This window comes from Ammospiza nelsoni, chromosome 6 (assembly GCF_027579445.1).
Source record: "Ammospiza nelsoni isolate bAmmNel1 chromosome 6, bAmmNel1.pri, whole genome shotgun sequence".
Classification (NCBI taxonomy): domain Eukaryota; kingdom Metazoa; phylum Chordata; class Aves; order Passeriformes; family Passerellidae; genus Ammospiza; species Ammospiza nelsoni.
Window position 1 is genome coordinate 20,452,490 of NC_080638.1, and position 52,255 is coordinate 20,504,744.

The 52,255-nt window shown below is 42.0% G+C and overlaps 1 protein-coding gene across 2 annotated transcripts; it reads right to left on the reverse strand.

Annotated features, from left to right (window-relative positions):
• Positions 1–2,488: 2,488 nt before the first annotated feature.
• CHKA (choline kinase alpha) lies at positions 2,489–24,828 on the reverse strand. 2 transcript variants are annotated; one of them, XM_059474144.1, is made up of 12 exons: positions 24,479–24,828; positions 21,068–21,179; positions 14,139–14,192; positions 10,322–10,435; positions 9,565–9,698; positions 9,210–9,314; positions 8,789–8,847; positions 6,654–6,741; positions 5,638–5,746; positions 5,055–5,161; positions 4,643–4,724; positions 2,489–3,864 (listed from the first exon to the last, which is right to left on the reverse strand). In XM_059474144.1, the coding sequence occupies exons 1-12, from the start codon at positions 24,787–24,789 to the stop codon at positions 3,805–3,807; spliced, it is 1,335 nt and encodes a 444-aa protein (XP_059330127.1). In that variant the 5' UTR covers positions 24,790–24,828; the 3' UTR covers positions 2,489–3,804. The 2 variants fall into 2 exon arrangements, with proteins under 2 accessions (XP_059330127.1, XP_059330128.1); XM_059474145.1 differs by lacking the exon at positions 14,139–14,192.
• Positions 24,829–52,255: the final 27,427 nt, after the last annotated feature.

Below are 52,255 nucleotides of genomic sequence, written 5' to 3' on the forward strand. Positions count from 1 at the left end.
CCAAGAGTGTGTCAAGGATCTTTCAGGGGAGGATTTGAACTCTCAAAAGCTTTATTGTCTTGGTAAGGTCCAGAAAACAGTGATCCTTCACCTACCTGCTTTTCTGAAAGCACTGAAAGAATGCAAGGCTGTGCTGCCCAGCAGTTGCTGGCTGTATCAAGTGGGATAGCTGAACTGGGGTGGAGAGACAGCAGCAGAGACTGCTGGACTTGGGATTTTAGCAGCCTGGAAAAGCTGTGATGACTGGCTGATGTAGTCTGCAGACAAGACAAGGCTGGTGTCTTGACACACCAGCAGATTCACTGTGTATTAACACAGCCTCACTCATCAGGTTCAGCTGAACCTCAGGAACTCACAGCACTGCAGCTGGAGAGCAGAATGTACAAAGCTGAGGTGCTGGCACTTGGGCCAAGGGCAATCATCTTTCTTTATTCTGGGAATGAATTTGCTTTCTCATTTTCTATGGCAAATCAGAGGATTCATTCTTCAGTTCCAAGTCCTAGAGACTCTTGCAGAATTAAGCCAGGTTCCTGCCTTCCCATCAAAATGTCTAATAAAATTGCAGGACATACTAGGTTCCTGAACAACATGGCTGCAAGCCCCAGTGCCTTTGAGGGGCTTCCACAGCCATAATCACTGAGGAGAAATAATTACATCCATCTCGAGGAGTGAAACCCAGCTGATTCCATTTAAGCTGCAGTGCGACCTCAGCCAAGTCAATATGCAGGAAAAAGTAGAAATTCTTATTGATAGTAGCAAATTTTCAGTGAAAGAGAGTTGATTTGCACATTTCCATGTTTTTCAGAACACTTATCACTTCTCCAAGCTGCTGTGAAGAAAAACACCAAACAATCCCAGTGACATTTTCCCAGAAGTATGTTCAGTGCTGGGGAACAGGGGCTTTCCAAAGTAACTTCTGACCCTTAAGTGACAAAGCCTAGCATTGAAAACACAGCAGTTCTCAAGCAGCAAGATCAAAATACTGGTAAATCTCAGCTTCTTCCCATTGTGCCAAGTACCTTTGCATTTGGTGGAAAGGCCCAGAGTCACAGAGAGCAAAAGCTGCTGTTGCTTTTTGCTGAGTGTGTACCCTGAGGAAGAGCTGGAAATAAACTCTTTCTCTTATCACTTCTGTGGAGAACAGCAACTCCAAAAATACTGTCATTCAAAGATGTTTAATTTACTGATTGATTGTATGCAATTCAGCCCAGAAATACCTGCTTTTCCAGTTAAGAGAAGCCCCGAAGACTGTGCAGGGAAAATCCTTAAAGAGATGTAGTGAGGCACTTGGAGCATATTAGTTGTAGGAGTGATGGGGATACACACTAAACCAGGCCAATTACCCACTAAATTACCTCCAAGTGGTGGCGGAGATGAGCTGTCTGGCTAGGCAAGCAACAGATTCCTTTAAAAGTAACAAATGTTCTTTTAACTCTTATAGTAAAAGTCACATTTTCACCAGTTAATACCAGGTCCAGAGACAAGAATTCACAAAGTGGAGATAAAACCCAGCAGTTTCAGGCAAGAAGAGCTCAAGCACAAATTATTTTTACAAATCAACTGAAAGGAGGATCAATCAGTAGTTTTTAAACTGCCTTTCTGAAAAGCAAATCAGAAAAACTAATACTTAACTACCTTTATACTAGGTCTTATGAAGTGCCAGCACATTTAAATAGCTGCTTTATCAGCCTATAAATCACCTTCAACATTCAGTGACTATGAGTAAGAAAAGGTTTTACTCCAGGTCCTTTGTCTACTCTAAGTTCTCCAAGAAAACAGAAGGCAAGACTGAAAAAGGGGGGTGACCTCCAATTACACCTTTTATTAGTTAGCACTAGTGTGACTGAGTCCCCTTCCCTATTTGGTTCTGAGAAATGTGAAGTGATGAGTCAGTATCCATGGGTGGTTTCTCAAGAACTTGAATTTACCCTTGGACTACTTTTCCAAGATTCCAGACACCTATTACATATAAATAATCTTTTTAACTATCTGCAAAGCCTCATTCTGAACTGTTTGTTCCCACCCCTTTCCCTGTACTGCCATTTCCACTGGGTTTGCTGGGTGCAGCAATACTGTAAATGAAGCCTTCAGCAGCCTAAAGAAAAGACCTGACTGTTCACACTTGCACACCACATGAAGTGTTTGTAGTAAAATTCCATGTGTACTGGTACTTTTTAGCTTTTCTTTGAGGGTAGTCAATAGGGCAGATAGAGTGAAGTGCTTAAACCAAAACTCTTCCCACCTCTAAAGCTATAGACTTAGAAACTGATGTCCAGTCTGCCCTTCATTGCTTGCTTTAAATACCTTTCTTATTAGAATTCAATTATACAATACATGCTGAAGACACATTTAAGTAGAAGATATATCCCAGAGCACTAAGCCTGTATCTCAGTCTGCCTTTGCAAGGACTCGAAAGAGATTAAGGCCAGAAATGGCATCTACTTTATCCTGCAGCTGTAACAGAGACTCAAGAATCTCAACAACAATGTTTTTAAGTGCTTTATATTTATTATAAAGTATTAATAACTGAATGTATGGAAAATGATTCTCTGTACAAGAGAGTAACATGACAGCTTTTACAAGTTCTGCTATACAGTACATGAAATGCTGCACATTTTTTCAGCCGCTTCAAACAGTATTTGCTATACAAGTCAAAAAGGGTAAACTTAGAAGTTTATTTATAATACAGTGTGTTAGAAAGCACAAACAAATAACATTCAAAATAAACAAGCTCCAAAAAAAAATCAAAAGAAGTCTTTAGATGGCATGTACAGAGATTATACTCAAGTTTCAATATACATGTTATTGTTCCCCACAAGATGCTCCACTTTACTGGATTCCTGGAACATGATGAGAATTGAAGGTGCAAGAAAAGCACCTCTCAAGCCACATAAGAACTGGATGGGCAGAACAGCAATTTCCTGAAGTGCTCTCCACAGTCTTTGGCTCTATTTATTACAGCCATATACTGTGGCAACACGAGAAGAGAGATGGGCCTCAATTAGCAGTACTGTCAATGCCAATCCAGTTATCTGGGGAGCTGCTAGAGCAATTCAAGGCACTCTTCCCAGTGCTGCCAGCCCACAGAACTCCCTGTGCAGGACACAGCATTTTAAGAGAACCAGGCATGTTCTTGAATGACATGGAACAAACAGTTCAAAACAAACTCCTTCTGAATGTCCAGTTCAAAGTTCATACTTCCCAGGCACACCAGCCTAGAGAAACATTCATGTGTGTGTCACTCACACTGCTCCAATGTGTTTAGTTGCTCTGGTTAAAGTGGTGTAAGGTATCAGCAGCTTTGAAGATAGTGTTCTTGGGGCATGGTGAACCTAAACTCACAGTAAGTTCTTAAGCCTACTTCACAGTTTAGCAGCTGTCTCCTCCACTTTTCCTTTTCCTCAAGAGGCAGTGCCTACAACAAATCAGCTTTTACAGCTGTTCTGCTTACAACACAAACCAGAATGCCAACATCCCCCCAAAATGTACCCACAGCAAGTTTGCTCTGATGCATGTGGTATTGACACCTAATTTTAAGCTTCTCCCATAATACAAAATAGCTCCTAGACTTAAAAGATTTAAAGATATTGCATGGTTGTATTTTACTTTTGCCTCCCAGTCTCTTTCCAACTATTTATGGAACTGTAAACAAGTAATTTTTATAGTCCTCAGTACTGTACACCTGCATTCCCAGGAACTGGAATTCAGTGACGCCTTCATTAGAGATACAGTAGCCTAAGCACAGTGAAAGTTCTGTTCAGCTGCCCTCTTCATACGGTACCCAACAGTCCACTCCTCCCACATTCACACCTTCAGCTTCCTCTTCTGATCAAAGTAGGCATCAAATCTGGATAACGCATATTCCTGGAGAAATAAGGGACATTCAGTATTCAATACAGTAAACAGCTGTTTTCTTTTTTGGGATGGGGAAACAATGAGGTATTAACTGTGTTACTTTCCTAATCCATCATCTCAATGCACTAATTAGCTTTATTCAGAAGGATAATCTCTACAGAGGTGTTCTGGCTTCTCAAAATTTCCTCCAGTTTTGTTTCCATTCTAACACAATTAGCTGCTGCCAAAATGTCAGAAAAAACAGTTATTAAAAAGGCCAGGACTTCACTGAAAAGGCTGGCTCCTGCAACACTTCCAGTTTGATATTCCATCTACCTGCCAGTCCTATCACTTTGCAGTACACTGAGCACAGACCAAGAGCTGGGCTGATCCCTTTCTCAAGTACAAGCTGCTACCTGGCACAGATATTGCTGCACACTGAACATCACCAAGAGACAGCATGTGCACTTTGAGTTTGCACTTAGTTTGAAATTCTCACTGCATGTTGGCCTCTCTCTTTTCTGGGATGTCTTATTGCAGAATAATGCTGCTGGACACAAGGCTGTACACTTCCTACATAACCATGGAAACAATTTATGAAGTTTTTGTGATCTTAGATGTTGTATACATTCTTAAGGAAAGAGCACAAATTAGTAACAAAAGGATTTTTTAAAATTTCACATGACTTAGAAGATACTGGTTGCTGTGAGAGGCCATTCCATTGCATTTTCAATAATGTATTGCAGGTTATTTAGGTTATTTAGATTATTTGTTTTCAGTAGTGTAAAACTACAATTATAAAACTTACCAGGTACCCAAACTCAATGGATGAGATCTTTGCTTGTATAATAGACCACAGACCCCAGAAGAAGTGTGATGCAAGGGCAAACCTGAAATTACAAGGCTATGTTATTGAAATAAATGCCTAGCTAAGTCACACCACCTTATTTCCATATCCTCTTACAACATTCCCTAGTTTGGGGATATCCACACCTTTTCTTCAACTATGGTTCTACAAAAATAATGCCCCATTGAGTAGTATTCTGTTTACTTCACTATTAGTGTATATCACATATCTAATGTTACAGTGGACAGATCATTCTTTAGCACATATAAACAGCTTTCAATCTCTCTTGGCTCAAATTCCTCACCAGTGAAGTATGTACAAGGATAGGTACCACAGTGGAAGTCTGAACATACAGTTGTGCAAGGCAAGTTACCTGTTAACTTCTACCAACACTACTTCTTCTAGTTCAGACTTCTCTTCATTGCTCAGATTTTCAAAGCCATCATGGAATGCAGACAGGTAACTGGAGAGGAAATGAAGCTGAAAGGCAAGTAAACAACTGAGTTACAACTTTTCATCTCAAGATATATTGGTTTCTTTCAGGCCTAGGCAGACCTTCTAATAAATTGGCATTTATTTTTTTCCAACCATCCAGTGTTGGAGTTACCTTTAAGATTAATGGGGCTCCTAACAATTGCTTCAAAGTCTGGTTTAAGAAAAGTTATCATGTTAGGACAGGCAGTATATTGCTACTGCCAACTAATTTCACAGTTGCAGTCTACAACTACTGGACTTTTTTGTGGTAGATGGGTATACCACACATAGTAAATATTCTGTCCTGAATAGCTATTAAGTTACTATGATTTTTAAAGCAAAGCTAGTCAAGATTAGACAAATTATTACACTTGAAATCATGGAGGAAATATCTTGGGACTCAGTAAGTCCAAAAAGGAACTGAAAAAGAGTCAGCATACAAAGACTGGACACTGGCATTTAACTATGACTTCTGTGTCTACCTGCTGTTTCTTCGAAGGATATTTAAGAACACTGGCTTTGAAGAATGGGTACTTCTCATATGAATAATCATACATCCATTCACAGAAGTGATTTCCAATGTCAAATCCTCTGAAAAAGAAACAAAGTACCTCAATATTTGCAAACTAGCAATCTGGGTATTTTTTAAGCAAACCCAAAATCAAGTTTAAAAGCACTGCACTACTCAGAATTTACTGCAGTTTTCCTGGAGGTAGAGAATTGATAACCAGCAAACAACTTTTTGCAAGTTATTATAAAACAGCAAAGAGGGGCAGTTAAGAATGAAAGCTATCAGCTACATGAAAATATTAGACTTTGCTACCAAACTTTACTTTATACCAATAGACACAGTAAAAATACTTGAGTATGTAGTACATGTCAGTATGAAGTCAGACATCTCTAACATTGGCATTCTTGCAGGCAAAGAGATCATATTCAAAGTTTTCAACATATTCCACTTTTACATTATTGGAATTCACTGTTTTATTATGTTCCTGCTATGGTGGTGTTTAATCCCAGTGACTATATACACTTAGATCATCCTTAAAAACACTTAACTACATGTCTGAGGGAAGAAAAACAAGCATGTTGCATAAGCATGTAGTGAAAAACTTGTATTCTCATCGGCTTAGATGAAAAAGCCATTAGAAAGGACAGAAATAAACATGAAGCAAAGCTGCCCTACATACATATGCACACAAAATCTACCCTTTTTTTCAGCTTCCCACTAGAAAGAAATTTTGACATGCAAGCAAGAAGCCATTTGTGCATAACAAACCCTCTAATCTGAACAATCAAGAAGCCACAACAACTTTGCCTCTGCTAAACTCAACAGCATCAGAACAGAACTGTTTTGATTAGTTATATTTGCTAACCACCACTATCAAAGCAGAACACAATTCACTAAAATAGACAAACAATCAGCAATGCAGCACTTGGCCTCCCTGCAGCATGCAGAAAGGAACACAATCCCAGGCTGAAGAGAAAAAGTGTTTACCGGTAATTATAGCTGCTGTATTCAAAGTCAATGAGCATCAGCTTCTGGTTTTCTGAACTCTCTCTGCCTTCCAGAAGTAAGATATTACCTGAAAATTAAGATAATACTGCATATTTAATAATGCAGGAAAATCAGAAAAAAGCAATACTGTGTATCTCAAGGAACATTGTTCAGCTAATCCTAGTTATCCCTTATATCTGCACTGAAAAGTTATAGGTGTGCTGGTTTTGGCAGGGGTAGTTCACTTTCTTCACAGTAGCTGGCACAGGGCTGTGTTTGGATTTGTGGTGTTGATAACACAGGGATGTTTTTGTTATTGCAGAGCAAGTGCTTCTGTAGAGTCAAGGTCTTTTCTGCTTCACAGCCCAGCCCAAAAAGGGACCAGGGTGCAGGCAGAGTTGTGAGGAGATACAGCTGAACAGCTGACCAAAGGAATATTCCATACTGTATGCTCACTATGTAGAGTGGGAAGGAGGAAGAGGGGATGTTTGGAGTGATGGTGTTTGTCTTCCCAAGTCACTGGTGTGTGTGATGGGGCCCTGCTCTCCTGGGGATGGCTGAACACCTGCCTGCCTGTGGGTAGCAGTGAATTAATTTCTTTGTTTACTTCGCTTGTGTAAAAAAAGCAAAAGCAGCTTTTGCTTTCCCTAATTAACTGCCTTTATCTCAGCCTGTGAACTCTCACTTTACCCATCCAATTCTCTTCCCAATCTCATTGGGAAGACTGAGTGGCTCTGTGGGGCTGAGTTGCCAGCTGGGTTTAGTTAAAGCCAGGCTGCACTGGCTGTTTACCAGCTCTCTGGAAGTTGAGATATATAGCTTTACCTTGTAAAGCTGAAAGCAAGGAATTTTTTTCTGTACAGGGAGAGGCAAATTTGCTCTCCCAAGGATCCTCTTTGCCCAGTTCAGCTTGCAGCTGGCTCAGGTGGTCCTGTCAGCCTTACCGGTCCTTCCTGCATTGTTTCTTTGCACAGTTTGAGATCTATAAATTTCACAGCATCTCTCCAATCAGCATAGGACTATCACTGATCATGCAACATTTGGGACAGAAATTGCTTTTCAGCAGTTTGATCACTCCGCTGTTCTAATACGTGGCACAACCAGTACCTATATAGAAAGTTTAGGCAATTGCTTATGTGTCTTTCAAGTCACACAGTCACTATAATTCATCTAAAAGACATCAAGTCTGCCTCTGTCAAGTAGCAGATAGTAAACAAATGTAGAGCAATGTCAAGTTCTGCAGGAGTGTGACTCTGCAGGTCCATCTGTTCTCCATGCCACACTCTTGCACCAACAGAAACAGCAGCACAGAGCACAGTATTTCACACACATCCCCCAAACCCCTTGGAGCTTTAGGCTCCTCATCTTGCCTCAGCCCTATTATGCTCTGACTCCTCCAGCAGTGCACCTTGCCACATCAGCAAGGAGAGCTCCACTGACATCTCAGATTAGTGGCCTTTTCTGCTTCTGCTGCCTATCCTTGTGTCCACCCTGCAGGGCAGTTCCTCAGCCAAAGCTGGGACCAGTGACAACAACAGCCCTGCACACAGTGCCACTAGAGCATCCTTCCAGCTCAGCCCAGCTTACCCACTGTTCAGGTGACACAGCATACCCAACACACCTTCAGCCTTGCTTCCTCCTCATCTTTTTCAGGAAAATTGTTATTCCTTCCATGACTCCCAGACAACACTAAAAAAAGGTGGATAAGGTTTTCCTAATGTTTCTTATCAGTAGAAATTAAAAACTGCCATGTCAAACTGCCCTGCTCTCCATTTCACCACTCACTGCACTTCTTAGGCATCTTTCTTTTAGAATGACGCCAGTATACCCTACTCTCTGATCATGTGTATTGCAGCAAAGCAAGGGATGGTCTAAACACAAAACACATAAGGCTCCCATCATCAACTGACCTGTGCTACCAGAGCATGAGTACATTCTTGGCTTAACCCATTCACAACACCAGAGTTCTCTGAAAAAGCCTGAAGGGCTGCAGAACCCATACTTTGCTTTGGTACTGGAGCACACCAGTCAGGGCAGTACCTCCACAACGTGGCTACCTCTCAGAGAAGCCAGCAAGTCACCAGAAAAGGCTCAACAGTAAATGACTGAGCAATATTGAAATATTAGCAGCTTACCCTCCTGACAATCATTGTGGCAAAATACAACTGGTGAAGAAGTAGCTTCAAGCATAGCTCTAGAAAAAAAGCAACAGAGCATCTTTTAAGTAACAAATCACTAAGTTCAGTTCCACTTCCAGGTAATTTTGTTGTAAGAATTTGAAACACTATTCCCTTCCCAGCAATAGCCTATTTTCTTAATTAGGAACAAAACATCAGCACAATAAAGTTTGATTTCATGATCAGTACATCAGATCAGCAGTTTCATCATAGAATTTTGTATTTGTATGAGACTCAGGTTGGTCACAGTACCAAAAAGAACCCCCAGCTTGCAAAGTAAGATGAAGTGTTATGCTGTATAACATGTCTGAACAAGTATACAAAAATCCATCCAGAAACTGTGGAGATTAGAAGATAGTAATAGACAAAGTAAGCCTACCTTAGATTTTGCATTTCCTGGGGGAGATTGTAACTGAGAAGTTTGTTCAGTTTTCTGGTTTGGGATTCTCTGGTGAATTTAATTCTCATCACTTGATTTAGATACCTGGTAAGAGAAGACAATAATAAAGGATTTGTAACAGCAAGTATATTATTCTTCCCATACTATGATCAAGGAAGTTTGAAAGAGTTACTGAAGAAAACATTACTGTTCTTCAAGGTAACTGAAGTCCTTCATGTGATAGTTTCTGGGTACAGTGAAAGCTTGTGTTCTCAGACATTCAGGAAGAATGATCTGCTTATCAAAATTACAATGGGTCACCTTTTTTTCCCCCATAAAGTATTGCACAACTTACTTTTCCATTGTTCCAAAAAGCCACTTAGGTTCCTTATTAAATGGCATTTTCATGCCATGAAATCTGGCCATCTTCTCAGCTATTTCAGCAGATATGTCAGGTATGCTTAGTTCCTCAGTGCTCAGTTTCCTGCTCTGTAATAAAATACAGTAGTCGTACAATACAGTTAATTGATGAGTTACAGAACTGTGACTAGTTATAAACACTAGCATTAGGTTCCTTGCAGTTTACTGTGAAATACTAGTGTAGTACTCAAGCAATACCCTTTTTTGCTCTCAGATGAACTTACAAAGTTGCTGCCTTTACAAAGTTGTTAGCCAGCCCTACTAACAACTTAATCAATTCACTTCTAGATTCAAGACCTGGGGAGTATCACATCTCACACTAAGAATATCTTCAGAGCAGATCAAGTATAAATATTTAAGAACATCAAAAGCGTCTGCTCTTGTTGCTGTTAAAGGGAAGTGTTACTCCACAGCTTCCCCATGCTATGTTTGGTATCTAATAGGCTTTTTATCTTCATTTATTCTCCTCTGCTAGAGTTGAAGAGTTTTTAGATCTCTCCCCCTGGCAAGAGCTACAATGGGGCTCTCCAACACCCACTCTAACTGTATCAAATTACAGACAGCAATTACTACAGGCAGCCAAGTATTCCATTCCCACATCCCTGCTTTTCTGGGCAGTCCAGAGACCTTCTTGTCATGAACAATTACAACAGCTTCCAGCAGCCCAGTAACTAATTGTGAGCAGGACTTACGGGAATGAATTCCTCCAGTCGCCCTTGTGGGAAGATTCCATAGAGCTTTGGGCCGAGCGCTCTCTCTGCAAGAATGGCAAACATAACACTTTCTAGAACCATGGCTTCTGCTCCCTGCCAAAGAAATCAAAGCATTAGTTGGTGCTGGCACAGCAAATAACGTGGGTGTGTGCAACAGCTAAACTGTTACCAAGTGAGAAATTTTAGGGCTAGCTTTGAAAAGACTCAACATTCTACTAATCAAAGTTTCTTGACTAATAACTTTTAGTCAGCATGGGAGCAATACAAATATTTTGCTTTCAAGTTTAAAGCTGGGGAAGAAAACCTGCATTACTTCATTTTGGTGGGCCAGGTCAAAGGAAAACTGCAAAAACCAAAACACCCTCTCCTCTCTAACCCTGTGAGAACTCTGCAAATTCATTTCCTGGAGGAGCTCATGCCACTGAAACACAACACAGGAGCTACAAATATTATCCTATATCAACTATTTTAATACTCTTCAGAACACAGCCTCTCAAAAGAACATTTTAGCTACACAAGTGAATGAAATGAACAACACTTCTCATTTAGAAGATCGACTTAGAATGTGCTTAATGGAAGGAAATCCTAAGTTGTTTGGTTTTTTTTTTTGAAGTGAGGAAGTAATTTAAGCTCCTGCTAAGGAATATGTGTGTGAATAAATGTTCTTCCCTTTCTGCCACCAAGCATACCTCAAGTTTCAGTAACTTTTCTCTAAGGTTTTCATACATCAATAGGCTTGGTTCATAGCAACAACAAGCAGACAACTTTTTAATATGAATTTAAAAGTTAATAGAAATATGAAATATTTAGTCTTAAAAACACAATTAAAAATCACTGAATTGTAGCTTTCTGGATGGGTAAGATTATCTGTAAGTAAGCACAGAGGTCACATTATAAATATCTACTTCTAGCAATTATGTTCATCAGAATCCAGCTCTACTCAAATCCTAAAGACCGGCCAAGCATCTGCCTACTTTTGAGTAGTTCATCACAGAGTCAGGCCCATAACACTTAAAAGTCTATGTATGAAGATCACAACATTAAGAAACGTCTCAGGTATTTCTGACCACAGATCCTTTTGCATTATTGCAGTCAACACAATATCAGACAGTATATAACTCTATACTAAAGTTCCACTCTTGAATACACTCCAGGCAGCACCACTAATAAATTATTTTTATTGTTGTCCCACACATTATTCTGAGATCTTCAATAAATTCTAATGTTTCATATTGAAGTGTAGTAAAGACTCATGTAACTGTGTTCTGCAGCACTGAGACTTTAAGACAATTTACATATTAATGTATTGCATCTATGTTCTCCACCATTTTTTCATCCCAGTTCCTCAAAGCATCAAATGCTTTATCCACTAACACACCAAAAAAATGTTTTTAATCATTTCACATGCCCTCACCATCACAGGTCTGAACTCTTTCTATTCAGTTCTGAAATCTAATGCGAAACACCAAGAAAGAAATTAGTTACAAGCTACTGAATGTCCACTCTATTATTAACCAACACTGACTTTGACTGTGCCTGGTACAACACCAGGAGTTTTTAAGTCTGTTCCTATTAAGGTATCAGTTCCTTATTTCCATATCTTACTGAAAAGCAACGCTCTATTCTTGGATAACAAAGTACAAAAAGACCCTGTTATTTATTAAGACATCTCTTCATGCATCAGAAGTGACAAGCACTAGGAGAACTTTCCTCTACTGAAACCAAATGGTTATTTGAACACAAGACCAATAAGTTTTGGAACAATACCATCCATGTAATCTCAGGCACAAAGGCCTCTCCTTCATAATACCCAAGGGACCTTTTACCAAGTCTCCACTCCATACACTACTGTCAAACACAGGGCAGGTGTGGAAATAAGCCACTAAAGGACATGAAAGAAGTTCTATAGCATACTTCATATGGACACTGAACAAATCTGGGTATCTGACTCTTCAGCTTAGTGCTCACCTGATGACTTCAAAGGATCAAGCATTGTAGCCAAGGACATTATGTACCTCAATGCTTTCAAACACTTTGCAATATACTTATGGTGCCAAGACAATATTTTAAGATCTAAAGCTCTCAATTTTGACCAGTTTCAGAGATTGATCCATAAGCACTTGTATTTAGCTTTCTAGAGAAGATTGGACCACTCATGTTTTTAAATGAATACTTAAGAGATAATGTTTTATTTCAAACCTAGCAATTATAGACATTTTTACAAGATTTTCCCAGCATGCAACTCCCATACAGAGAGCCTTTATACACTTCAGTTGGAACTGAAGCTTCTTTTTTTTCTGCCTTAAGAAAAATTTAACTGTAAAATACATAAAGTAGTCATATTCTAAGGAAAATTACTGCCAATTATAGCAAAACCAAAGTAAAACAAATAAATTTCTGCCAAGAGGCCTTATGAGCTGACAGAAGACTATCCAATGTCTGGACACAGTTGTCACACACCAGGCAGCTCAGAAGCTACAATGACTTTGTTAGTGAACTCAGAGAATTTTATTGTCTCTAAAGAATATCATCTCCTCCCATAACCTAGACACATGAGAATTAAGAAATCCATCCTGACAGTAATTCTTGAGAACACTGACTCAACAGTGAAATTTCAGCACTATGAGATTAATAGCAGAAAACCTATCAGCAGAGAATCAGTATTTTCAAGCAACAAACACCACAAAATGAAGTTCTGAAGTTCAAAACCTAGTTTCCTGTACTGCGAAACTTCTATGAGCTTCTGTCACCAGGGTGGGGCTTATTTGGACTTTTAGAGTTTTTTAGAACTTTAACTCTTTTTCTACATGATTGTGGTAGAGGAGAAATCAAGCCATCTCCATTTTTCATCTTTGAAAAAAAAATTGAGGTATCAAACCAGTGCATTTTTCAGTTCAATCTTGGTTCAACTGATTGAAGCTGTTTCCAGTAAGCCAAAAAAGTTCAACAAAACTTCAAAAGCAGTCATTCAACAACAACAAATTTAAAACCAGTTTCAACTCACTGAAAGAAAATAAAACAAAACCAAACAAATGCTTGAAAATGTTTCAGATGGCATTCCCAGAAGGCAAAAACACAAGGGGAGAAATGCAGCACTTACCAATTGAGTAAAATGTACTTTTCCCTAGTCACTGCCAAAATCATTATGAGCCGAAAACAGTACATAACAACCAAGGCATCTGGCTAACATGCTGCAATGTTATCCCTTTCTGAAAATACACTGCCAGGATGGAAATCTAAATCACCAAATCCTGTTCAGATGACTTTAGGAAAAGATACACTCAGCTAAACATTATGCTGCAGGAGAAGAAATTATTCCAAATGCAAGAACTTGAAAGTTTGCAGAGCAGAGATGATCCAAGCACAGTGCTAATCAGGAACACTTCATGTCCAAGAGCAAGTTCTCTCCAGCTCCATGTACTTTCCTCAGAGTTCATCAATGTATTAAAAAATTAGGGATTAGGTAAAGCAGAGAACTGATGTTCATCTACTTAAGAAGAGTCTAAAACTAGAAATAGCAGTACTGATACCAATATTCAAAATGATAAGAAACCATTTAGGTTTAGGGTAGAATTGGGGGATGCTTCAAAATGTGGAATGCTTGAACCTTTCCAAACTCTGTCCAGACACTCACATAATGTTGCTTCTGTGAGCAAATAAATTTCTTTCCTTCATTACTTTTTACATTTTCTAGACACAGTCCAGGTGGAATAACTACTGGTTTAAAACAAGCAGGATCACCACATTTCCCTATAATCTACAAAATTCTGTGAAATAAGCAAATTTATTTACTCACTTGCAAGTCATTTTCCTTCTGAGACTGTACAGACTCCCCCTTATTACAGGACCTCTATGAATGAGAAAAAGCAAACACAATGAGAAGATGAAATTTCAAGTTATTAACCTGCAGCCACCAGAACAAAGGGAGTAGAAGTACCAGCTACAGTTAACTAAAAGTCTCAACACTGTCTCAGACCTGTGACAGCTACAGCACTAGTATCCATCTGACCTCTGACCACCACACTTCCAACAATTCCAAAATCTTTCAAAAGGATGTGCCACTGAGACCAAGCCACTCGTGTAAATACCTGATTTTCACTTATTTTTATTGTTTCCCAGTCTTTCAAAACAAGATTTCAATGCACCATAAGCTCAGAGGAATGTTTTTAATTAAGAGAAAATTAAGTCCCTCTGCATGACATCTGGGATGAGATTCTTCCAGCCAAAGCACTTGAGATGCATTACAGATTACATAAAGGTCTTACAAGGACTATTGGAAGAGTCATGTTATGAAGCTTGCAAAGCACGTTTGTTTGCTTATTACCTTATTTTCCAAATGTCTTGTGGCTAGAATTTTCTTATTTAGAGTGTGCTGTCTTGGCTGTATGTCCAGTGTACCACTGGCTGTGCAAATCCAAGACTGTTCTTGGAATGAATTGCCCATGTAAGCTAAAGGTGTCTCAGTAGGGACCACAGTATAGCAGCAAAACTTTAACAAGTTCCATGCATAACATATTGTACTAGGGTTGTTAAGAGTCATTATAAAGCAGTTACAGAACATTAAACCATACCCTCAGCAACTGAACCCTCAATGGCACATGCTTTTAATAGAGCTGCACATTTAAAAATACAAGATGTATTAAAAACCTTGTCCTTTAAAGGGCTTGAAGGTAAGGAGAAGAGAAGGCAAATATCTGCTTAGAATTAGTGACAGTTTGTGGCTGCTATTTATGTTGCAATTCCACCATAGACTGTTTAAACCAGACTAGCTTTAGAGGCCCATAAAGGCAGCCTGCATCTCCACCTTCTGAACACAAACATTTCATTCACAGAACCATGTGCACACCTTCCTGTTCCAAAGCTCTAACATGTCCAAAACAAGGGTGGAAATATGAACTTAATGGAATACAGTTAAGCAACACCAGCTGCCTTAAGTACAGTACAACAAGCTCTGCAGTTACAGTATTTCAGAAGCTATAGAAGAAGGGTAGTTAACAACAATCCATGGTCTTTCAGCAAGTACTTCCCATAACACTACTATGTACATTTAAAACAAGACAAAATGGAAACTACTATTACTTTATATTGCTTTCAAGGAAATTAATGAAGTCCAAACATATTCACTACAGCTAAATGTGTAACTACTCAATAGCATTAAAATCATTTAGAAAGGGCTTCTCTGAACAAGCATGGTCTACATCAATACCACTCCGATTTTTCTGAAACAGTCAGAAAGTTACTCACCATTCAGGAGTCTTTCCTGATAAATGGTGCTCTCAGAATGGTTCAGTTCAAACAGAAGGTAAGCACATTAGACTTTTCCCTAAAACCTGAACTGGCATCTGCTTTCCAGAGGTCATACTGTATAAAGAGCTAGCCAGTTCCAAAAGTCCACCTCAAATCGGTGTTGGAGACAGCCTAATGGCATCTGGCATTCTGCCATTAGAAAGGGACAGTTAGGGCTTTACTGCAGTCATCACAAGAGGAGACTTCTGCAACATCCCTTCCCTCTTTTCTGTTCCCTCAGCATGAAGCATTAGTTTCCAGAAGAAAATGAATACAAATATGTAAATAACTTGCAAATATGAATGGGAGCTTGGAGAGGATCAGACTTCACAAGCGGCCATGTACGCAGCCTAGGATTAGGAAATTCTTCACTATACATGGGCAAGGAGAACAAAGTTTGCAGGATGCAATATTATGTATCAGAACTTTAGGAGTTTAACAGATTAAAGTAGTAGAATTTGATTATTTCCTGATTCCACACTCACCTCTGAGAACAGTGGTTCAAAATAAGGCGTCTAATAATTTGATCAACCTATTTAACACACTTGTTCTTGGTGAAATCAAACAAGTTCACTTTTTCCATAACTCTTAATATCCCACTCCAACTAACGTCCAATTCTGGGAGCTATTTACATAAACAAAAATGAGGTGATTTCAATTACCTCAAAAAGAGAATCGTTGAGTAACTGCTAGAGCTTTTTAATTTGCTCTCTCTACATGGAAACTAACTAGAAAACGACATGTCTTCTACAGCTTCAAGATTTTTTCAAATATTTGTTCAGAGCTTTTATTGTGGGAAGAATTATTCTCAAAGCCCTGAGAAAGTTCACTACAGTTTTAGTAAGGAAGGACAACTATACTCAAGAGAAGCTGTTTAGAGTCTAATTTGTAATCATGTAAATTGAATGGGAAACAGTACACATTGATCTTTGCTCAGATGACCAGACAGTATTTATACATCTGGCAATTTGATACAGAAAATTGAGTTCAACATTTTCTTCCTAATGCTCCCAATTTCTTCTGTAGCTGAAAGATCACGTGTCTTACCAAAAAACCCAATTGATGCTTGACCATTCTGTACAGAAAAGGAACTTATCTTTTTTTTATACATAACTTTGAGTTCTGCTCACAAATTTAAATAAAATATAACTCAATTTTCCTGAGCTTACTCAGCTTTAGTTTTCAATCAAAATACTGCAATACTTTGAACCAGATAAATCCCTAAGAATTCAAATCTTAAATCACAACATCACGATGAATTGCCTCAGAGGTTAGAGGTGACCTGAGCAGGGGAAACTTTTCTAGAAGCCATCGGCAGATGTCAATTTGAACTCCAGTGTATGGAACAAAACCAGCTTTAGGTTTAGCAATAACCATTTCTGCTTCTAAGGATCTGCCATTGATCACTTATCCCTGTCAGATCTGAAGGAACCAATGCTAATTTGCTGAAGTCCTAAAAATCTAGCATGTGAAGAATTCCCAATTCAAGCTCTACAAAAGCCACAGCTCCAATCCTCTACATTTCAAGTTACCATTCTGTTATGAGGGAGCAGAGAAAAGGAAGGGACAAGTTTTTGATATTTTGTTATTGCTGTAAACATTCAGATGCACAGACAGTAGCTGGTGCTACTTAAGGCTTACTTTTAAACAATGAAATCCAGGACTAAAGAAAATGAAAGCTGTAGAGAATGCTCCACTTCAGAGATCTCATACTATACCGTGAATCGTGTCTGTCACCTGGAAACCAGAGTGCTCTAGGCACGATCGCATGGGCAAGCCTGCAGCAGAGAACACATGCATATACAACTAAAGTGGTACATTACCCCAGAACACCCTTAATGCCACCCAACACAAATATATCCCCGTAAGAGGTGCTTGGTTTCTTTCAAGCCGTCTGCCAGTGCCAGGGATTTGTAGTTACTCCATGCTACAAACAGACATGGACACCAACAACCACAGAAGACGTTGATCATTACAGTTACACAGCAGTCTGCATTTTATTTAGTTAGACAAAATAAAAGGCAGCAAGGCAGGTATGGAAAAAGATTTACCACAGAACCGTGGCAACCATTTATAATCATTTTGCATCTGTTCACATAGAAATTGAGACCAGAAAAGAACATTAGGTATCCTGGTTTGTTTTTCCTCATTTGTATACAAGATTTTGTTTTTGGCTGTTGTAAAGGTAACAGAGTCCCAATGAGTCAGAGTTCAAGGGTCTTTTAACACGTGTAAAAGAATGGGAATCAATCCAAGTTACCTTTTGATAGGTGAACTTAAATTTCACCTTGATTTGAGCTTATTTTGTGTTGATGCACCTTATGTTGAAATCCTATTAGCATTCTCAAGATGCTATTTTGAATTTAAGTAGAAACACTTTAGTGATATGAATATGAAATCCAATTATAAATCTGGACATTAAATGGCAATTGTTGGATAACCTTTAGTTTTAGTTGTTTACACTAATACAACCAACAGTTAAAGATATTTTGCCACAAGTTTTACTTTCAATGCTCCCCTTTAAATTTAGCAACTAAGCTGGAGCAAGAGTAAGTGAAGCAGAGTAAGACATTTCCCTTTTTTCAGTGTAGGACATATCTGCATTGTGCCTCAAACATTGGAGTTTTAATGTGGTTAGTACTTTAACCTGTCACAAGTACAATACTTGTCTTAAAAAAAAGTTCTGCTCAAGGATATACTCAAGAGAAGTCCTTGATTTATAAACATCCATGCCAGTGCGACCATTCATAATAATGGCCGAGCCAGCACAATTTATCTCCACCCAGCTCCCCCCAAAACAGTCATGCACACAAAAAATTGGCTTAAACATATCAGCTATGACAGAGGAAGGCACAAAGCCTTCCCTGTGTGGCAGCTTTAGCCAGCTGGCATGGTTTATATTGGATGAGTTTCATGTACTGACATTTGTGTCTTCCAAGAGTCATAATAAGCAAACTGGAGCTATTTTCAAACAGCAAAAAAGGTTCCTTTAAAAGGTGGCTCAAAGAATTATGGTGCCAGTATCATTCCTTCTTAAGTTAGTAATGAGAGGTCCATTTTTCACTTGTATTCAAAATTTTAACTTAAACTTGTCTTCTGTACATCCAATAATTTAGTGCAGGTTGCTATAGATACACAGTATTTACAGTACCGGGATGAAGAACTGATATCACTGGTTTGTGCTCCAATTTCAACAGAAAGTAAAATGGACAAGAGTTAAAACATGCTACAAAGGCTCAAACAAACAAGTGGTAACTACTAATACCCAGTGGCAGTTACAATAAAGTCATTGAGAATTAAGTTGTGATTTTAGCATAAGGTCTCAAAACTCAACTTACTTAAGCAGTGTTCCTTAATTCCTACAGGGTTTTTAACTTAAGCAACTTTACTAAAAATATCAAATTACTCCCACTTAACAGGCTTGTCATAACATTCTGCTTATGCCACCCAGAAACTCAGAAATCCTATGTGAGGTTTTCAAAATACCCAATAAAACAGTTTGCTTATATTTTAACTTGCATTTAAGGTATAGGGGCTGGAAGAGACAAATGTTTGTTGACAAAAATTGTGAACCTCAATGCAATCAAAGTTTTACCTTGGGACTTTCTCTGCTTACTTAACCATTAGTGAACTGCACCAACAAGAGCAGTCATTTCACTGCCACTATGGAAATAAAGGAAGTTAGACATCTCAAAAGATCCTTCAATACCAAGAGCAGAAAGGTTAGAAAGTTATGAACACACTTTCAATTTTCAAACCAAATTAGTTCTGATTTTAGAGCCCAAAAATTTATTTGGATTTCTTCAGTGGATAGGGGCAGAGAAGAGGCAAGTTAAAAAATACCCTGAGGGAAGAAGAGGGCAGCCAAATTCTAGAGTCCATTTTATTTTCACTTTGAAAAATAAGGGAAAGGCCATATTTCTTTACAGCTCTTGGGAAACAGAAGCTCTACCACTACAATAGTTTTACAGCCCATGTTCCTACTCAAGCTTTCTACATATTAACTCAGCATTACATTGAAACCAGTAATAATTCTTAAAAATAACCCAAACTTAGCATCAATCCTAGGAGTCATTTTGGAAACAAAGTTTCACACCCCCCTTTTTTTCACTCTGCTTTTACTGAGAGTGAAACTAAAAACTACTTAAGCTTAAATTACTGAACTTCTACACACTTTTCTTGTTTAACTTTCCCAACACACATATGGTGTTGTAGCCAAGCAATTCATGCTATTCCAAACCACTGGGATATTTTACATATTTCTGGTAAAGTTTGTTACCACAGGAAAGTTAACAACTCACATAACATAGTAAAGGAGCACTTCAAAGTCAGTAAAGCAACAGTATCTAATGAGATTTTTAACAGTAAGTTTGGTCAAGACAGCAGAAGCAGGAAGAATGGGCTGAAATCTCAGGAACAGAAAATCTTCTGCAGATATTGGATCAGTTGTTCAAAGCAAGTGACTGAGTACTGGAAAATATAAAATTAATTGATAATAAAACCAGACCCTCTAAGTCAAACAGAAACAAATGCCAACATACAGATGTAATGTTATGAAGCTGCAATTTTTCATAAGGTTAAACACTTACGTTATGATCGCTTATTTACAATATAATCAAGTACATAGCAGAGATGGATAAGAGAAGATCTGCTGTACAGTGCTAGAGTAACAGGCTGTCAGCTTTAGAAGAGACCTTTACAAGACTACAAAATAGTCTTGCTTTTAAATGTTACTATTTGAAACAGATTTGCCAACCACTTCACTTAAGGTGTGACAAATTTCAATACTATTTACATTTAACTAACCAAATAAAAGTAACATTAAGAGAGTTCAACAAAACATCTGGTTAAGTTTCTGTGCCAGCTATAAGGCATTTCACACATTCAGGAAAGCATGTTTTGGAATGAGATGACTGTACAGTATTGATGTTCACACTTCATTCTTAGTCTAAAACTACAGATCAAATTTTCTAGCAGCACAAGTACCCATATAATATCTAATAAAATGCTTGAGCAGTGTATAAGGTTGACAAAACCTTCAACTAACCTCCAAGATTCATAAGTGCTATCAAGATTAAAATTAAGCAGTTTAGTCTCTTGCAATCTAGCTAGTTATGTCAAAGTCCTATATTCTGTACAGAAGTATATTTTTCTGAAACACCACAGTCCAAACTTAAGACCATAAACAAAACATTAGTGCCCAAACAAACAGCAAATGAGCCTTCAGCTAATTCACGCCAGTCGGGATCTGTGTAGAAAGGAGTGTAAGTTCTAGACGATAACAAACCATAAAGAAAACTGCTTTCAACTTGCAATCTAACCCCCACCACAGAAACACTCCCTAAAGGAGAAACTGCATAGTGTCACAAATGAAGAACTCCAAACATGAGAGTGAAGCTACAGAAGCCCTCCCACTCCCAAAGCCCTGTATGTACTCACCATCTGCAGGATTGCACCGTACAAACGCAGGAGAACCGTCCGTGGCTCATCTGCAACTGCCTCAATGGTGTCGGGTAGCGAGCACTGAAACAGCATGTTGCTGAGGCCCCCTCTGCAGACACAGAAATACATTGATTAGCTAACTTGGAAAAGCACACCTTTTGTTTTCAACAGATTACAGGTGCAGTAAACGTCCTTCTGGTGTGATTAATTGGTCTAGTCTAACAAGAAAGTTTTCCAACAGTACCAATAATTTATATAAGGCTTTGATAAAGAAATGGCAGCTTCATGCTTTTTGGTGTACAGATCACCACCCAGAGCTATTGATCCAAATTACAGCTCAAGCTATTAATAAATGGATGTAAAATGCAACAAACAACTATGTAGAGCTAAGTAAATTATTTTCAGTGATGCTGGCTGGAGTCTTGTCAGATAGACTTGGCTGCACAAGCAAAGCAATGGCAGAAAAAGTTTAAAATCATGCAGTGACTATAAAACTCCAAACTTGAATTAAGAGCTGCTATCACTGGGATTGGCAGCTACAAAATCAGCTATAAAGTTTTAACCTGAATACCTGTGCTACAGCATTGCTGATGGAAGTCTCACTTCTGCTGTCTTTCTTAGGGGTGCATTTTCAATTTTGAATTTCACAATTAAAGCAGTTATTTGAAATAAGCTGCTCATGAATTTGTCAAATCTAAAATCACACTCAGTTTCTCTGATCTAGTATCTATCTAGATCTATAAAGCTGTGGACATCAAAATAAATGCTGTGACTTCTTCTTGTAAAAATGCTGTTGTTAAACAGTAATTATGTAAAAAACCCAGCATGCCTGTGTCTCATCTGAATGACTGAAGCACAGATTACCCTAATTTGTGTTTATCTTGATGGGATGCTAAGTTTCTTCAGGTTCTTGCGGCTCTTTAAAATACCCATCCACTCAAACCACATTTTCTTTACTGCTTTGCCTTTCTGCAATCTTTTAATTATCATTATGTTCATGAATGAAATTTTCAAATTTTCCTTCTGCAAGTGATTTTGCCTATAAGATACAATACCTTGCAGTGACCTTGGATTACAAGAATCCACAGCAGATCCAAAATGTAGTGGCTAAACTGCAGTTCTCAGTCCTAACCTGACATTCCTTTCAATGCTTTTTCAAATATTCTTCTGGGCTCTCTTTCAACAAAGTGGGGAAGCAGAAAAAACTTTCTGGAAAAAAAGGCTCCAAGAAGGAGACAGGGGCTGGCCTACATATCCAAAGTCAACAATGGAGAAGAAAAAAGAAATCTCAAGAAAACAGGGTAAAACAGCAGCTGCACAATATGCTTAAGAAAGGAGACAGAAAAGAACCAGGTGGCTTGGCAGGCACCCAAAAAAGGATATTTAGAGACAAGATATGAAGTAACTTTGAACCATGAAGGTGAACAGGTTGGAAAAAAACCCAAGAGACAGATGGAAAGGATATCAAAGAAAGAGCAGAGTCAGCTACTCAAAGACAATCCAAAAATTGGTTAGTTATACTAACTACACTTCTGGCTTTATCTGAACTCTGCTAGAAAGGTTTTTGTGGAAAAAAAAACCAAAACAAAACAAAAAACATTTGCTGCCTTTTCTAAGTCTCTGACAGAAACTTTGGTGAAAATATAAATAATTAAATAGAAGAACTAAGCACACTGAACAATACTTTACAAGAAATACTGGACTAAAGCTCAAGAATCTGTATAGTTACATGACCTAAATGCTCAGGTTGCAAAGCATGTGAAAGCCCAGACAAGCTAAGTGGAGTGCCTTAGTGATGCTGAACTCCATTTAACAGAAGTTTCACTGTAGATTAAGTTCACTATAGCATTTAAGACCTCAAAGGTTACCTGGAAAACTTATCAAGGAAATCCATACAGGAGCATAATAAAAGGCACTGTTCTTCTGGAAGGTCAGTCAACTCAACAGCTTGTTTAAAGGTCAAAAGGGCACATCTCACTCATACAGATACAGCTACTTAACTGACAGCTGTACAAGAGCATGATTTTGCAATATTAATGGACACACTGGAGAATGCACACTGAGTGAAACCACAATCAGCAAACCAATATGATGCATCTTCCAGAAATGAAAGTGGTGAGAAGACTTTTGCCAAAAAAATCCCAACTACTAATTAGCATGGCTTTATATGTTCTTAAGTTTCAGCTCATCTGCTCTTCTGCCAAATGTGGAAACCCCCAAGCCATTCTGAAGTGTTGTCTCACATGAGAGGTTTCCAAGAAATACAAAGATAACTGCTAAAATGTAAGGCTTTAGAAAGTAAGAACCAAAGTCAGCAACACACATGAATACAGATGAAAATTTAATTAAGCAACTCAAACTAGACATATCAGACTAGTCTATTGTTTAGGAATTGTATTGGTTTTGTAAAAAGTTCTCTCCCTTCATTAACTCCTTATGATCATGTCAAGTGAGGAGAAACAACCTAGAAAAACAATACTACCTGCACTGGGTCTCAGCGAGTGTCTAATTTTTTTCAATAAGGCTTTTAAAATAAATTTAGAAATGAGCAGGATGTGTTCTAACCACACTTTTACACATCAGAGCTTTGTCAACTGTGTATGCTCCCTTAGGTACCTAGGGTACACGTGTGCATGATTTGTGTAGGACAAAAGTAGAAAGATAGGGAAAGCAAACTGATAACAGTATCCTTTGAAATTGTCCTCGACTCTATGTTGGATCAAGTAGAACGATCGGTCTGGAAGATGTGAGACAAGCAGTGCGTAAAGGGGAAACTCTAAAGTAACATTGGTTTAGTTAGAGCAAAATAAAGATGCTCTTTAATTCTGCAAAGAAGGCACAGATCTCCAACACATTACATCATATGGCTTCCAGAACGTCCCCAATTTACATATTTCTGCTGCCAACGTGCTGAGTCACAAGCACTCGTTACTGTGTGCTGTAGAAGATGACTCACATCGCCGGTACACCGCGTTTACCTGATGACTTCTCAGTGCGGAGCAGCCAGGGCCAGCCCATCAGGCCCTTTTCCCCGGCAGGGAGCTCGATGCAGCGGTCCCTGCCGGCTCCATCCCTCTCCCGGCCGGGCGCGGGGCCCCTCCCCCGGCGCGGGCCGAGACGGGGCCATGGCGATGCAGCAGCAGGAGCAGCCGCCGCCTCCCCGCACCGCCGCCCGCTCCGGGCCGGGGGCGCGGCAGCGCAGCCCGCGCCGCCCCCGGGACCCCCGCACCGCCCCCGCACCCACCGGCCCGCTCCCGCCGCCCACTAAGCCCAATCCGGGAGAGATTTAAAAGAATGAAATGAAATTAAAGACGGAGCCCCCTCGCCTCCCCCGCCGGTGTGGGCTCAGACCCGCGGCGCGCCCCCGTCCCCGCCCCCTGGGTGGGCCACCTCCCCCTCCGCGCTGACCTGATGGGGCTGATGCGCAGCTGCTCCTCCCGCAGCCCCCGCCAGGCCCCCGGCAGGAACTCCTTGCACCACAGATACGCCCGGCGCCGTGTCCGGGGGTCGAGCGGCGGCGACTCCTCCTCGAGCGGCGGAGGCAGCGCTGGGGGCGGGGTCGCGACACCAACGCCTCTACTCGCCACGGTGGGGTCCTTTCCCTCGGGGTCGGGGTGAGCCAGCGGCGAGGGCGGCTGCCCGGTCGCGGCGGACCCGCGGTCAAGGAGGAGCCCGAGCGGGGACGGGTCGGCGTCGCCGTTACAGAACTTGGTTTTCATGGCGCGGCGTGGGGGGGGCGCGGCGGCCGTTAGGGCGGTGGGCGGGGGCGGCAGCTCGCGTACGTCCCTCCGCAGTCAGCGCCGGCGGCGAGTGAGCCCCGCGCTCGTGCCCGGCCCCCTTTTTATACGGCGTCTCGGCACGCGGGCCCGCTCGCGCCTCACGCTTCATGACCGTTTGCCTGTGATTGGCTGGAGCGGGCTCTCGGTTCCGCCCTTGGAGCGGGGGTGGGTAGGAAAGGGAGAGGGCGGGCGCGCGCACCCGGCTCGCGGCCCCTCCGGGCGTCTGTGATTGGTGCACGCACGCGAGGGGAGCACGAGGCGCTCGCCCGCCGGGCGGGGGCTGAGCCTGAGGGGAGCGCTGAGGGAAGGTGAGAGAGAGGGGGAAGGAACGATAAAAAGGAGGGAGGGAGAAAGGCAAGGAACGAAAAAAAGGAGAGAGGGAGAGAGGGGACACTTCACGGTGCTCTGTGCCGTGGAGCTGACACCACTGGGCCCGCGGTGATGCGGTGCTGGATGGAGCCGGCACCCCCTCAAGCAGGGCTGGCCTTAGTTAGGGCTGCGCAACGCGCCGGTGTTATTCGCTCCGTGACGTGACACCAAAATATGTGGGAAATCTCCGCACGGTGCGACGTGGGTCGCGGCAACCAACAATACGCTTATTTAAAGTCCGCTCCTTACTGAAAGTTACGGAGTTACTTAGTTACTGTGTGAGGGCCGGCTCATGCCCTCATGGTAAACTGGTCTCTCGTGGCACGGGAGAGGATCGCGCCTGAACAGAAGGGTAAAGCTACGGGAGCAAGAATAATGTCTACATGTAGTGTTTACGAGCTGAGTTTCTTATCGTTTTGGCATTGGAAATACGGTTTCCTGTTTGGGAAACGCCAGCACCTGCCTTACGGTCCTTCCCCCGCGGCACCCGAGTGTGGGAGCTCTGATGTCACCGCCCGCTGGAGGAACCGCGGCTGTCCCGCCCCTCCAGCGGAGCGGCTGGGATTGTCGCCTAATATCTTATATCACCTCGTCATAAATGAGCAGTAAAACAATAAATCCCTTCAAGCCTTGAACTACCTCTGCGCTTCCCCTGATTTTTTTTTTTCTCCTTTGACTGTTCACCCTTGACGGTCTTTTTCTGTATGCGAGAGACTTGCAGCCTTTTGTAATAAAAGTTGCCGTTATTGTGGTGATCATTGTTAAAGGTGGGGATTGCTGGGTTGTGAGGGAGCTCCTGATGGGCTCCTTCCCTCACCCTTCCCCAGTCTATTTCACCGAACAGGCTGCTCTCTCATTTTGTTGCATGCTTCTCTCATTTTGTTGCATGCTTCACTTCAGCACTCTAGTGCTGGAAAACCCCCAAGGAGACTATGGATTTTCTAGGAAATGGTAGGAAACCTCCAGAACTGGCTTTGGAACAGGTTTTGTGCTGGCAAAGCAGCTTCAGCATAACCAAAGCTGTTTGGCTGAGGTATACCCGACCCTAGTTAAGAGGAAGAGTGATGTATGAGTTAGGGATGCCAAGGTGGGACAGAAGAGACAGAGATTTCTTTTGTCTTTATACCTCAGCTCTTCATTTATGAAATAAAATCCTTTAATTCAGGCACAGATTAGGATGCTGGAGAGGAGACATGCAGTTACTGCTGGAGATGGCAACTCAGGACTGCAGAGGAGTCCTTTCTTTTTCAGGACCTGGTTCAAGTACCTGTCAACATTACTGATGTTGAATAGCTAAACAGAAAAAAACATGTGGGAAGAAGTGGTGAAAATAGCAAATAAATTGCCTTACACACAGGCCCTTCTGTTTCCAAGTGCTCGAGCTTCACACTGGTTTGTCATGATGGCATGAATAACAGGACTTGGTTTTTTTTCCTAATTAGAGTTATTTGACTGATATTTTTTTTCTAGATTACTATCAGAACAGACAGTAAAAAGAAAAGGCAGTATAATCAGAGAAAAGAAACATTTGTTTTTCCTGGATATAGAGAAATCTACCTACTTTTATTAGACAAGAAAACTCCATCTTGTTGCTACTGCCATTTCACTGACAGTTGTCCAAAAGCTTTGCTTCAAAACCTCCAATAATCTCTTCCAATATATCAGAGAATTTAAAAGGAGATAGAAAAATTATGAACAATTTTTTAATAACCTTTTTATTACAACACACCCTTTCATAGTGTAAGTTTAGCTCGGGTTTCAGTCCTTTAATGACTTCCCTTTTGATAAGGACCCCGGATCCATGTGAGGGCCACATGTGTGTTCCCTTTAGACTTTTGCTCTGCTCATGACACCTTTTATTGGTTTCATGTTTTCTTAGCAGTGAGCAGCTCATAGCCATTCATTGTTGATTTTGCAGAAAGGGTGTAACTCACTTGAAAACAGTTGGCTGTGTTTTCCAACAAACATGGGCTCTCTCCTGGGGAGCCACAAGAGTGGACAGCACAACAGAGGCAAGAACAAGATACTCCTAAGAGAACCTGTGATATGCATAGGGTGAATAATCATAAGGGACTGCTTGTTTAGTTGATATGAAGGCAAATAGATATGTTACTTGCCAAAATTATTTTTATTTCATTATGTCTAAAAGTAAATATTGGTTATTGCTTAAGATTATGCTCATGTTTACATTGTGGGTAGGAGTTCTTTTAGCCAGGTACCCTGCATTGTACATTTCAAGTGTGGCTGGCTGGAGTGGGTGGGAAGCAATGTGGCACCTGTGGCACAAGCTTGCTCTGACTGAAGTCCTAGGCAGCAGTGCCAGAGATATGAAGTCCATGGTCTGAAATCATGATCCAAAACTCAGCAGAGTATGTGGAAAGTTAGGAAAAGAAATCTGCTCTTATCCAAGAAAATTTTCTGCTGTTATCCAAGAACTTCCCCAGTTTGGCTCAAAGCATTCAGAAGGGGCAATGCACCAGAAATTTATATTGCTCTTCTTCATGCAGTATGCACTAGACAGATCAACAGAGTGAGTACTCTCCTTAGAGACCTACTGACACGTACTTGTCCTATGTTTTGAGTCCAAATTCAAATAAAACAGTTAGGAAAAAAAGAAAACAAAACCATTTTTTCTACTTATATATGCAATATTTTTCTGCTCCTAAGGAGGAATCAATTACACTTAGGTAATACTTGTAATCAAATTTAACAAAACCAAGGCTTCTGCTAACTTCAGAATGTATTGAAACCTAAAAGACATCAGAAAAAAAAAAAAAACAAAACAAAACCCAAAAACCTTAAAGGAGAGAATTAAGTACTGAATTAGTGGCTCAGAAGCTCCAAGACTGACTGACTAATTAAAATACTGAACTTGGGTTCGTGAAGCCTGATTACCTACATTCTCAGCAGCAATGATGTCTGATGTCTGTTTCCATTTGGAAGCACAGTGTTGTTAGGACCAATGCAATATCCTATCCCATGGATTAGTCAATCACTCAGCCATCTTCTTCAGTAATGGGGAAAGGCAAACGTGTCTTCATGATCCTTATGTTGCATTTTACACCATAGCAACCAAGCTGCATTAGCACACTTTCGTAGCAGATGTGCGTTCTGTATTTATGTTCAACTTCTACCTCCATCTCATAGGTTGATTTGATGTAGCATCTAATAAATGAGACCTATGAAGAGAATAATTCCTCAGCTGCCTGTATCCCCTGGATAACCTGGCTTTAAAGCCTGTGCAGGAAGTAGCTGAGATAAGGGAGGTTAGGCTCCAGACAAACACATAATGACTGATTCGGCTGTAAGCAAGGCACAGGCTGGACTGAGCTCCCTCTTCTTGTGTAAGCAGAGCCTTGAGACTTTGTATGACCTCTGCTGTCAGCATGGAGGGAGACAAAAGTGCTCATCACAGAAATCTCCTCCTCTCACACAGTAAAACACATTTTCTTTCTCTGTAATTTACTTTGCCTTCAACTCCTTACCATGAGCGTGTAATCTGTTACTTCAATGGCTGAACAGAACTGTCGGTGAATCCACTATGTCCTTTGAAGTAATGGAGACACTTCTGCAAGTCTTGAAGGAAATTCCTATTTTTCATTGCCTGTGAGTGTGGCCTTAATCATATATTCAATCAGGAAATAGTCAATCATGTCTCTCGTCTATGACAATATAATATGAGCCTTTTGTTAATTTATTAATTTGTAATTCAGTAAAGCTTATTGGAATATTTTTTCCCATTTTTTCTGTTAAACTTATATACCTGCAGCAAAGGGAACTGCTGTTGGATTGATGCAATTTCATGTGATTTTATTCACATCAATTGCATTGTTACAGCAGATATTGCTCACAAAAAAGCTAAGTCTACAATTCTGACCCATAAAGCACTCAACTTTCTGTCACAAGTCTCTCTCTTTTATTCCAAGCAGCAGCAGATTTTACTGGCAAGATCAAATGCCATCTAAGGCCAGATCTGCCACATGGCATAGAGAGAATGACAGAGTGCAGATACTTCTTTCAGCTGAAAAGCTTGCAGGCATCATAATGGTAGTTGTTGATAAATTGTTGATTGTTTATGGACCAGTAGCAGGTTGATACTCAGTTTTTGAAGCTAGGCTGAGCCCAAGACTTAGACATGGCAACTGTCCAGTTGTTCCAGTCTGGGTGAGAGTTTGGGGCTGTCCTTGAGTCCCTCTGCCTCTTGGCTTACCTCCTCAGTGCACTTTGCCATAACAAAGTACTCCCAGACTAGTCCTGCATTCAGGTTGCACTTGGAGCAGGGAGCCTGCTTTTGTTTTTCAATTCCTTGGTTCTACATCTGGTAAAACACTTGCTGAATTTAAAACAAAATTGAGGGCTGCTGTTTCTTATTCCCTGTATCAACAGCCAAAAAAATGCTGCTTTGAAAGACAGGGATTTGGAAGGTTTGCAGGTTTGCAGCTGTGTTAGACACCTAGGCAAGATGCAGCTGCAAGACAGAGGCTGCACAGTTGTGCCCCTTTCGTCTTCCTCAGTAGGAAGGGTGGTGGGATCATGGCGGACAACATTCTCCTAGATCTGTGTCTCCCGCAAAAATAGTGCATGGAAAAGTAGAAAATAAGCAATCTAGGGAGAATAGGGGAGCATAATATTTCACCTAAAGCCCCCTTTGCTTGTCCCTTCCCAAAAGCATATGCATCTTCTGTGCTTTGACTCTCTGAGACAGAGGACTTCAGGACTAAATTTGAGACAATCATAGGTTGTTTCATTATCCTGCTATGTTTTTTAGTTTCCAGCACAAAATACTAGCAAAAAACCGAGGTGCAGCTTTGGCCCTTGAAGTATACCTGCCAGAGCACACAGGGTTAAGGAGGGTAAAGGGGAGGGATTTACCCTAGGCACTGCTTGCTGTTTGTGTCTCCTGTGAATGCAAGGGGTGTGTTCCACCAGAAAGCAGCCCTAGGAAAGGATAATATGCTCATTCATTTGCTGTGTTGGTCTAAGGTAACCACAGAGACCTAGAGCTTGTACAGTGCCAGGTACTCCAGCAGTACACTAAGATAACATTTCCTGGCCCTAGTCCCAGATGACTTTTCCCAGAGTCAAATTGACCAAGCCTTTATTATATTACAAGATGCTTAATTTCTTACTCTGCACTAATTTGGGCTTATTGAAGAAATATATCTGGGAAACTTTCTTAGGATCTCAGATTAAAAAATCCAGTAGTAATAAGCTAAATATTCTCTTATGTCTTTTAACAACTGTAGCCTTGAAACTCCTCGTTGTGACATGTCCTGTGGTGCAACACCGGCTTCAGATGTAGCTGCAACCCACAGAACAATGCACCATGACGTGAGTATCACTTTTAAATACAGGCTCTCCAACATCTGCTTCACTTTTGGACAAGAGTCAAACTCTTCTACGGCCCTATCCCAGCACTGCCCCCCCACGATCCCAACAGAGTTCAAGAGTGCAGCCACGAAACCTCTGTCAAACGAGATTCTTGTAGCAGCCTCCCTCCCCAGCCTGGGGACTGCACAGAAATCCCCTTGCGAGGGAGTCCCTCCCAGCCTATGCTCAAAGAAGAAGAGTTGCTATAGTAACCAGTTCTCTACCTGCACGGAATTGGCTCTCTCTACCCTCTTAATCTTCTGTGGTTTTATTAGTTCTGAGCGAGAAGCAGCTTGTCAGGTCAGGGCTGTGCTTGGTTCTGCAGGCTGGAGGAATGTGTGGAAGGCACTGGTGGGGGCAGGGGATCCTCACCCATCAGGTGGTTGTTGCTTGCAAACTTTGCCTGCTGAAGAATGTCCTGTGTGAGGGTTGCCAGCACTGGCCTTTGTGACAGAGTCACATGAGCTGCAGAGGGACAGGCGCTTTGCTTCCCCTTCCTGCCCCAGCTTGTGCTGGAACCCTACTGCTATCTTGTCCAAGAACAGACCTGCCACTTGCCTTCTGTACCTTCCTTGCACATCCTTTGTAGCCTCACTGGGATACATTTCAGTGGAAAAAGAAACTGAATACAGTTTCTTTTCTTTGATAGCACATTTTTGCAACTCTTCCTAGGGTTAAAAATTACTGGAGAACACTGAGAAAATTCTAAACTAGGCTAAATTGTATCTTTTCCAATATGTCTGCTGTGGCCAGGCATTAGACTAATGGTTTTGTGCATTATGAATTCCCTTGTGGAAGTGTATAGCTGGGAGCCAAACAAACCTGCTGCAAGGAATAACATTCCAGACCCACCTCTAGTTCTGCCTGTGCAACATGGACATATTGCCTGCACAAGGTGGGGCGCGCTCCCCTGACAGCAAGCGGGCTCAGGAGGGTATGATGTGGTGACTAGGGAGGGAGAAAAAAGCCACAGAAATAACTACTGTAGATGTAGTTATGGCCACTCATAAAAGGCTGCAGAGAATCATGTAGGACAGAGCAGGTAGTGCACTATTACAAGGCACCAGGCACTGTCACTGCTTGGGTTAAATGCTCAGAGTCTGTGTGAAGGACCCAAAAGCATTGACTGGACACTGGGACAGACTAGGCAGGAGCAAGCCAACTAGAAGACTTCCTTCTCATGTTCATGTAGCTGCCATTACCATGATAGTAAATGTTCTATATTTAAGTACAACACAATAAAAAGATTCCAGAATACACCCACATCAATATGTTGCTTGAACAACAGCCAGTAGTAAAATAGAAATGTGCATACATTTCTAAAACATTTCAAAATTTATTATTGATCCAAATGATGAGGTAGGTCACTGACTAATCTTAGAATGATTTGGACTTCTAAAATATCTTTTTTTCCACTCTGTTTTTGCTTGTTATGCAACAATTCACTATGCTAAGCATGCATAGCAATTGATTAATAGCAAGCTGAAATAACTGATTTGTGATGGAACTTGCAACTCCAGTACTGCTGGTTATTCAAGCAAGGTGCAGTTTCCCCCTATGTTAGGATGTAAAAAGGTGGATTCCAGATATGGTTTCCAGACTCCATAGTTTTGACTCAGGTACTGATTATACTTAAGCAATTGGCATTGCTTTTATGGCATCCTGGCAGTTTCCCATTTAAGACAAAGAATGGTTTCTAGCTGGTTATTTCCTCATGGACCATTAAACCTCTAACAGTCAGCATAAGGAGGTGGCAGAGGGAAGTTTTGGAATCTTTGGGGAGCCAAGCCTGCAGCAGTGGTAGTAGTGGAACTCTGCCTGGGGCAAGACACATGTTCTAGGCAAGAGCTTCACCTATTCACCTCACTCAGACCCATTTGTTCCTTGACAGGGATAACAATTAGCAGTGTGAGGTTAAAGAAAGGTCATTGAGTTGGAAAATTATTCCAAATAGACACAGTGTGATTATTCATGGTGAACTGACTGCCAAAGACTAGGTCACTGGACTTGGAGCGCACACGTGGAGGGCAGACAGGGTAAACACAGGAGGGTCACCAAAACAAAGAGGTTTGAGCATTTCAGGGGCTGGCCATGTTCTTCCTCACACACATGCACACATAGTGCTAGCCTGAAACCTAGAAAACTACAGGTCTTGTCTGTTTTACATAGACACTGACAATTTCTTAGCTATCTGATGGGGTGTAAGTCATATTGCTATTTAAAGGAGGAAACACATCATTCTAAATTTTCTGTGCTCATCTATTTTTTATATATATATAAGTTTAAATTTTCTCAAAAGAGCAAATAACATTTTTAAAGTCAGTCCTCTGACCTAGTATCTTTGACTAACAATATCTTGTTATTGTACAGGTCTTTAGACTTTCAATAATATTTGATTGCTATATTGGCATAAAATGAGTGGAGTGGATTTTTGTGTGAAGCACTCAAAATCATTCAGATGAATGGCCTTCCTTCAGAAGCAGTCACTGATAATGCCTGGGAGGTGAGGGTAACTTCATAGACAGCCAGAGTGCTATTGTGATATGCCTAAACTACCTAAACTTAACAGCTGTAGACTGGTTTTTGACCCCAGAATTAAGCTGACTGTTAATTATTACCAGAATAGTGCTGAACACTACAGAGCTTTTTAATGTGAATTTTTTAAAGTAACTAAATTAATACTAATTTGTTTCCATTTTGAAACACTCATTATAACAATTACTCATGATAACTATAAAGTACTGGTCACCAAGAAATTAATCCAGGTTAGAAACCCTCTGAAAACAGAATGAAACCCACTGCCTCTTTAGGCAGAGCACATAGTACTCAGTTACAGGTATTTGACAGATTTATTAATTAAATGCAACATGACAGAATGAATTTCTCCTTTCCATTCTGATGATAACACGTGCCGACTGAATTTGCAAATCCGGTTTGTTATGTATTAACCAGTCATCTGGGAATCTGATTGAGTAACACAGAAGTTGTTGCAATACCAAGACTGCCATATAAATCATGCCTGAGTCCTAAGTCAATATTGGTTCAAATATTGATTCCCATGAGAGATAGGGGCTGCAGTTGAAGAGGTTACAGGTGCTGACTGAACCACTTCAGAGGGGATTGCTCCCTCCATGCTCATTTGAGATTGACATCAAAGTGCTCACTTCAGTTTGAATTCACAAGAACAGAGCGTTTGCCTTCACTTTTGATACTGACACTCTCTATCAGAACCTAGTTTTGATGTGCTAAAATCAAAGCTATCACATCATGTTTAAGTACTAAGTTATTCAGTTATTTACACTCCAGAGAGATGTAACATCTGGGAAGAGGAGAGTGAGACACAAGAAGTTATTCTTTACGGGGCACTAAAAGCAGGAAGGGACGGGGACATGCACGTACCTTTTCCTGCTTATAGATTCCTGCTTATATGTTTTGCTACACAAAACCAAATGCACAAGTAGAAAAAGGAATGTGAAGTTAAGAAAACATTGAACATCAAAATGAAAAACTATCTTCAACACTTTGGAAAATAGGAGTCTCGCATCAGTTGGAGGAAGCTCCAAGCTCCAAGCAGTTGGAAGGGAAAAGGAGTGCAGCATCCAACTGGTTTTTGCTCTAACAAGAGGTACTCTAACAAGAGTCACATCTACACAGACAATCTGCTCTTCCATTGCAATACAGTGGTTTCCCTTGCTTAGCCTTGAGTCCCAATTGTTCTTCTGAGGAGGGCAAGCAGAGATCCTTTTGGATACGTTTCACAGTTAGAGATCTAAATGAGAATGAGTTTCCCCAGTCTCCCCAGTCTCTTGGGCACTGCTGTCTTGGCAAGTCCTTAGGCAGCAGTTAGAGAAAAAAGCATGTATATTCCATTCAAACCAGTCTGAATCAGTGGACTATGAATAACATAAGCCAGGTGCTCTAAATCTTCATGTGTTGTAGATATACTTTTTAAGAGTGGCTCTGTAATTGCAGTATTGACTAAATAAGTTGCTAGGAAAAAGGTTTATAACACAAAAATGAAGATCCTCTTCTGAGCAATTTCAGATAGGTACATTTACATAAAAACAGCTCAACCTGGCCTACTTCTATCTCTTAGAATAGCTCATTGTTTCAATTATTTAAAGGCACAGAAAATAATTCTATGCATTATCTTGGCTTTCAGACTAACACTGTTTTCTTAATAATATTTTTAACAACTCTGTTGGAATCAATGCTTAGAGCATTGCACCACATAAGACACAATGTAAATTATAACATTTGGAAGTAAATAATACCTAACTAGTCACTGAATTTAGGCTAATTAAAATAATAGAATATGCTGAGCTGGAAAGGACTCATAAGAATCATAAAATCCAACTTCTGACTGCATGCAGAGCAACCTTTAAAAAGGCTGAACAATCTAAGCGTGTTGCCCAAATGCTGCTTGAGTAGCGACAGGCTTGGTGCCATGGCCACTTCTCTGGGAAGCCTGTTCCAGTGCTTAAGCACCCCTTCAGTGAAGAATTTTTTCTAATATCTAACTAGCCCAACAAAACATTCTCTAGGTGGCATCTTTACTGTGATATGCTTTCCACAGTGCCATAGCACTGAGCAGAAAATTGTCCCTTGAACTCTGTGCAGACTCTCCTTGCCATGGACACATCCCATGCATGCTGAACTGAATACTTTTGGCCTGCAGTATCTGCTGTGGTTGAGCCTCCCTACACTCCATGGAATGAAGAACAAAGCAAATTCAGTTATCCCTCCATTCCTTCTAATTGCCAATAGCTGTAAGACAAAATGCCTACATGTATCATTCCTCAGCACGTTGTGCAATTTTAAACCCCTTCCTTACAAGTGTAGTTGTGAGATTGCTCTGCACAATATCTATGCGCGAATTGCACAATTGGTTCCTTTGTCCACTGGTTGACAAACTAGTGAGGTGTTAAGGGTCATTTTTGCTACTGCAATCCAGCCTCTGCAGCTGAAACAAACATGGTGGTTCCCAGCTTGTTGTAGCCATGTTTTTTCCCCTATATATCAGTCACAGGAATTCAGTTTGCCAGTCCTCTTCAAAATGAGCTTCCTTTTTGGGACAGGATTTGGCCAGGTGGATGTCTGCCTGAGCTTCTCTTGAAACTTCAGCATGTTCCTGGCAAACCTACCACCTTGGAAGAGCAAAGGACCTCCAGCAGCAGCATATGGGACCTCTCTGTCGTGAATTCCAGTAGGACATCAGGAATCTCAGCTATACAGCTCATCAAAACATGCCATGCCTCGCAGCCAGACATCTGATGGTGCATGGAGTGATTCATTGCTGCATCTGGGCAGGAAGATGAGAGTGACCACAGCACTCATTCCTCCGCATATCACTGTGGGATCTGTGCCCCAGCGCCTGGGAAAGCTGTGCTGCCACTTGGAGAAATGCCAGCAGCAGATTCAGCAGCAGCTTGGAGAACCAAAGCTGCATGGTACCCAATAGAATCACAGCTACAATAGGCAAATGCTGAAACAACTAATTTAGGAACTAACTTCAGGAAGTGCTGCTCTGGACCACATGTGCACCTTTTCTGCTGAGAAAAACAAAAGATCTCCTGAGCTGCTTTGCATTTCTCAGCACCACACGAGAGCGAAGAAAGTATTGTAAGCAAGGTGTGATTGATTGTTGTGTCATTTCCTCTCCCCCCTTCTCTAGTGCTGGGTTCAAGCGGGCAATTTTGCACCAGTGACACAACCATTACTTTATGTAGAGGATTTTCTCCCAGCTTCTCAACAATAGCATATAAGAGTAGTGTGCCTTCTGGGCATGCAAAGTATCAAAATGCTCTATCTCAGCAATTGGCTCTGCTATGAGAAATAATTCTAGATCATCAACCATTTAAAGCAAAAATTTTTGTAATTCCAGGTTTGCAAAAGAACAGGAAAAAGTCCTACTTAACTTTGACTCCAAGTACAATATCTGTAAGATTCCTGTCACTCGGAGGTTTTAGGACTGTTTACAGAGCATTCAAAGGAAAATAAGCTCTTCCAAACATAAGTCCTAAATTTGTTTTCTTATTCCTACACATAGATTTTGCCACACATTGTTTTGCAAGGCTCTTTGAAACCTGCATTTATGCTAAATGAAGAGCTAGTGGATAAGATTTTTTTTCCCTTGTGGAATAATGAAAAAGCCTATTTAAACCTTTGTAAGAGGTTTCCTTCTTTCACTTGTGCATGCCAAGACTATGGCTGCCAAGGCTATTGCTAAGAAGGGTTTGATTCAGGGATGGATAAGTTGCTTAGCTCACTGACAGGGTGTGCAGGATGTCAGTAAGGTACTCCCCATGCAGAGTGTTTGGACTGTGCAGCTATCTTCTTACCTTGTGACTAGAAAATTGTACAGGAGGACAATTCCCCTCCTCCTGGAGGTTCACTGTTGAGAACATGACAACAAAACCACAGCCACATAGTGTGTCAACACAAGAGCAGAACCAGGCCACCTCTTCCCTATTATCAACCTGTTTGGCTTGGGACATCCTATATTTGTCTTTAGAAGGACATCAGTGTCCCCTTACCTGCCTGGCCATTGCTGTTCCCTGGCACAGCCCCAGCAGTCCTGTTATCCTAAGGAGGTGAGAGGCAGAGGTCCAGCAGTGATGGCACCAGGTTGGGTCAGGCCATTCTGGCACTTGTGCATGACCAGTCTGTCAGTGCAGCCTGAGGGACGCTGCCAATCCTGCCTCTTGCTGCCCTTCAAAATTGCTCCTCGTGGCTGCATGGCTGTATGCCACAGTAAGACTCTGCTCAGTTAAAGTTCAATCTGAGTTTGTAGCCAAAAAAAACAGCTCCTGGTCCCTTCCTGTCCTGGATTAGAATGACTTCAAAACAAATAGGGTGACCTCAAAAAACAAAAATAGAAGTGCTCTGCAGTCATCACCTGCCTTCCTAGAAAATTCAATTTCCATCATTTGCACCTACTGGCAAGCCTCACAGGAGCCTCAGTTTTGTAAGGCTACAGAGTCCAACGAGCCAGCCCTGAAATGGATGACTTGCTGCCTGCAATGTTTAGTCTCCCACACTGAAGCCTACAGGCTTCACCCATGTTACCCCCATTTTTCCCTATTGAAAAACCATCCATCTTTGTGGTAAGCTGGTAGAGTCACAACCTGAAAAGGATTTTTTTTTTCTTAATAGTTTTTTCATTTAGAATTTTATTGTGATCTACATCTTTCTTTCACAGTGCAGAATGACTTGGGTGTTAGGATCTCCTCTGGGATTTTATTACACCAAGGGCGGGATTTCACCACAGACACCTGTGTCTCAGCTCAGCCCAAACTCCTGTGGGCACTCAACAGCACCAAGGGCAAGGTTCACTTAACCTGAAAGTTCTTCAAACAACTGCTAGTTTCTTTCCTTTGGCTATTAAAGGAACCCAGAGTGGCTAGCTTGGTGTACGCCTCTACTTCACAAATATCTAGAATGATGATGTACACTATGCAAAGTGACTCTGAATTCTTTCTGAACAGGATTTACCCTCCTGATTATATTCTCACTGTTCACACAAATGAAGGGAAAGCTAAGCACGCCAGGAGAATGCTCTTTTTTTCCACCAGGAGGGCCAAACTTCCTTTTGGTTTGTAACCTTTGCAGAAAGGTTTCTTTCTTTTAAAGGAGAAATATATGAGATTAGAGCCACCTCAATTCTGTATACTTCTCAACACCTTATGTGAGACAGTCTCTGTTTTGTCCTTTAAGAGCATTTGCACTCCAGAGAGATGCAAAGTGCTGGCACAAGGATCAGTCCATGTGTTTTCCCAGTTCTGGCCCTTACAGGGGCTTTTTGATCAGACACATCATTTGTCTTCCTTGGTTCCAAAGTTGGCAATTTGTTTGTGATACAGCCCTCTGGAAACAAGAGAAGACTGTCATGCACATACAGATGAAGAAGAGGTAGCAACTGCTAGAGGCAGCAACACTTAGCTGTGAAAAGTCTACTATGTCTTAATGGCAGAAGCAAGCTAGCACAGAAGGGACCTGTTGCAGATTTGCACTGGGAGGGTGGGAATGTGTGTTGACCTGCTGGGAAGAGGGCAGAGGGCCTGTTTTTAGATGATGGCCAGGATTAGGTAGACCAGGTTGTTTGGGGAGGGATGAAGGTATCTGTGTCTCCTTGTTTCTTCAGAAAAGAGCTGGAGGAGTATCAGCATCAGCACAGAGATTGAGCACACATGGCAGAAAGGCAGAAAGGATGGTATTTTCTGGTTTAGCCTAGTTGTTGCTTTTGGCTGATAACCAGTAAAAATAAAACTTTACTGTTATTATTACCACATTTGAGAGATCAGTGTGAAGGACAGCCCTGCCACCAGATAGAGAGTAACACAGGAGAGAATCTAATTGCTCTCTCCTATCCTTTTCTCTTAGACTGTGCTAAAATGATAACACTTCCTTATCTGCAAACTAACAATAGCTCTGCAGGAGCATAGGAAAGTTAAACAGGCCTTGAGTCAAGGGGATCTAGACATTACCCCTAGGTGCTGACTAAAGTTATAGACCAAATTTTCTTCTGGGGAAAAAAGTCAACCTGCAAAAGGAACAAGTTTTGAGGTGTTACTCACTTAAAACTGTAGTCCTGTGGCTCATCATATTCCACCTTCAAATATCTCCCCCAGGTGCTGGGCATGGGCTAGCAGGATCACAGACATGAAGTTTTTTGCCTTTAGATCAGAATGTATCCCCTGTCAATAGCAGATAATGCTCTAGCAGTGGATTTCATCAGTGCAACAACAAAAATAGGAAAGAAACCCTGACACTGAGCCAGCCATCAATAGGCAGGCACAGCATGTTGGCTGATCTAACATGCCCCCAGGAGAGGTTTCCTGCACATGGCAGGGCAGGGAAGAAGTAAGCTGGGAAATTACTGCTCTTTTATTTATGTTCAGAATCAGGTAGTTGGCAGCTGAATGGTAAATTCTTTCAAAGCATTCTTCAAGGAAACACAGAAATGTAGCTTGGAGCATGTAGTTTCCTTGCTAGAACTGCATTAACTGAATAACTCCACTGCATCATGCTAAGCAGAATAGAATCCCTCTACTTCTTAGAAAGCTTTTGTGCTGCTAGCTACTGAAATCACAGACAATATGTTTTGCATTGTACTTGTATGATTCTCCTCCCATGCCATATCAACTTATTTAAAATATTACAGACTTCTGAGGAGGGCTGTGTTCCAAGATGTACTTTTTAAATGTTCTTAGCTTTCCTCTCTGAGAGGTGTGTGGTGTGCTCTTGCACACCCACCCTTTGGCCTTGAGAAGCCAGTCCCTTAACAAACTGTGCCACGCTCTGTTTGTTTTAGTAATTCTTACCCAAGGTCTTTATCTTAGAATCCTGTTTGTGCAGCTTTGGACAAGATTCAGTACTTGGAGGGGAGGGTGAGTGAGGTGGGAAAGGTTTTTTAGTGCCTTTAGTATTTAATATGTTATCTCACCTGTGACTATTAAGTAGATGATTTACAAGCTTGTTGACACTGAGATGGTGTGAGTTTCTGCCCCTTACAGTAGATGCAAGCACAACTTGAAAGAGCAGCTACAGGAAGGGTAAGGGCTGCAGAGAAGTACAGTTCCCAGCCTGTGCACAAAGCACCCAGGGGATCTTTGGAGAAAACTCCGTGGTTGGTAGCCCACTGCAAGCCCTTCACCTGCTCCTGGCAGGTCTGTTCACAACAGCAGCTCACTAAAATCTCATCCATCTTCTCTTGCAGCTGCAAATTCACAGCTTACAGTGCTGCTCCACACAGCAAATTTACTAATGAGAGTTGTATGTCAGTCCCTGAGCAGGACGTGCTTGCCGAGGCCAGGCTGCTGCAGCCTGAGCAGCATGAGCTGCTGCTGTGGGAGCTTAGCAGCACAGTGCAGGAATGCCTGGAATGTTTCAGTCAGCAGGTACTTCAGAGATCCTTCTCTAGGAAATGCCTGCACTTCTCATAGAAGTAATCCCCCAGCCCACTGCCCCTCTGAGACAGTAACAGTGGGCTCCCTCTTCTCCTGTCCAAGCCCCACACAAATCAAAATTTTCTCTCCAGCCCCAGTGTTAACCCCAGCTCCCCTTTGCGAGGCAAAATCACCACGGGAAACAAAAATTCCACAAATCAGCAACATACCAGTGTCTTTCTAAACATGCTGTGGGTGTGGATACAACCTTGGAAGGCAGCCTGGATCATTGTAGAGAATGATCCCCTCCATAGCTGTGGGGCCAAATTGCTTTCAACCCAACAGCTTCCAACAGCCAGAAAAAGAAGTTGCTCATCTACCTGTTTCAGGCAAGAAAAGCTATCATAGTTTTAAAGACCATCTCTGCTTTTTGTAATAATCTTTCCTATGCTGTCTCCATCTTCCCCTACTTATCCAACACTGAAACACTTTGCAGACACTAGGAGTTAAATTTTCTGATGAACACTTCTCTGATTTCCCATATCTTTAAAACTTCCCACCTCTGCAAACCAGTGCTTGGTAAAAGACCTTTGTCCCTACCACACTAATCACCAGCCCAGCATATCAAGGACTTTCTTTCCAGTGTCTAGGGCTGTTGTGGGAAAGGAGATACAGTATGGAGCCCTCTTTAATACATCCTAAAAACCTTCCCGGACTATTTAACTGTGAAATACCTCTGTCCATTGAATTGATTATTATAATTTCTGAACAGATAAAATGACTGTCAAGAAACATATTTTGCTCATTTATAATTGGTTAAGAAACTTCACCTCTAGAAAGGAAGAATGTAAATCACTGTAGCTGGCACTTAAATTGACAGGAAGGGTAGAGGTGTCAATTTGAGGGGAAAGGAAGGCAGGGCTAGTTGCCAACTTAGCAGTGCAAACCTCTGGAAAAACACCAGTCAATAACATCTCCTTTCTTGTCTCCAGGTTCACTTGCATTACTTGAAACAAGATGCCACCAACCAAATCAAATACTTGAGGTTCTATACCACCATCTGCCCCATTAATGAGATTTGAGTTAGGAACACACGACCAGGGACAACTGAACCAGCTATTCTCAAATACTTTTTAGTCACCCTGTGCAAATAAAAGTCTCCTAAGCAAGCTGTAGGTACATATCTTGTACACAGGCAGGATGTGCAGAGTCTTCTGAAGGAAGAATTAAAGCAAATTTTGGTGTTTCATACACAGTTGAAGGCACAGTTAATTGACTTGCTGAATATAAAATATTAATTTAACATATAAATATGAGAGGAAAGGAGAAATAAATTTACTTAACTCTGATTTTCTCTATGCTGGCAATCTACTAAAATCCAATAATCTTGATTTTCAAAGGAGAGATTCCTCCGATGTTCAACCCATTTGTTGTCACTGTTGACCTATAGCACTAGCAGAGGGCAGCTCAATCCTTCCCAGGCATGTAGGGCATTTGGAAAGGCTTGTTGGATAGGATGCCTCCACTGGAGTATCGTGAAAGCACACCTGAGACAAGCTGCTGCTGCCTGGGGCTCAGCAGGACAGGGGCTCTGCCAAAGCCATGGGGCTGGGGATCGCAGCCCCAGCACTGCTGACAGGTGGGTGGCACTGCCAGCTGGAACATCCAGGACTGTAGTGTGCCAGGCAAGCTGCCTTGGCCAGGTTTCCCAAAAGCTGTACTCAGAGACAGACTGTACAGAGCATGCCCTGCACAGAGAGCACCACTGTTGTGCTGCAGCTACTCCTCTGGGACCCAGTGTCACACACAAATCCTGAGCAAAGGGAGAAATCCATATGCCAAGGACACATCTAGAGAAGCTCTGAACTGCAACAGGATGGGCAGAGCCCAGTCAGGTGTTTCCTATTCACTTTGTACTCCTGTGGGCAAGAGAATCCATCCTCAACTTTTTGCTGAAGCAAAGCTGAGTAATGGGGCCCTGCCTAGATTGCTAAAGGAAAAGTAGGGCCTGTCCTCCATGTACACTGGAATGAACTTGAGGATAAAGGTAAGAAACAGCCACCTGAGCTCTTGCATACCACTTCTGGGGCTCAAGAGAGAGTTACATCAGCAAAATTAGGGCAGCTTCAAGGTTTTATTAACTCAACAGTGCACTGACATCCACACTACAGGCTTTGTTGAACCTGCCAAGTGTGTGGTGGAGTTGGTAGGACAAATTTCACTCAGTCTCTCAGTGGGTCTGTCACTGACTAGAACTTCAAAGAAGAGGAAAAATGTTACCTGCTCAGACTAGTTTGCATGGAAGGTGCCACAAATGTTAGAGGAGGAGGTAATTTAACATGTCTTAACTTGTACAGAGAGAGGAATTTCCTTTAAATCATTATCAGTCTACCACTCATAAAATCTCAGATTTCTGTTTGTGCATGACACTACTTCAAACAAAGGCATTATACTGTATGTATAGCTAAAGTCCAGACTCTGGAGAACTGCAAAATTCATCATGTCTTCTGAGGAAATGGCTTCTAGAAGAAAGCCCAGCTGTGGAGAAAGGGCAAAATTTTTCACCAAATTGGGAGAGGAAACAGAAAAATCCCTTACTCTTGTATTTCTGCTTTCTACCACATGGTGTGATTGTTTATGTCTTTCACTACATGAGAAGATGGTTGCACAGTTGTCTGGAAATCTCAGTGCAAGGTCCTTCTGCCTCAGCACAGTTGAGTCTCATTAATCTTTCCAAGGTCTCCCCTTTCCACTGTCTGTTGCCCTTCCTTCTCCTGGGCCATCACTGTCTGCTATTCTCTCCTGCCAAGGTCACTCTTACCTCTGTGCTTGTTCCATTCTTTCTACCTTTTCCCCTTTCTCTTGTTGCCATCTTTCATGCAAATGCCACTCACCTTCTCTGTTGTCTCTTGCTAACTCATATAGTCTTTATCCTTTCCAGAGCAGCTGAAAGGCAGGATATTGGTAGAAATAGGAGAAACAACAGCTTTCAAACATGGCTACAGGACCAATGTTTCTGCTGTCCCTCATAAGTGGAAGTCTTTGCAAAGAGACTTTGCCTTTCTGCTCTGGGTGAAGACATTGTGTTCTCACACAGCATCTCAGTTTGTAACAAAAAGGTTTGTACATGCTGACTGTAAGGGCAGAGGAGAGGCAGAGCAGGAAGGGCTGGGAGGCTGTGTCAGTTTGAACTGCAGCAAATAGTACTTCCAGCTGGGAATGAGGGCAGTCCATGGTGTCAGCTGCTCTATTTCTGATTCACAGCTCAGGAGGCCTCTATTTTCCACATGTTCAGCAGGCCTCTATTTTCCACATGTTCAGCAGGTAGCGTGGCACGTGCACTTCTGCAAATGCCAAAGCAGACAAGCAATGCTCACTCACTGGCAGTGGTCTGGCCATTCATATTCCAAAATTAGGGATTCAGCTCCATCCCTGCATGCTGAGTGCAGCAGCTTAAAGCACTGTCACCACCCTTGCTGCATAGTTTGCTCTCAGTGCATGAGTGACATAGGGTGTCCTCTCAGTGCCCCAGAAGCAGGACAATAGCACAGGATTTACAGAGCCTGAGGGAATGATTTGCTGGAGCATACAGTGTTGGCCTGGTGCCACTACCATGGAGGTCAGGGTCGAATCAGCCACTGGCTCGTGAAGCAGCTGGTACTATTGAAAAATGCCACCCCTGGGCTCTGTGAACTTGGGCTGCTTTCTCTATCCCACAGTAGAATTGAAAAATCTTTCATCTGCAGCACTGTGGAGACGATGGGCAGTAGAGAAGAGCTATCTAAACAAATGTCCTTTTCTTCCTTCTTCTTAATAGCACTTGGGAATGTGCCCTTTAAGCAGACTCCTACACAAACTGACAAAATCACAACCCTTTAAACAGGAACTTCTTCCCTACATAGATTTTTACGTGAGTAAAAGTTGTCAGAACTCATCTAAGGCCACATCCAAAACTTCAGTTGAACTTGGCTTCTTGCAAGAACCTATCCTGTTTGGTAGTTTTTCTCCATGTTTAAATAAATACCCAGACTCAAGTAAAAAGGGACACAATGAAAATCCTGGGAGACCCACTATGCATGACTGTCACAGTTTAGGCATCACTGTTGCGCTTTTGCATACAGACATATCCTGGCACTGCAATGCCAGCAAGTGGAAGGAACATCTGAAAATAACTTTAAAACTTAAGACACACAATTGAAGTAATGAAGCATGGAAGCAAAGAGCTAAAAAGACTCTAAGCCTAAAGAGACTGGCCAACATCAACAGACAAAATCTGCTGCACACCCAGCCTTAACAGGAAGCAGGAATTCCTTGCCTAGGGATGTCTTCTGAACAAAAAGATTATAAAACTGAGATTATAAACTGTTTTAAGAGTCTTGTCCCTTGGGTGGTACCAGCCAACAGGTCTATGCTGAGATGGCAAAATGAAGTAATACATGCTGTTATCTCAGAGCACATTACAAGGATGAGGTGGAGATAGTATTTATATTGACATTCATATCATGCTTCATGCTTTTTTCAATAAAAATGTAATTCTATTGCCCTATAGTGATTCTTCAGCTGTGGAGGTCGAGAGTCTAAGGTCAGGCCTTCATAAATGGGAATTTACTCATGCTCAGCTGACTGATGTTGCCCTTTGAATGGACACATCAATGATATGAGTTAAACTGCCTTACCCATTTCCACTTACCTCCTTCCTTTTTTATTCCATTTTGTCAATGCAACCTGGAAACAGAGATGACAACTCAGACCTGCAAGAGTGAACTTTGGCTGCTGTGTGAAATGTTTACCCTGACTGCTGTGTAGTGTCACCCTCCAGGCTGCAAAATCAACATGAACTACATGATCTGATAACACTCACTAACAGAGACAGAGCAAACTGTGATACTCCACCCAGTGCCTCATGAACTGCAGCACTGCTCAGGTGTAATATACCCCTCCACCCAAAGAAAGGGCACACACAGCTTCACGTCTCAAATCCCACTGTGCTCATGTACAGAAAAGGGCATGTAAGCATGGCCTACATACCGTTAAATGGGAGTAGAGGGGGCTGCTCACAACACAAGCTTTTTGCAGGTGCTTCAGCATGGCTGCTTGTACCAACTTAAAAGAGGCTAAACTCTGAAAAGTTTACCCTGTTTCAGGCTATGACTCTGGAACAGCAGTCTCCTAGGAGTGCTGCTAGCACCGATACCTTGCGCTGTCCTCAATCTGTCCTTCAGAACTCTGCCCGATGCTCCCTGGAAAATTTCCCAGTGGTTCAGCTGACAGTAGCATTAAAAATCACAGCATGTGTCTGTAGTCTTTGTATCAGACATTCAGATAGCTCACTGCAGAGATGCAATTGTTGCAGCTATGTGCTCTTAAAAGACTGCATCTATCCCAGGGAATATCTTTACCAGAGATGACCATCTCTAAGCTGGCAGCTGCAGATCTCATCCAGTGAAAACAGTTTATTCCCCTAACAGCTTTATAACTTCAAGTCTTTGCTGCAAAATCCCCTCCTCGAGTTTTGCCCTTAATTTGAGGGTTGTCCATACACAAAACCTCTTCAATCTTTCCAGTGGCACACCAAAATAAAGAGTAATACTATTATTCATGCCAGTCAGTGCTGTGACAGCCTCCCTGGCACACTGGTTTCCCAGGAATGCTGTTGAACAGATACCTTGTGCTGTCCTCCTCATCTTGTCCTTGAGAATTCCACCCATTATTCCTTGGAAATTTTCCCAGAGTGGTTCAGCTTACAGCAGTGCTAAGAATCACAGCACGCATCATAGGTGGTTTTATATCAGGTGCACTGGGATACAATGCAGCAGAGGCTTTAGTATCACAAAGTTAGCTCTGTTACATCCCCCACCTTGGTTATTTAAAAAAGAAAGAAGAAAAGGAAGGAATAAATAGTGAAGTAAGTCAACAAAAAACCACAATCCATTCCTTAAGTGGTAACCAGGCTACTGGGCTCTGGAACTTTTCCTGACACAACAAAAGACACCATGAAGACAGGAACTTTGGCAGCAGTGGTTTTGAACTCCACAACCCCCAACTTTCCTCTGTTTTTCTATGCATATGTTACTGGAAATATAATCATCTGCTAGGGAAGCAGTCAACCTCCAAATGGATATCTAAGCAGCAGCAAGCCTCTGGAAGTTACTATTGCTAGAATAAAAAGGAGATTGTCAGCAAAGCAGCCCTGAATTCCTGAATTAACCAATGTCCTCCTTTGCCTGACCACTGTCACCATAGTGACGAGAGGAGCTGCTGCCGAGCCACTGCCCTGTGGCTTGGGACGGAGGCAAGCGGGACGCTGTGCTGGGAACGAAGTGACTTAGACTCAGGGCCCGGTTAGGCAGATGTGGGCTGTGGCACCAGACACTGGGAGCAGCCTAGGGCGTGCCGTGGTGGGAGGGGGGGCTACAGAGCAGAGAGGTGCAATTCCTGCCCTGAATGGCAGCCTCCAAGGGACCTCAAAGCACTGCCGGAGCTGTTGCAAGGTTACCAGAGGAGTCAGAAGGTGAAACAAAAAAAGTTGATAGTGAGGAGCATGAGGAAAGAAGGCATTGACAGCAATACAGCAGACACGGTTAAACTGGAGCTGGAATAAGCAGATTCATTCCCTTTGACATCATTTGTGTGGACTGCTCCCTCTCCTGGGGAAAACTTGACCCAAAAAAAAATCACAACCCAAACCAGTCCTCAAGCAAACAATGCACCCCCAGAGTTTACAGGCAGACAGGTCCCCTGCTTCCAGGTTCAAGTTGGAGAGGGCAAGGTGCAAGACCCCCGTGCTGCCCTTCCAAACAGTCTGTGTCCTGGCTACAGGAGCCTGAGCTGGTGAAGCCAGCTGTGACCTCCAGACTCCTGCACAGCCAAGCACTGCTCCAGCCTGTGCAGACAACAGCAACTCTGTCTTCTCCCTGCTTGGTGCTGCTTCCAAGCACCACCCAGACCATCTTCCACCCTCAAACCACTGGAGTGGTTCAGTGGCACAGCAGGCAAGGATCCAGGAAACAGTGCTTGCAAGCCCTTTTCAGAGTGAATGCTGGAGTACAATTTCCTCTTTGCTGGGAATTGGACAGAAATCCCCAGTTCCAGTCTTTAGTGCTGGTAAGGATTGACAATTTCTAGCCAGAGCAATAAATTTTAGAGTCTGTGAGTGAGGAAATGGAAGAATGACCTTGAAACATACTCTCATGGTGAGAAATATTCACCACTTACTTAATCTTTGCTGCTTTAGGATTCCAAAGTCCAGTTAAAATCTTTGCAGTGAAGCTAGCTCAGAAGATCTTGCAATAAGATTAGAACCAGCTGGTGAAAAATGGCATGTTACTGCAGCCAGTAAATACCCACATGAACCAGCCCTAGAGAGGTGAAAGGCTCTGTTGAGCTTAACAGCTCATGAGTATATACCATACTGGCTGACACTGAGATATGAGTAGTGGTGTGGAAAAGTGATGATTTAAATGCACACAATTAAAAATGAGAAAAGAATTATTTCCATTTTACAGAGAGGGGGACAGGCTTGCCTGTAAACAGAAGCAGTGACAGGGTGTAAGAAAAAGAAACAAAAGAACACTTTCTGAATCCTTGGAGTTTGACCAAAGTCATCCACCTTGTGTACTTGCACGTGCTGTGACAGCTTTGTGGAACCTTTTATCCTGGTGAGAGAACCTTGCTTGATTCTTAATGGTCCCTGAGAGTTATCATATGATACCACGTCAGGCAATCACGCAATCAGCAAAGGTCACAAGACACGCAGCCATTCCTCCTGGCTTTACAGCTGCTTTCCACAGCCAAGACTCCTCCTTCTTACACCATTTTGAAGTCAAGTGCAGCCGCACTCCTGCCTGCCAAGCACTGGGAAGCCCTGCCATAAGGCAGACCCTGTAAGGGGCGCATAATTTTTTTGTGTCTACGGGTGCCAACAAGAGAACCATAATGGCTTTGCAACATTTATTTAGTCTAAATGGATTCTTACTGGTTGCAGCTGCATCTGCTTGGCAACATAAAAGAGGTGCAAGTCTCACTTGTACAGATATGGTAGGTTAGGGCAAAGGTAACAGCTTTTCCAAAAGATAAAAAGGAGTGTAGGAAAGTCACTGTTGCCCTATATCTTCTACAATCTAAAAAAAAGAAGGTGTTCTAATAATTTTACTGTTCTAACTATGTGAGATACAAGTACCCAATTCAAGGCTCATACTACATACATCAAAATTTGTATAACTAGGAAAAGTCCTTGTCCTGAGGAGCTTATGGCTTTATTGGACTTAGGGGCTTTATTAGGTGATGGGCAAGATCATCTCTGTTCTGCAGACAGATCACAGATGAGGAGCCAGACTTAAAATGCTTTGGTGATGTGTAAGGCAAGTCTAGTAAGGCGAGTCTGAAGGAAGCACCAGAACAGAGGTAATAAGGTGGAAAAATTCAGGACAACACAAAATACCCATTGCAATCTTCCCTGAGCAATGCAGCCAAGAAGTCTTGATTCCCAGGCACTCAAACAAACTGCTCCTTTCCTTCAGAGACTGCCCTCTGTTGCTGGGACTGCAGCATGGGATGGCTCAGACTCTGTAGTGCACAGCACTGTGCTTGTCACCAACTCACCTTGACCACTGATCATGTGTGCAGACTGGGAGGGCTGCAGTGAGGGGGCAAATCCCCTTCTGTCTCCCCAGCTTGCTAGCTCTGGCAGAGGCACTTCCCAGTAAGTTGTGGAAAAACTCAGTTCTCAGGGCCTCTAACCCACTGATAACTGTTACTACTCAGTCACTGATTAAAAGCATTTAATATGTTTTGATAGATGTTATAGATTTGGTAGAGCCTCCTATCTTCTCGCCCTCCTTTCTGTGAATCAATTTGACTTTCTGGAGCACTCAACCTAAGCCAGACTTTTAGATGTTGTTCTGCTTTTACTAAACAAGTAAAATTTGGATTCTGGAACCCAGTTCAAAGGCACACAAGCAATTTATAATAGCCAACCAAGATTTCCTGCATCCCTGACCATTGTCACCCCTGACTGGATGTCCCAGTCAGTCAGGGAATTCTTAAACCTCTACAGAATGTCTTTTCTCTGCACTTTAATCAGTGTTCAGGAGATCAATGCTATTTCAAGTTGTGTCACTGCTCTGTTCCCTTAAGGAACTAACTGCTAACTGTAACTCTGATCTCCTTCAAGACCATTGGGATATGTGGTAGACTGTTGCTGCATTGTTCTGGGTAATTCTTCATCTAAAAAAGGTATGGGCAAAAGTAAGAGTCTGTAGACTAAACCCCATGGTTTCTCTGAGAGCAGCAAGGCAGGGCTGCAGAACAAAGAAAAACGGCTGCATAGCCTAGGTTGAAGGAAGGTCAGGTAGTGTTCAGCTACACTTTTCATTTTTTGTATTCATCCATCATTTTTGTTAAGACTTCACAGAAATTATTCTACCATGTCTGCTCAGATAATAAATATCTCACTGTGTGGGGGAGAATAGCAAGAAAACCAAACATGAGAGAGTTCAGTATTCCAGAAAGAGATGCTGCGTAGATAGATGGCCAGGATCTTCCTGCAGCTACTGGCACATAGCATGGAGGTACAACCCCATAGCAAACACTAATTTAAAAGTACTGCATAGCAACAGGACAGGCAGCAGCCAACTTGCTCTCACTTGATTTTGGGAGCTACAAGACTAGCCAACAACCCTTCCCCCTCAAGAGCCCTTATGGCATTCCTGAGGCAAGTGTTAATACTGGATCTCGACCAAGAAAGAATTCCTATAGACTCAGGGGACAAGGGGAGGATGATACGCTGCTTGCTTTTTTCCACTCCTTTCCCCTCATGCCCCACAGCTCCTGTACTTGTAGTGCCCCTTGCACAAGGACCTTTAACACAGTGGCAAGCGGCTCCCAGCAGGATGCAGGGCACAGCAGCACATGCGGGCAGCCTGCCTGCTCTTGACAGGAGCTGCTCTGACCAACGGAAACAGGAAACTCGAGAGACGGGCATGGAGAAGGCTGGAAAGTGCTGAAGGGGAAACTCCTGGTGGAAGGCAAAACGATTCAAACCGGCAAGAGCACGGCAACATTCAGCACCAAGTTATTCCCAAACTGTCCTTGCCGAGCATGGCTGGTTTTCTCCTTCCCCCATGGAATGCTCACATGGACTCCGGGATACCTCACATACAAACAATAAATGGCCAAACAACTTGAAACTAATGCACACTGGTCTCTTAACCGGGAGCAGGGCTGCATGGCTGGGAAGTCCCTCTCTTGGAATCTTAGTGCCACCTTGTGCTGGGAACAGTAACAGTCATGGATAAAAGAGCTTGTCCAGAACAGTGAAGGAGAGAAAGGGCAGGAGAAGCCCTCGTTGGAACAAAGCTGCATTAAGTGTTTCGGCTTTTGGAGATCTTTCCTCTTGGTACAAACCAGCACTACTCCCAAGATCCCGCTGTAGAGTCCTTTTATTAAGGGACAAGTGGGCTATAGCGAACAACTTTTGCACGTTTGTCCTGACCCCAGACAGCGGCTCTGAGTCACACCTCTGCTGTAACTGTGCACACATAGCTGCAGCTGGCAGATGCCAGCACAGGCAAGTCCAGGGAGAAACATGGTGTCATCTCAGACAGGAAAATTTTGCTGAGTATTACTGGCATGCCTTCTGGAGCCTGATTTGCAACAGGTAAACCCATACGTAGTGCAGGTGTGGAAGATGAACCAGTAGAATGCAACAAGCATTTTACAGAGCAATTTCCAGATGCAAAATACTGCTATCCTAAACCAATGCTCAGGTGGGACGAGCCAGCTGGCTTCCTTGGGGGATATAAAAGCAGGGTTTGAATTTATTTGTTTCTTTTAAAATTATTTTGAGACTTTACTCTAAAGATGGGTTAAATTCCGTCTGGTCAAATTTGAACTTCTGAAAATGCCTGCTTCTTTACACTGAGTTTTAGGAGAGCTTTAGCATAGTCAGCCTCATGGTTTTATTTGTTAGTTTGTTAAAAAATGAGATGTTACTATTTTGTAAAAAATTGTATTTCAAAGTCACTTGCAAATATTTTGCACTGCTGTTGATCAGTTAAGTTTTATCTTTTTACCACTTGGAATGTTTTTGCAAGTTGACTATGGAATTTTAGACAGTATTGTCTTGAGTTTTATTCACCTCAGGGTTTCTTTGCAAACTCAAAGGAGGAAAAGAGAAGCATTTTGAAAAATATTTCTGTAGCAAGGTAAGAATTCTCTTGGAAAGAAACAGTGTGTGAGTATCCTGCCAAAGGGGCAGGATGCATGAACACATGAGTATACTGACAGGGATGGGGCATCCATAACTTCTCTGGGCAACCTGATCCAGTGTCTCACAACCCTCACAGTAAAGAATTTCTTCCTAACATCTAATCTAAACCTCCTGCCTTGCAGTTTATAGCCATTGCCCCTTATCCTATCACTTGTGAAAAGTCCCTGTCAAGCCTTCCTGCAAGGCTCCCTTGCAGTGCTGGAAGGTGCTTAAGGTCTCTGTGACTCTTCTCCAAGCTGAGCAACCCCAGCTCTCTCAGCCTGTCCTCATGGTCTCTCTCTGACATCTCTGTGCTCTTCCTCTGGACCTGTCTATTTCCTGTGCTGAGCACTCCAGCCCTGGACACAGCACTCCAGGTGGGATCTTATGACAGTAAAGTAGAGGCCATAGGTTTACTTAAGACCCAACCCAAACAAGAGAATACTCACAGGGGAGGGGGATTTAGGAATAGGCATGATACTGGAAGATGCAGTGCAAATTTAGCTGACTTTCAGTAGGTCTCATTCTGCGC

Excerpts from the sequence above, each read along its gene's own strand:
- CHKA (XM_059474144.1), bottom strand. The coding sequence starts at position 24,789 with ATGAAAACCAAGTTCTGTAACGGCGACGCCGACCCGTCCCCGCTCGGG. Across the intron at positions 9,315-9,564 it reads CTTTTTGGAACAATGGAAAA|GTATCTAAATCAAGTGATGA; the intron begins GTAAGTTGTGCA and ends TTCTCTTACCAG. Across the intron at positions 6,742-8,788 it reads CCACAATGATTGTCAGGAGG|GTAATATCTTACTTCTGGAA; the intron begins GTAAGCTGCTAA and ends CTTAATTTTCAG.